The 51,591-nt window shown below is 30.2% G+C and overlaps 5 protein-coding genes across 6 annotated transcripts; 2 read left to right on the forward strand and 3 right to left on the reverse strand.

Moving 5' to 3' along the window:
* The first annotated feature begins 12,425 nt into the window (after positions 1–12,425).
* LOC105639298 (protein argonaute PNH1) lies at positions 12,426–22,694 on the forward strand. Of its 2 annotated transcripts, none has more exons than XM_012223308.4 (23): positions 12,426–12,663; positions 13,558–13,653; positions 16,807–17,118; positions 17,215–17,423; positions 17,552–17,698; positions 17,807–17,940; positions 18,045–18,154; positions 18,753–18,859; positions 18,966–19,104; positions 19,187–19,303; positions 19,596–19,703; positions 19,785–19,856; positions 19,961–20,083; positions 20,182–20,341; positions 20,504–20,625; positions 20,723–20,860; positions 20,928–21,070; positions 21,215–21,277; positions 21,410–21,609; positions 21,817–21,890; positions 22,027–22,121; positions 22,209–22,240; positions 22,355–22,694. In XM_012223308.4, the coding sequence occupies exons 3-23, from the start codon at positions 16,813–16,815 to the stop codon at positions 22,522–22,524; spliced, it is 2,769 nt and encodes a 922-aa protein (XP_012078698.1). In that variant the 5' UTR covers positions 12,426–12,663; positions 13,558–13,653; positions 16,807–16,812; the 3' UTR covers positions 22,525–22,694. The 2 variants fall into 2 exon arrangements, with proteins under 2 accessions (XP_012078698.1, XP_020537123.1); XM_020681464.3 differs by lacking the exon at positions 12,426–12,663 and adding an exon at positions 12,910–13,057.
* Positions 22,695–30,174: 7,480 nt separating this feature from the next.
* On the reverse strand, positions 30,175–32,141 carry LOC105639299 (protein SLENDER RICE1-LIKE 1). Its single transcript, XM_012223309.4, has one exon. It carries the CDS (start codon positions 31,888–31,890, stop codon positions 30,250–30,252), a length of 1,641 nt encoding a protein of 546 aa, XP_012078699.1. The 5' UTR covers positions 31,891–32,141; the 3' UTR covers positions 30,175–30,249.
* Positions 32,142–37,183: 5,042 nt separating this feature from the next.
* LOC105639300 (GRAS family transcription factor family protein) lies at positions 37,184–38,657 on the reverse strand. The gene has a single exon (XM_012223311.4). It carries the CDS (start codon positions 38,424–38,426, stop codon positions 37,239–37,241), a length of 1,188 nt encoding a protein of 395 aa, XP_012078701.1. The 5' UTR covers positions 38,427–38,657; the 3' UTR covers positions 37,184–37,238.
* Positions 38,658–41,386: 2,729 nt separating this feature from the next.
* Positions 41,387–43,052, reverse strand: GONST4 (golgi nucleotide sugar transporter 4). The gene has a single exon (XM_012223312.4). It carries the CDS (start codon positions 42,618–42,620, stop codon positions 41,598–41,600), a length of 1,023 nt encoding a protein of 340 aa, XP_012078702.1. The 5' UTR covers positions 42,621–43,052; the 3' UTR covers positions 41,387–41,597.
* Positions 43,053–45,366: 2,314 nt separating this feature from the next.
* On the forward strand, positions 45,367–47,763 carry LOC105639463 (Pentatricopeptide repeat (PPR-like) superfamily protein). Its single transcript, XM_012223544.4, has one exon. It carries the CDS (start codon positions 45,372–45,374, stop codon positions 47,418–47,420), a length of 2,049 nt encoding a protein of 682 aa, XP_012078934.1. The 5' UTR covers positions 45,367–45,371; the 3' UTR covers positions 47,421–47,763.
* Positions 47,764–51,591: the final 3,828 nt, after the last annotated feature.

The raw sequence follows: 51,591 nt of genomic DNA on the forward strand, positions 1-51,591 counted from the left end.
TTAAAAAATATTTTCATGAAAAATATTTTTTTTAAAAAGTATTTTCCTTAAAAAGTATTTTCCAAATGATTTATTTTTCGCTGTTTGGTTGTAATTTTGAAAATTAATTAAAAATATTAAAGTTTTATCTTATAAGACCATAAAAAATATTAATGATAATAGAAATTTTACAATTTAAAAATTTTATTGTTATATATGAAAAGAATGCAAAAAAAAAAAAAAGCCGCCGGTGGTGGTAGTCGGTAGTAAATGGTGATTGGTGGTAGTGACTATGACGATTAATAAATTAAAAAATATGGATTTATAAGGTTCGTCGATATCCGGAAAATATTTTACTCTCTCAAAAATGAAAACTTGTTTTTCTTAAAAAAATGACTTAATTTTCCTTTGATCAATAAAATATTTTTCGTTGATTTATTTTCCTGAACGCCACAAACAATGGAAAATTGTGGAAATATTTTTATGCAAATTATTTTATAAAAATAAAATAGAGTCCAAGTGAGAATATCAAGCAGACCAGCACATGATTGACATACATATCTTACTTTTTATTTTACACAAACCCTTAAAACATAAATATGAAATAATAAGTTTCTTACTTTTGCAATAACAAAGAATATTTAATAATCCTGAGTTAAAAAAAAAAGTGAAAATCTAAAATAATTCATTGTTTATTTCCTTTTTCTTTTTTTTCTAACTTTTGAAACAAATTTTGAGTTTATATTCGATGAAATATTAAGTTTTTTTACATTTAAAATTGATGGGTGTAAACGGAGAAAATACTCAAAGAATGTGTTTGTTATTAATTTGGAATTCATATGATCATTTCCATATTTCTATACACTTATTTATAGTACAATTCAACCACTATGATAAGAATTTAAGTTATAAATACTGAACAAGAGTCTTGGCTATTAATGAATTTTAATGACTTTATTTGACTAAATGTTACATCGAGCGTTACAAAGTTTAGAAACTGCTCCGCCTTTATCTGTTCGGATTTTGACCAGCTGTTCGGTTTTCAACACATTTGGTTCATTCGATTCAGATACTTTTATTATTAAAAATATTTAAAAATAAAAGTTAGAAAAAAAAGGAAAAATTCGTTTAAAAAATATATATTTTTATTATGTTTCTAAATTTTGACTTGTCAAAGTAAAAGGAGCAGGAAACTTCTGTCTCTTAAGATTTTACCTCCAACGAATCTCTCTTTTACCCATTGTCATTTCTACAGTAGTAGTGTATTGTCCTTTCTCTTTACAATGGGATAAGATAGGAGATGACATGGGCACACTCTCAACCATATTAATTATTATTAGTAAAAATTAGATGGCATTTAAAAATTTTTTCTTATCAGCTACTAATTAATTTATATTTATATATTGACTAAATAAAAATATTATAATTTTCTTTTCAAATTAATATTTTTATTTATATATCACACAAATAGAAATTAATGTATTTACCTAAAAAATTAAGAAATATAAATTTGATACATGATAATATGTATATAAATAATTACACTCTTAATAGTCATTTTACATTTTAATCTAATCATTGCTAAAATTTTACTAAACAATAAACATTAATCAATCAACTGTTATTAGTTACTAGCAACCTCTATTAATCATCACAAACAATTAAATTAAACACACCGTTAATCAATATTTAAACTGCTTTCATATTTTTCTGCCAAAAAAAAAAAATTGCTTTCATATTCTTTTTATTCCTTCTTCTAGTACAGTCTTTCCTTTGTCAAAATTTGATTTTAATGGCAGCAATAGATTAATTAATTTCCGTTCATGCTATAAATATCTAACGGTTAATTTTATTCTGAATTTCGGTAATTTTCCTCAATATTGAGGCTCGTTTATTTCAAGATAAAAAACTTGTCTAAAAAATATTTTTTAATGTGTGGAACGCTTAAAAAAATCAGTTAATAGAAAATATTTTTCTAATCAAAATAAAATCAAGTTATTTTTAAAAAAAATAACTTTTTATTTTCACCAGAAAAATATGTTTTCGGAGATTGAGAAATTATTTATAACTTTATAAATGTCCACTCACTAGTTTATTAATTATCCGCAACAAACACCACCAGCTAATGATCACATCGGCTGTCACTGTCAGCAGTTATTGTTGACTATCATAATTTATTTTTTTATGCATTTTTCTCATTTAATAATAAAATTTTAAAATATTAAATTTCTATACTTACAAATATTTTCATGGTCCTGTAGGTTCAACATTTTAATATTTTTACTTAATTTTTAATATTATGAATAAAACGATAAAATAAATTATTTAAAAAATATTTTTTTAAAAAAATATTTTAAAAAGATAAATTATTTTCTGAAAATAAATTGACCTGAATTTCATTAATTTACTCTACAACTAAATATTCAAGTAGATTTACATTAAATAAGTGCACAAAACTATTATTTTAAGTTTTAAATTAAGTTCATGGAAACTAATGAACAAAAAATGTTTATCTGACAACCTAAATAGGTTTAAAATACATTGCAATTAAGTTTATATATAAAAATTAATTACTACAAACAATACAAGATAAAATTAAAAGAATTACAGAATATGTAGTTATATATTCATCTACCAATTTACCAATCTATATACTATATGTATAAAAGCCATATGTTCCGCAGTGGTATTTGAAGTGTATTTAGTGTTTTGATTGGATCAAGATGCTATCTTAATTAATTATACCGTTCGCTAATACAATATGTATTATAGCACTTAGAGTTTGAGGTAGTGTTTTATGAAATGTTATCTTCATTTAAGTGTGTGCAAACGGGTGATTCAGTTTCGAACTGGATCGAACTGCAAAAACCGAAGACTGAAAATGGATTTTCTTTGAAATCGAAGCAAACTTGTCAGTTTGGTCAAATGATTCGGTTTTACTCAGAAAATAAATATTTTGAAATAACCGATCTAAAAATCAAAAATCGAAAATATGGAAATTTTTAACCGAAACCTAATCCAAAGACTGAATAATTGAACCAAAAATTGAAAATAATTTGGCTCAGTTCGGTTTTTGGTTTTTTCCAAAGTTTGCTCACTCATATTTTCATTAATGTTTAATATTTTATAATTTTTTTTATGATACGTATATCATCACTTGCCTTTATCTTGTTCACCGCTTTTATATATATATATTTTTGTCATTTTATATTAAACAACTAATCAAACATGTATTTGTACGAACATTTTTGTTCTACACCTCTCACAGCTATACATCTATTAAAACACTAAAATTGCCGAGGAGACCAGCTTAACATTTGCATTAGTTAACATGATGCTATTTTTACTAAGGTGGCATCATGTTATCTTTTTCTAATTTGATGATATTATATAATGATATTTTAATTTTTAAGCCTCAATTTCTGAATTGTTATGAAATAAGCGGATGTCCATATAAGCTAGAAGTCTGTATTATTAACTATTGCAACTCTATCTTCCTGATCTGTGTAGGAGTCTACTAGGTTCTATTTATGTAACTATATATATGTAATTTCTCATCAATAATATTGACACTCTCGTATTCTCCTAAATTTTATTCTCTATTCCTTCTCTTTCTTCTCTCTAATTTTATATTATTTTATAACATGTTATTAGCACGATTTGTTCTACCACTTTGATTTTTATTTTATGACTCTCTCGATGAAATCACAAATCGCTTAAAGAAAAATCTACGACAATTTGTGGTTTGCCACAACCAAAATCAAGGTTGGAGTATTTAAAGTTGTTTACATTCAAAAGGTAATTTAGTTTTATATCTCAGTAATTATTCCAATATTATTCATGATCTAAAACTAAATTATTAAGTACCAATTATTTGTTTGTATCTATTATGTTAATTAATTATATTAATTAGCAAATGGTTTAATTAAATTTGGTGGAAAAGATCGGATTATTGCAAAGCTTTAATTAAATATGATCTCACAGTTCCATAGTTTTTCTATTATCGAAAAGCTATTGTGATCTTTTAGTTTGTAAATTGTTTTATGTTTTGATTTTGGATATTGCGCAATCGTTTGCCGCAGCAGTTTTGAACTATAATTATATTATAATTAATTACTTTATTGAAAGTAACAAGTTGTTAACGTCATGAAACTTTGTTTTGCTGATTCAATCTTTGATTTGTTATTTTTTTTAATTAAATCTTCGTTTCTTGTTAACAGTAGAAAAGAAAAAAAAAAATGATTAATTTATTTAGTACATATATCCATAAAATGATTAAATCTTCGTTTCTTGTCAACTTGACAATTGATTATTTTACTTATTAATTATAACAATAATATTGTTATTTTTATATTTAGATAAGTTGTATGGGCTTTTGAATTTTTTTATTTAACTTGCCAATAAGATCTATTATTATTTAATTGTTTATTTTTAAATTCTTTTTTACGATCTTGTTGTCTAATATAACTATTTTATTTTATTATAATAATTTTTATGATTTCAATATTGAATTTGTAGCCTTTTCTATTTCGAGTAAGAATTATTAAATTTATTTGCAATGAATCTTAGAGACACAATCAATGGAGAAAAGTAAAAATCTAATCAAAATGGTTCCAAAGGTAATAATTTTATTCTATTGTATATTTGGTAACTAAATATGCATTTATTCTTTGAAATGATTTGAAAGAAATGTACAATTACTAAAAGTTCATCAAAAATGGATGCAAGTTGTCGTTGCAAAGCTCGTAAAACTGTAAATTATTTTGATTTTGCAATACAAAGATTATTGTTTTATTATTATTATTATTATTATTATTATTATTATTATTATTATATATTGACATATATTATTCATGTGCTACCAATTTTGAGAATTCATTGATTTATTTCTTAAATATAATTAAGAAATTGTTGTTATTATGTTTTAGAGCCTATCTTGGCTCTTGATTTAGAATTGCCAATAATATTTGTGCCTCTAATATGCTCTTGAAGTAGTAATATCGAGAGTAAAAGATTTTAAGATATACTTTAGGTTTATTTTCATGTCATTTTATCATTGAGCAAAATAAAGAGCTTTTAATAAATATTATAAAGCTCGTCCAACTGGATTTGTTCCATTCCTTGAAGTGAATGAAATAACAGATAATATTGGACGTGTGAATAATGAGATCCACCCAATTAGATCTTATACATTCTTTAAAGTGAATGCAATAACATATAATATTGAGCGTATACATATACAATGAAAAAGATATATTTATCGTTGGGAGTACTAAGAAGATTACATTTGAAGTAATGATCTTGTCAATTATGGTGGCTACATAGTTAAAAATAAATTTTATCATCAAAAGTGTTATAAATTACAAATATTGATTATGAACTTATTGTATACCAAAATATTGAAAGGCGAATTTGGCTTTGGTAGTAAAAAATATTTAAAAGCTCCGGAAGAGCAAGTATTACTAGGAATAGATTTTATGCATAATGCATCATTCCAAAGATATTCATCAAAATTGATATCATGTAGAGATGATGATTGAAATAAATATGATTGTAAAATAGAAGTTTACAAATCTAAGTACTTATATTATTTGGCATGATCGGTTGAACCATCCCAATCAATGATGCAAAAAAGGAAATTTTAATCTTTACGTGGATATTTATTGAAGAACTAAAAGTTTCTTCAAATTTATTGAATTATTCATGCTTAGTTTGTTCTCAAAACAAATTAATTATTGAGAAATCACCAACAGTTCAAATTGAACTGTTTATATTTTCTGGAATATATAAAAGAAAATTTTTGATCAATTTATTTGGATATATTATGAATGCATCCAAAAGATAGTTACATAATTATTAACTTGCAACCTGAAGTTCGCAAATATTATTGTTAGCTTGCAACTTGAAGTTTGTAAGATTATTTGCGCAAATAATTTGATTAAGCACATAATTTTCAGATTATATTATTAAGAAAATTTATCTTGAGAATGATGGTGAATTTATACATCAAGCCTTTAATGATTATGATATGCGTTAATTGAAATAATTATGTAGCAACACGTTGTTGCTTTTATTTATGCTCAAAATGATTTAGTATAATCATTTATTAATAATTGCAATTAATTGCAATGATTATTATGAGAATGAATCTCCCTTTAGAGGGACATGTTATGAAATTTAATAGCACTCACTCTTATCAAGCCAATAAGTTTTTATAAGTTCTTCCCTTTATAATTGATTTTTGAATCAAGAACCAAACATTACCCATTGAGGAATTTTTAAATATGCGATATAATTCTAATTACTCCACCGCAATGCAATAAGATGAGTCCTCAAAAGGAGATTGAAAATATATGTTGGATTTGATCTATGATTAAATATTTTGAACTTTTAAATAAGAAATTTATATATACCAAATTTGCTAATCGTTATAGATCTCGACATTAGGGGGAGAAAATAAATAACAATAAGAATAATTGATTGGAAAAGAATTATCATTATTATATCTTGATCTTCGTACAAAGCGGTGTAAATTAAAAGTTTAAAAGATAATTCATTTGTAAAATATTGCAGATTAGTTGCCAGATATATGATCGGTGTCGAGACCACCAAAAATAATTGTTGCTTTCCTATTCTAAGTAATTTATAGCTAGGGTGAGAAGGGTCGAACCCTAGAGACTCGTTTTAATTAAATCTTTCAATAACTAGAAAATAAAATAATAAAAATAAAAATGGGGGGGTTTCGTATTAGAGAATGAATAAAACAATTAAAATAATTAAGAATGCAATAAAAAAAAATAAGTTTAAATCAATAGGAGATGAATTCATTCAAAGGCAATTCTTAGTAAGAAATTTTCTTGATTGATCATTGATTCTAAGATAACTCAATAGTTCCAAGAAATAGACAAGTTATAATCTTTAAACAAGCGTCGCCGATCAATCTTTCCGTATTATTAGATTAAAAAAGACAAGCGCTATGAATAATTCCTAACTAGTAAACAATCCTAAATAAGCGATAGAATTTAATTGGCTAATATCAATTAGAACTAGAAAGACTATGCCCTAATTAACAAACTTTACAAGCGAGGTTCATTTAAACTAGATTGTAAATTTTTCATAATATAATCCAAAAGCCTGGTTACAATCATATTATATTATTTGCTATTTGAATCAACTTAACTAAACAATTATGGATTTAATCTTATTGATTAGCTATATGCTATCCTATTAAATTGAACAACTGACCACATTGAACAAACGATAAGATAAAAATGGAAATGAAGTTTCTCATATATGCAGAAAAATAGACAAATACTAATGAAATTAAAGAAGAAAATAAATAAATTACGATCTCACAATCGTTGAGGAATTTCTACTTCGAAATCAACCTTTGACTGAAAATAAAATATTTAGCAACTCATGGCCATGGAGAAAACACAAAGAAAAGTAAATCCTAAAATAACTATTGTTTCTAAAGATGAGAAAAAGATCCCCTCCTCAATAAACTTAAGATCCTATTTATAACAAAGGAAGGAAATCTTAAAGTAGGAAAATAACACCTAAATATCTTTAGAAAATCTAATAATTAAACGAAAATCCAATATTCAAATCTGAGTATCTTTCATAATCCCTAAATAGTAGACCAGCTGCTTTAAATTATTTCCTTCCAACTGACAAAGCATCTCAATCCCAATCAGCTCTAGATGCACCTCCCACTAAACTTGCCCAAGCTTAACTTGAAAGCTTCTAGGAGCATCCTAAAAATTCAGCTCCAGCTTGGTAAACTTCTTCAAAACTCCAAGAATTAGCCTCCAAAGCTCCTTTGCAAATGAATTTAACATAATCTACAAAAAATATGAAAACCAAATGAAAATTCTCATTTTAAACCAAAAAGTATTCGTAGATAATATTTAGACAAAGAATATTTTATGCTAAATTAATTATTTATCAATATATTTCTGATCCAAAAAGGAGATAGGTAAATCTCACATACTAGCTACAAATGTTCCTATTAGAATTAAAATCCTGAAAGACAAACAAAATGCCTGAAGCATGGTAGATCGGTTCCAAAGATGAAAAATAAAAGAAAAGAAGCAAATATTCAAGATGATCAAGTTCTAGAAAAGTAAAATCTAAAAGAGATCTTAGACATGACTAATAAGTTTTCTGAATAAATTCAGGTATCTGAAATCAATGAAAATTATGAGATCTTTATAAATTATGTTATGTCAGGACAAGATGAAACCAATATAAAAGAAATATCGATAATATTTTTATGATATAGTGCTAAAATTTTTTTGAAAGATTATGAGGATCTTGAGAATTGTCTATTGAGAATATAGATATAGAATTGATTGGCCAAAATAGAACGACGCATATGATATTTAATTTGCTTGAAAAGTAAATTTAAAAAATTTAATATGGGCATCAAGAGATGTCAAGCCAGTAAAATATAAATATGTATTTGTGCGAAATAGAAATGGGGTCGTGAGATATAAAGCAAACTTGTTGCGTACGTTTTTTTTCCTCACAAAGAACTGGCATTAATTATGAAGATAAATACCCTCATGTGGTGGATGCAATTATAATTTGATATTCGATTAGTCTGGCAATTTATGAAAATTTTAAATGCGTCTGAATAAGTTAATGACCGTCTATTTATATGCTAACCTGAAGTAGATATTCATATGAAGATCTCTGAAGGATTTTAATTGCTTGAAGCATGAAAAAATTAAATTCTCAAGAAATTTATTCAATTAAATTGTATAGAGCTCTATATAGATTATTGGATATTGATATTCATCAAATATTAAAAAAAAGTTTGAAACAAGCAAATCAAGACCCCGAGAAATATATTCAACATTACTATATGGATTAAAGAAATCTTAATACGTATGGTATAACTGCCTTAATAATTTTTATGGCTGAGAAATTATTATATTATTTTATGATTATATATCGTATTTTATCTATTTTTTTTTGTTGAAAGTCACCTGCTTTTATACTTTTGATATTTACTTTATATGCTATCATGAGTAAGGTGATCTCTTGATTAAGGAATATTTGTCAAAAGAATATTATAATAATGATGTTATATGTTCATAAAGAGATTTGGATATGAACTTGTCATTATTTGGTTTAGGAACATTATTGGAACTCCTGAAGAGCTTCCAAAGATTATAGATTCATCAAGAGAAGAGTTTGAGATGAAAGACATTGGGAATATAAAATTTTTCTCATCTGAAGTTCAAGCATTTTATAAATGAAATTTTGCCTATAAATCTACATATATGACTAAGTTATTAAAATAATTTCATGTGAATCCCAATGGCTTTGAGGTCACTTGATAAAAAAATTGATTATTTTTCAATTTTGAGAAAATTATAAAGAACTTATTGGTCCTGAAGTGCCATATCTTAGTGCAATAAAGACTCTAATGTATCTTGCTAGTCATATGACTAGATATAAACATTTTTATAAATTTCATTTGCAAGATTAGTTCTTTTTGAATATGAAGAAATTGAATGGAGTTAAAAAATGTATTTTGATATCTCCATGGGAAGATAGATATATGAGATTATATTACTATTAACATGTTAAGGTCTATCTTTATGAGGGTGAGTAAATACGTATTGTACTCTTTTTCCCTTTAACAACGTTTTTTCCTACTGGATTTTATTGTTAAAAGTTTTTAATGAGGCAGTATTTGAACACATATTTAAGAAAAGAATAATATACTCTTTTTCCTTCACTAAGATTTTTTTTTTCCCATAGGGTTTTTTCTTAGTAAGGTTTTTAACGAGATATATTCTTTAAAGAATGGAGATCAAAGGGAGTGTTATAAAATAAGTGGATGTCCTATATGGGCTAAAAGTCTGTATTCTTAATTATTGCAAACTCTATCTTTCTGATTTGTGTAAGACTTTATTATGTTCCACTTATGTAACTATATATATGTGGCTTCTCATCAATAATATTGACACTCTCGTATTCTACCATTTTTTGTTCTCCATTCATTCTATTCCTTCTCTCTAGTTTTATATTATTTTGTAATATGATTTATTAATTAATTAGTTTACACATCTAAAATAATAATATATACCACTAATATAAAAACTTTTAAATTTTTTTATTCAAAGTTTTTTATTTTAATAATTAATAATAATAATAATATTATTATTATTAATATATATTTAAAGTAATAAAATTCTTCAATTTCTTTTTTTATAATTAATGAAATAAATAATATCATTAATTTAATTTCAAAATATAAATGAAATATTAAATAAAAACTATCAACTAAAACGCCACCAAATGTTACTAATTTAAATAATCTCTTTAATTTTTTTCAATTATATAAAAATTAATAATTATTATTATTTTAATATAATAAAGTTTAAAAATCATTTTAATACTTTATAAATTTTACATTCATTAATTTTATCAAATTGTTCGCTCAGATCAACTATATTCATTTACATATTAATTAAAATTTGAGTCTAAAAACCTTAAGATATAGGGAACAAAAGATGAGACAAAAATTCATATAACGTTATTTGTTCTTAAAAAAAAAAAAAAAAAACACAATAATAAAATCACACATCTTGTGGACTGACTAGTTTAAGATAAAATTAAAAATTTCCAAACTTGCAATTTTATTAATTGTAGTTTAAGATTATTTAAAAAAAAAGATTATTTCAAAAAAAATTATATTTTAAGATAAAATTACTCCTAAACAATTATAGTTTTCCCAGTTTATGCTTACTTTTATTAATTATAGTTTAGTTGAATAGTTTTCCCAATTTATATATATTTTACCCCGAACAACTTTAAGTGGACTCTTTAATTCATATAGAGCCGACTCACGCGGATATACTCCTAAAAAATCATTAATTATGAAATTTCAGCCGAAAATGAAGGGAATTGTAAGCTAACAGCGTTAAATGTTTTTTCAAACTTTTCCAAATTAACATTTCACGTTTGAAATTTTGAATTTCTCTCGTTTTTTGAAATTCTAAGCAATTCCAAACAAATGCACACAAATATAATGAACATATGGAGTCCAAATAAGGTACAACTAATTCAAAATTAACATTGCTTTTTTTTTTTTTCTCATTTTGTATAACTTATTTAGAATATACTAATGAAATTTTCATTAGTACTTAATTAAATTATAAAGTTATATTAAGTAATTTGGAGTTAACAAAATTGGTGCACATATTTACAAGGTGTAATATCAACATAAAAGTCTTTAAAATTATAGTGTAACCATATAATTGTGTGTCTGTATTTTGAAAAATTACACAAATAGTCGCTCATGTTTATGCTCACATTCATAAAGTCGACCACGCTGTTAAAATACACATTGAAAATTAATTATCCAGTCAGATTTTGAAAATTTAAATGAATTAAATGTATTTTTTTTTTATTTGTCACTTTCCTCGTTCAGAGTGCAATTTGCACGCGGATTACATAGCTAATATTAGGTATTTTGGACCTTTTCATTTGACACTTTTTAAAGTTTTCATTTTGACTAAAGTTTTGCGTACGAAAGAAACACCATAATTAAAAAATTTCTTTATATAAAGACAAGAGAGGGGGTAATTATTAAGCCGTTGAAAAGAAAGTAAGCTTGATCATTATTATTAGACCCATCAACCAAAAGGCACTAAAAACTTAAATCAAAATGTGATTAAGATATCTCATTACTCATGATGCAAGTAATAGTTAACAAAAAAAAATGTTTATTGCTTTTATTTCATAGTACTTGTCACATTGATTAGAGTTTCATGTTTCTTAAAAAAGTTATAAATTTTGTCTTATTTACAATAAATTATTGAGTAAATTGACTATATTACCATTAATTTAGTATTAATTTTCTAAGAAAACCATTAAATCGAAGTACTATCTGTGTTCTATAATAATTGTTATATTTAGAATTTCATGCTTAAAAAAAAATATTAAATTTGTCTAAGTTATAATAAATTATTGAGTAAATTGTCTTTATTACCTTTAATTTAATATTAATTTTCTAAGAAAATCATTAAATTGAAGTAACAATTATTGGTAATATACAAAGGATAAATATGAAAAAAAAAAATTTATTACTCTTTGAAACCACAAATGTGATAAATATTTTAGAACAAACTATTTTTTCAAATATGATAAGTATTATTGAATGAATATAAAATGAATATATTAATAATTATTGATTATATATAAAGGCTAAATATATAAAAAAATATTTATCACTTGTTAAAACTATATATGCGTAACAAACTATTTTCTCGGATCACGACAAATATTGCAGAAGTGATATAGTAATATGAAAATATTTCCACATAAATAAATATTTTTGAAATTAATTCTTAGCCGTCAGCAAGAATTTGTACCTATAAAGACCTCGAAGGCAGTGCCCGCCTCCACTCCTTTTAAAAAGCTTGCTTTACAAACGCCTTTAACCTCACCACACGCTCTTAAAACAAGCATTTCCTCTCCTCTTCCTCTCGCTCTATCACCGGAATTTCAAGATCGGGCAACATTGCCGTCAAGAACGTGACGCACACTTTCTTTTCAGTTCTTTTTCTAAATAATTTGAATAATCTCCGTCTAATGTGCGTTATTAGATCTTCAAGAAAAGCAAAAACCAGCTTGGAAATGCACTGAAAGCTTTGCAGAGTGACAGTATGGAATCTCAGGCCTTTAATTTATTATTACTTATCTGCTTTGTTCAATACTAATATATATGTATATCCATTCTTTTCATGTATTGTACATATAATTGCAAAAGTTTACTCGTTTTATCAATTGCACGCTTTCATTTCATTTCATGCTTAAAGGAAAACATTGTTTAAAGTTCCTTTTCTTTTCTTAAAGGTACTGAAGAGTGTTTCTTGATTCTTGATGAGTATAACATTATTAATTAATATAACAAGGAAACTACTGATCTTTCCTGTTATATTCGTTTCAAATTCCACAAACATGTTCCTCTTTTCCATCAAGATTTTCAAAGCTCACTCTAATGGAAGCTGTCTTCCTTGCTTGAAGAGACTAACAAAGCTGTTTTTAGTTTCTTGAGGTCTGTTAATTTAGTAGCTACCTTTTTCTTGAAGTATTTTAAAGTGCTGCTCCTTCTTCTTCTTCTTCTTCTTTATTTTTCCCCCTTCTCGTATTATGTAGAAATTTCTAGTTCTCCAAACCTACAAATATGATCTTTAACTGTACTGTGACCTATTATACGGTAGCTTTAATGTATATACATATAGAGGGAGACAGACAGATCTTTGAAACCTTTTTCCATTAGATCTCCTCCTTAAATACGTTCCTCGTACTGTTCACCATGTAGTCTTGTCCAATTTTCTCTCTATAAACACACCTGCCAGTTTTAGTCTTATCCTAGGTGTGTAAATAGTTAAATATATATATATATATATATATATGCTGTCTGATATCTGAGTCGAGTAGCCGCATTTACAGTGAAGATTTGGGCTATATTCAGTAGCAGCAGTAGTTGTTACTTGTTATAGATATCAAAGGCTGAAATTTGTCTGATATAATATTATATTCGATTTGGTGCAGAGAGTTGAAGATTTGGGTACGTAGATGGATTAGCTCCAGTTGCAGACAACATTCAATACCTGCTGTTAAAAGGAAACATAAAATATAAACAGCCAGGTTCCTCCCTCACTAACTATACTCAACCATTCTGTTTCTACCTAAAAATTAATAATAGAATCATCTGGTTTCTGGGTTTTTTTCTTTCTAGTCTTGACATTACTATCCAGGCGTTTTATACATATTGTTGTGTGTTTTGAATTTTTTGGACTAGACTTTATATATATAGTCTAAGTGTTTGATTGCTTACAATTTATGAAGTTTCAAATGTTTAAAACTAGATTATTTGAATAAAATGTTTTCTACTAATATATATTTATACACACATAATGCATGCTATGTACTTATACGTTTAATGAAATAATAAGTGACTGGGTGGTGCGCTTGTAGTTTTAGAGTAAAATCATGTGTAATGTTTATGTTATTTACTTTATTTAATTGTTTAATTAACGGTTACTCTTAAGTACTTCAATTAAAGAGAACATTGAAAATTAAGTTCATGTCATAAATTTTTTTATTTATATGCATCTGTTGTGTCCATAGGATTAGGAATCGTAATCTAGATATAAAAATGTACTAGATAAATATGTAAATCTACCTTTGGATTTGTTTAAAAAACAATTATTAGATATATATATATATATATAGAAAAAGATAATTGTTTATACTTATGTCCTACCGGAAATCACTTACGTATTTTATAATTTTTCCTCTCAATTATAAAGAATAAGATATGTTTATTCCACTTGGTATATAGGTACATCCATGTATGAAAATAATAATTTACTTTAACCTAATTTCATAATATTTTATTTTTTTCGCTACGAACTAACACATATCCATACACTAAAATCAATAATTAATTGTCATCCAAGAAAAACTGTTATAATATGTGATAACATTTTATTTTTTTCAGACTGAATTAACACATATTCACCTTTTAACTAAAAAATTTTATTGGATTAGTTTGGTGTATGCGTCATTCCATATATTAGGTAAATCTTTCTCGTTAAAATAAATAGTATTTTGAACAGTATATTTTTCACTACCAACGATGGTTGGTCCATGGGGAAATGATCGGGATTTTTTAAGTAAGAAATTAAGTATTCGATCTTTATAAATGGAAAAAATTCGTAAAAAAGTGATTCTCTTTATGGGCCTAACGCGGCACAAACATGATTAGGGATGCTTTTGGTGTAAACTAAAAAAAAAGAAAGTATTTTTCAATAATTTTTAGAAAAAAAAAAAAACATCTTTCCAAATATACTCTAGTATTATTTCTTACACACTACAAACACCTTTAATTATGTTACATTGTATTCAATTATAGCTAGAAAACATAAGTTAACGATGATATACATAGAAATCCAGTTGACCTTTTTCTTAATCATAACTACTTAGCCATTACTGAACGAAAAGGGATAAGAAAATGTAGCCTCATGAACCCTAATGTATTTAAGAAAATGTAGCCTCACAAAACCTAAGAGAGCATAAGGAACAGATAGTTTGAAGCCTTTTAGTTTATCATGTTGATCTGAGTTAGAATCACCTAATTAAATATATATGTTAATTAATTTTAAGCTTGGAAAACAATAAAAAAAAATTTACCCATAACTATCATCAGGTAAACTGTAATTCACAAATGTACAACTAGCTAGTCACGGATGGGAAATGGAATGAGACAGTTCATATGATTATTCTTCATGTTATATAATAACCCTATGGATCAACAAGCAATAGTCATAAGATACACACAGAAACACAGCTCTGAGCAGAGAAAACAAGACTGAAACTGACATAATCTGCAGAGAAAGAAACCAAAGTTGCATTAAAACAATGTCTAGTTCAAAGAGAACAAAAAAGAAAGAAAGAAAGAAGAAGAAAAAGAAAAATTACAGTGGTAGTTAAATATTAAATGGTATAGGTAATTAAGCTAGGAATAAGCAAAGGGCATGAGTAATCAACATCCAGCACCTTTTAGGCTCTAAATGTTAATGGAAAATGGAGCTGTAAGTAACCCTAGAGAGCCATTAATTGTCTAGTAGTGGCTGTTTGTTTTGTCACCGTTGATACGTAAAAGAGAGGGCTTTGGGATGAGTTAAAGCTCCTCTTTGTTCGCTGAAAAGAGGGTTTTATATTTGCTAATTTATGTATATATATCTCCTACAAGCTGTATTGCAAAACTAAAAGGTTTCTTGTCAGCCTCCCTTTGGGACCACAAGCCCAATTCTTGGCTATTGGATCTTCTCCTAAGCCCACAATATACCAGTGGTCCTGCTTAGTGCTTCCCCATTTTCCCTTGTGTTATACCACTACAATTCCCTTATAACATAACAAGTTTTTATAGTACAACATAATATAATAAAATACTTTTTTTCCTTTCTACATGTGTCTCCAGTGATGGTGCCATAAATAAAAAGTAGTTGGGTTGAAAAATAATTGTAAAATTTGAGGCAAAATGGAAAAATTCACTATTTTATAGATAAAATTAGAAACTTTTAACATTTTAATGGGTAAATTTTTAAAAAAAATTTTAGGTTACACTTTGTCATTGTCTCTAATTAACACCAGATATGACATTCAAGTTATGAATTCCTGACCTCCTGTTGGTTACAACATAAAATTATTTTTGAAAAATATTCAAGCATATATTAGTAAATTATATTGCAATATTTAAGACTAAGCATGTTATGATTTGAAAAAATTTTGAGATGTCTAACTTTGTTTTTGAATTCAATCAAAAGGAAAGTGATAACCATGCATTAAACCAATCCATGATATGAGATGTATAATTTAATGGCCTGGAAAGCAAGAGGATGAAATTATTATATTGAGAAAGAAAAAGTAGAATTAGGGGTTAGGATGAGGGGGTTGGACTTTTAGTAAAAATGTCAGAACAGTAGAAATTATAAGTTTTGTTGTGCATGTATATGCACGTCTCCATTGTTGAGCACTTTTCAGAGAATATACAGAGCTTTGAAGTAAAACACTGTCAAGATCGTCCTCCCCTCTCTGTCTTATCCTTTTTGCTTTCTTTTTAGTTTTCCAGCCGTTACAATGCTTCGTGTCAACCCTTTCATCTCTCAACTTTACCTCAATATTCTCACACAAACGTGGAAAATGTTACACCGCTCTTGTCTTTTCACCATTTCATTATTATTATTTTTATTATTATTATTATTACTACTACTTTAAACAAGTTTCTTGAACCAGATCGATATGCCTAACATGCATATGAAGGATCTTGACCAGAATCATCTTGTTTCTGCTCAAGTACCCATTGGAGAAAATGGAAAAGAGAAAAGGAGAAATGGAAGGAGAAGAGGAGGGAAAGGACTTAACAGGAAAATATCATTACCAAATGCTCATCATCTTTATTCAAGTAATGGGTTGTCTTCTCGTTCTTCATGCAAAAGCCTCATTTTTCATAAAAGGCCTGGATATGGACAGCTGGGGACAAAGTGCATGGTTAAAGCTAACCATTTTCTTGCTGAGATACCTTATTCAGACTTGAGTCAATATAGTGTAAGTTAATTACACCTTTTTATTGAATTAAATTACCCTTTTAGCTTAAAGACTATTTTTTATTTTTTTGGTTATGGTTTTCTATATATGGTGCAGGTAGAAATAAGCCCAGAAGTTACATCTCGTAAATTGAGCAAAGCTATTATGACCCAGTTGGTTAAACTTTACAGAGAAACTGATTTAGGGATGAGATTACCAGTTTATGATGGTAGAAGAAACCTATACACAGCCAAATCACTGCCTTTTACTTGCAAAAATTTCACTATAACTTTGGTTCATGAAGATGAGGCAACAGGCAATATCAAGTAATTTATCAAGCTAATTAATTGTCGCATCTGTTGAGTTATAGTTATATATAATTTTTTCTTTTTGTTTCTGTTTCTGTTTTGTATATTGATATTGTTGTTCTTTTTCTTTGGGTTAACTGCTTTAGGAACAAAGAATTTAAAGTGACAATCAAGTTTGAAGCTTTCGCTAATATGCTGCCATTAAGAGAGCTTCTTTCTGGAAAACCGGTTGATACCCCTCAACAAGCAATTACTATTATTGACATTGTATTAAGGGAATTTGCAGTCCAGAGGTCAATTCTTTATTTATTTTCTTTGAGGTTTTTCATTTCATCTTTTGCAAATGGGTTGGAAATTATTTGTTATATACTTCTAATCCTTGCATATATGTGCTCATACAGGTATGTGTCAATTGGAAAGTCTTTTTATTCTCCTGATATCAAGAAACCACAGCAACTTGATGGTGGCTTAGAATCATGGAGGGGCTTCTACCAAAGTATAAGACCTACTCAAATGGGATTGTCACTAAATATTGGTACAGAGGAATTGATTTGCTTCTTTTAAAAAAAAAAAAAAAAATTGTACATATCAGTTTATGTATCTATAGAAATATTGACATTCTAAATTTTTCTTTTCTAGACATGTCGGCAACTGCTTTCATTGAACCCGTTCTTGTTATTGAATTTGCTGCTCAAATTTTGGGCAAAGATGTGTATACAAGGCCATTGTCAGATGCGGACCGCATTAAGGTATTAAACTGATTAGTGCAGATAGTGAATGGAAGTTGATTAGAGATTCAATTTTCAATTTAGTCACTTTATATATTTGTGGAAATAGTGTGTTTTGATTAAAATAGGAGTGACAAATTCATATCTTGCACAAAATTGGAGGCAAATGTATCTATACTGCTGTAACTGCTGTGCACTAATTACCTCCAATCGTACATTTTTACTTGCCAAGAACCATGAATTCTTCTTGATAATTTTTGAGAGTTTTCCCTGCCATTTGCTATTAATAACCTCAATTTAAGGATCAGAGAGAGAATATACATTTAGTGATAAGAAACTAAAACTCATCAGTGATTGAATCATTTAGGTAAAGATTGGCACAGCTTTCAACTTCTTGGCATCATTAAATTTCCTTGGCCATCTTTAATTGTGATGGTTTTTCAGTATAGCCTATGATTTCATTCGTGTATTTGTTAAATAATTCAAACTGAATCAACAACCAAGTCTGTCATTTTGCTACGCATATACTGAGAATTACAATTTCAAAATAATTTTCCATAGAAAACAAATGTTCAATTGATATTTAGCCTGTTATAATTATTTTTTGTTAATGTTGCAGGTCAAGAAAGCCCTTAGAGGTGTCAAAGTTGAAGTTACCCACAGAGGAAATGTGCGAAGGAAGTACAGAATTTCTGGATTGACCACACAGCCCACACGTGAGCTAATGTAGGAACAGTATTGAGTTTTCTTAATCCTAAGTGGTTTTTCTTTAACCTTGTCAAACATTTTGTGAATTAGAAGTTATCTTTTGCTTATCTTTCCATTTTAACAGCTTCCCTCTTGATGAGCATATGAACATGAAATCAGTTGTTGAGTACTTTCAAGAGGTGTATGGCTATACCATTCGATATCCCCACCTGCCATGCCTTCAAACTGGAAACCAGAGGAAGGTGAACTATTTGCCAATGGAGGTATGTTCTATTGATATTGGTTCATGCATTCTGTGTGATATATCATGTCAGGTTCTATAAGCTTACATGAATATATTTTTAGGCTTGCAAGATAGTCGAGGGACAAAGATATACAAAAGGGCTTAATGAAAAGCAGATTACTTCTTTGCTGAAAGTTTCATGCCAGCGACCCCACGAACAAGAATTGGACATTTTACAGGTTTACACAATCAATCCTCTAATTGTTTAGTGTTTCCTTGTTAATGGGAAACACAAAAGTGAATATATTATGTGTACACGAGATATAGTTGGTTGGAAATTGTACTAAATTATAGAGTAATGTTCTGTTCTTTGCGTAGCTAATCCTTCTGTATAAAGGGCTAATAGTGGTAATTTTTATGTTAATGTGTTGAAAGATAATGTATCTTGCTAAGTTTGAAAAGTGATAATTGAACAAACCGATAGGGCCAGTCTTGAGGCTATCAAACTAAAAGGTTCTGCACTGTCTGCAGACAATTCACCAAAATGGATATGAAGAAGATCCTTATGTGAAGGAGTTTGGCATTAGCATAGATAGCAACCTTGCATCAATCGAGGCTCGAGTTCTACCAGCTCCATGGGTACAATTTCAAATCATTATCGCATTTTATGTTCGTCTTCATGCTGTTAGGCCTCATTTATTTTGTGTCACTTGCTAATAGCTCAAGTACAATGATACTGGAAAAGTAAAAGAATATCTGCCTCAAGTTGGTCAGTGGAATATGATGAACAAGGTTAGTTTAATACATCACAAATGCATTAACCAAATAGGCATTTTACGAAGATGCTGTTAACCAATTAATGTCAAGAGGAGTATTAACTACTTATTTTAATGCAGAAAGTGATAAATGGAAGCAATGTAAGATACTGGGCTTGCATTAACTTCTCTCGAAGTGTCCAAGAAATCACGGCTCGTGGTTTTTGCCAGCAGTTGGTCCAAATGTGCCAAATCTCTGGCATGGTAAAGCTTCTTGATCTTTCTGTAATGACCAGACAATCAGATTGATTAGTGTTGTAATCATTATGTCCAATAACCTACCTGCATTGCTGTCATTGCAGGATTTTAACTGTGAACCTGTGATTCCAATATATTCAGCAAGGCCTGATCAGGTAAAGAAGGCCTTGAAGTATGTGTATCATGCTGCTGCGAAAAAACTTGAAGGGAAAGAATTGGAGTTACTTATTGCCATCCTTCCAGACAACAATGGCTCATTGTATGGTATGTGATTACATGTTGCTTCTAATTGTCAATTCCTACAGATAAATGTGACATATATTGGTTACATGTTAACAAATTCCTAATTGTTAAGTCCTTACTTCTAATCCAAATCAAAAGGAAATATATGAGAAGTATATAGTAAGGGGATGAACTGCATTTCAGGTGATTTGAAACGAATTTGCGAAACTGATCTTGGATTGATTTCACAATGCTGCCTTACCAAGCATGTTTTCAAGATTAACAGACAATACTTGGCAAATGTTTCACTCAAAATAAATGTTAAGGTCAGTCACAATGTATGTTATTCTATGGCTTTAGAAATCAAAAAATTCCAAGAGAAATTAATTTGTTCATTTCTTTCTTTTCATTAACTTCTTTTAGATGGGCGGAAGAAATACGGTGCTTTTAGATGCTTTAAGTTGGAGGATACCCTTGGTCAGCGACATCCCAACCATAATTTTCGGGGCTGATGTAACGCATCCAGAGTCCGGAGAAGACACTAGTCCATCAATAGCTGCTGTAAGCCAATCAAGTCAAAATTTCTATCTTAAATCCGTGTCTTAGTTTCGAAGCATTATTTTTGCAGGTTGTAGCCTCCCAAGACTGGCCAGAAGTTACAAAATATGCTGGATTAGTATGTGCTCAGCCTCATAGGCAAGAACTTATTCAAGATTTATTCAAAACCTGGCAAGACCCTCAACAGGGAACAGTTTCTGGAGGCATGATCAGGTAATATATACATATACATATACATATATATATTAAATAGCTCCTCCCTGCGATTTTTGCACGGCTTGCAGTGCTGCTTGTTTAGCCACATCAGCACTCTCATTTATAAAACTTACCGATGGTACTTAAGTTGTGTTACTGTAGGGAACTTCTACTTTCATTTAAGGAGGCAACTGGGCGAAAGCCATTAAGGATAATTTTTTACAGGTATTGGTATGAGAATTTATGCAATAATAACAGTTGACTATATTCAAGTAGCAACAATAATTGAAGAAACACTGAGTACAGAAGCTTACAGTGTAATTTCTTTTTAATGCCAAATTTTGATTATACTTTCAGGGATGGTGTCAGTGAAGGCCAGTTCTACCAGGTTCTCTTATATGAACTTGATGCAATTCGAAAGGCTTGTGCATCACTAGAACCTAGTTACCAACCTCCAGTAACATTTGTCATCGTCCAAAAGCGGCATCATACGAGACTTTTCCCAAGCAACTATAATAACAGAAGTAGCACTGACAAAAGTGGAAACATTTTACCTGGTATTTCTTTCAATTTCTTACTCTAGCCTTTATAGTGAAACAAAATAGCCACTAGCCAATGCACTGTAAGTGAATTTTATGCCTGAATCATAAAAATACTAATCAAAACAATAAACTCTTCTAGCTCTCTCAGACCATACTGTAGTAATTCAAGATCCTTCGAAAATTATTAAACTAAAGGTGTATAACTTTTGTTTCTCAATGTAGGTACTGTGGTGGATTCTAAAATATGTCATCCGACCGAATTTGACTTTTATTTATGTAGTCATGCAGGAATCCAGGTATCTGCATATGGGATGAAAATATTAAATATTTACAACGAAATTATATGTATATCCCTTAAAGAACTTGGGAACTGAAAGGATAGGTTTGAGTTAATATAAAACATTTATCCACATTGGTACTGAAAATTGACAGGGCACCAGTAGACCTGCTCATTATCATGTGCTCTGGGATGAGAACAACTTCACTGCAGATGAGATTCAATCTCTAACAAATAACCTCTGCTATACGTACGAAATTCGGTTCTATTACTTCTCTAACGATGGTTGAAAAATAAAATTTATAGTTTTCTAATTAGGTTCATCATTTTGTGACAGGTATGCTAGGTGCACTCGGTCGGTTTCTGTAGGTAATTTCTCTAATTATTGAATTATCAATTTATTAAGTTCTTGATTTCATCATAAGAACAGATTAACTAAGTTGCATACATATTAAGTGGTATAATCTTTGTTTAAACATGCAGTGCCTCCTGCATATTATGCACATCTAGCAGCTTATCGAGCTCGATTTTACATGGAACCTGATGCGCCAGAAAGTCCTAAAATGCATTGCACACGAACAGCCAACGGATCGCATGTCCGCCCACTGCCTGCATTGAAAGAGAAGGTGAAGAATGTGATGTTTTACTGCTAATTAAGTTCAGAAATGACTGAGTACAGAAGATTAATAAGGGGAAAGTTAAAGAGAAATAGGATTTGTACATGAAATTGTATTGTTAATTAGCTTGTATTTTAGAATGCACTGAAAATTTTGACCATCTACTGATCAGTAGTTATCAAAAGCAGACATAGTTTAGATTTTCATTAGCTTCTAAGTAATTTCTATCATTATCATAAATTAAAAATCAGTTAGAAAAATCATAATGTGAACATGAATTTCTTAGTGTCATGGCATAATCACTGAAGCTTGAAAAAGGCATGTATGAAATAGACATGCATCAAAATTATTCAACTAAAATTAATGACAAATGGCATGCGAATTAACTTTGATGATTAAGACTAATATTTGAAGTAAATAGCAAATTAGCGAAATAATTGAAAGGCAAATACATTAAGTAGGTCCCGTTTTCATACATGTATAATTTTTTGTAGAACTCCTTAATTTGTTTGATTTGATGGTAATATTGAGTCCCAGTCCAATTATTTGCAATTGAAGTCGCATTTAAGTTTATATATTATAGGTGTGTCCCGGTACTCTTTCAACGAGAGTGATATTTAAGTAAAATTCTTTCAATAGCGGATTAGCGGCAACTCCATTCCAGATTTCAAACCTTAAACTTAACACATAAAATTTGTCTGGAGACGCAATATATTTTCTGCTGATATGACGGCTCATTGGTAGGGGTTTGCAAAACCACTGACTGAATCAAATCGAATCGAAAATTAAACTTATCCATTTCGGTTCAGTCAGCATTCAAGGGAAGTTGCTTTTGTCGGTTTATTTGGTTTGAGCCGAATTTATAATTTGATACGAGTCGGTTTTATAAAAATTCATCGATTAGACTTAAAATCAAATCGATATGGCAAAAATCGACCAAAACAGGTTGAACCAACTATTTTGATTTGAGTCGATTTGGTTCAGATATCAATTTCGATTCGATTGAATTTATCATCCTACGACTTTAGTTTTTATCTTTTGGATTCGTTTTGAACCGAACCAACCGTTTTCTAACTCCTACTTATTGGTGATCAGGCCCATACATTAATATTCATTTTGGACTACTCAAATTAATTATTTTTCCAAATTGTATTCTTTTTTTTAAAAAAAATTAAAAAATAAAGAATAAAACAAGACTCATTGCCTTTTTTTTTTTTTTTTTTTTCCCATTATATGGATCGCATGAGATGTCGACGTCATGTTTGGTTATATGTCTGGTCTGTTAAAGAAAAATAATTGGAAAGGTGAGGGAATCGTATGGGTCATCTCTCATTAATCAAAATTTTATAGTCTTCAATAAGGTAGATTGGTCAACATGTCAAATTGAAATGCTTTACATATCAAGTCTGGCCCTCATACAGTCATATCCTTTTAGTCTTCTTTCTTGGCAATATCATGGAAAATTCTTTCTTGGAAATTTTTTTTTTACTGGGAAAATTTATTATTTTGTAAAATTCTTCTACCAATTTCTTATTTAAAAATGTTTCTATTATTGTAAGGATAGCAATAATTATCAGAATATATAAAATATTAACAACAGCGCATACACTCCTTACAATATTGACATTGAATTGTTATCTTGCTAATCTTTTTTGTTCTTATGATCTTTTAGATGTATTTTTAATATTGTGATAATTCGATTTGATCTCAAAGGATGGCCATTGTATTACTATTTGGATTTGAAAAGAAAAAAAAAACTAATAAAGTATTTGTAAAATAACAGAAAAGGAAATCAAAATAAATCATTTGATAACATTGAGCTCTTACACTGCTTTTGGTATAAATAAATTCAAAATATGAAATTAATTTATAAATAAATTATTTATTTACGTTTATTATGATTAATTTAAAATATGTAATTCAATTGAATTTCACATAATTATGTATGATATAAAATTATAATTGAAAATTTATTTGCTTTTATTTTCTAAAATATCATTGAAATAGTAATTTGATAAAAATAAATAATAAATACCAATCATATTTATATTATGCTACATAATTTTTTACATTTTTATTAAAATAAATATATAAAATAAAAATAAGATTAATAAAATTCTTGCACTTAATTTGGTGATCAATATATATCTCACTTGATTTTTTCTTCCCTTAATAGTAAAAAACATGCTAAAAAATATTTAAAAAAAGATGAAAAATATTAAAATAAAAAATAAGAAGAAAACTTTTTTTTGAAAAAATAAATTTTCTAAATGAATTTGATAAAATATGATAAAATAAATAAGTAAAATAATTAAAAAAAATCACTTTGTAGAATGAGAATGGTAATTTTATGCGTTGCTTAATTTTATAATTCATTTACAAATTTTATATATTTTTATAAAATTTGGTGCAATCGAAACATAAATAAGTTATGAATTGAGCTTCAAAAGCTCAAGTTTTTATCATAATTTCGCGAATTAAACCTGAATTTGTTAAAGCCTTCAATGTTTAAAAATATTATTCTTGGAAAAAATATAGGATTAGATTGTTAAACGGATAAAATACAAGGACAAATTTATGGATTTGAAAATAAGAATAAATAAGTGTGGAAAAATTAAACGGCCAGGATGGGTTGAGACAGCTAATGGACCACAAAATTAGGTAGTGGGACCCGAATGATAAAATGGTTGATTTTTATTGGATCCAACCTCAGAAAGAGATACCACTGTCGACACGGGCATAAACATGATTCTACTTGCGTACCCTGCTTAGGTGGTCCCTACTTCCTTCACAATCAAACCCTAAAAGCCTAAGCAAGATCAACTTACCATACAAACCATGTCAATTGTCAAGCTGTAAAACATTCATTCACCCGTCACTTTGCATATCACCTCGTGCACTTACTTATAAATTTTGATAATGATATTAATATTAATAATTTTTTTACTTTTTGATTTTTATCAATAAAATATTACTTTAATATATAATTGCTATGACTTTTAAAATAATAATTTTTATAAATTTTAATTTTTTAATGAGTGTCTAATTAATCAAATTTTGTGAGTTTAAATGTTTAATAGATGTATTTTTATAAGTTGAAGTGTTTGATAAGTCAAAATAAAAGTTGAGGGTGCTGCAAGGTTAAAATAATAAAATTCATGTCTAAATTTATATATATGTGTGTGTGCACACGCACTATTTTCTAATAAATAGAAGGGAAAATAATTAATTCGTCTCGGAAATTTGACTAAACTAACTAAGTCACCCAGCATTTTTGTAATATTAGTTAATGGTTCTCGAGGTTTACCACTGTCAAACCACGTGGTCTTTCTGCCCATTTTCTCCAGATTTTTTCGTTAAAATCTTTAAAAAAGACTAAAATACCCTGAAACTCAAGAAGGGTAAATAATTAATTTGTCCATGAGATTTAACCAAACTAATTAAGTCATCCCTGTAGTTTAACAATATTAATTAATGATCTCTGAGATTTACCTATGTCAAACCATTTGGTCATTTCGTTCATTTTCTCTATATTTTTTCCATTAAAACCTTAAAAAAAAAAAACTAAAATACCATGACATTTAAAAAGAAAAAAACTAAACTAATCTAGGTTAGAATTTCCATTTGTCGTGGAGGGAAAACAAAGAGTCAGGGATATATCGATTAATTGATATTCACAAAAAAAAAAAATGATCAACATAATGTGTCACTTTACTGTTTTGAGCCACCAACAAAAAGATAAAAAACAAAAATATACATCGAGTTAATTTCAATAAAAATAATAGGCATTTAATTTTAGGTATCAATATTCAAGAGAACAAGTTTTTTTATATATTCCATTACAACCTACAACTAATGAAATGAAGGTAGGACCATAGGAATAGTAAAGAATATTTTAGAAAAAAAAAAATCACCGTTTTTACAGAATTTCAGTTGTAAATTTGAGAAGACTTAATTGTCATTTCGTTATAAAGCAAATAACCTAAGTTAGTTTAGTCCTTTTTCTTCTTAATTGTAATGATATTTTAGTCTTTTTTTAAGGTTTTAATAGAAAAATCAAGAGAAAATAAATAGAATGACCAAATGGTTTGACGGAACTAAACTTCAGGATCATTAATTAATATTGTTAAAATGTAGGGATGACTTAGTTAGTTTGATCAAATCTCAGGGACGAATTAATTTTTACCCTTCTTAAGTTTCAGGGTATTTTAGTCTTTTTAAAAGATTTTAATAAAAAAATTTGGAGAAAATGGACGGAAGGACCAAATGGTTTGACGGAAGTAAATTTCGGAGACTATTAATTAATATTGCCAAACTGTTGAATGACTTAATTAGTTTGGTCAGACCTCATGAACGAATTAATTATTTTCCCTAAATAGAAAATATATCTAATCAAATAAAAATGATAACTATCTAATTTTTATAGAAATAAATTAGAAATTGTGTTCTAATTTCTCATACATAAAATAAATATTATTAGGTGAACGAGGTCAAATAAATTTCTATCAAATAAATCTAACTATTTATCATAAGTTAGCTATGTTATTATAATTTTTTTAGAGCTCTAGTTTTCAAAACCTAACATTTTCTCTTTAGGTTGTACAGATTGCTTGAATTGAAACGGATTAAACCAAATAGATTTTGATTATTAATCGAGCTGAATTGATTATATTAAAAAATAAAACAAAATCAATCAATTTAATTGAAAAAACCAAATTGAATGCTTACTCCTAAAATGTCACATAATTAAGTAATGTTATGTATCACACAGTATTAGTTCGGTACAACGGACGTCCCAATAAATAAAGAGGGATAAACCTCTTATGTGAATAATATATATTATACTATATTTAAATATGGGAATGGGAGAAATATTGAGATTTTCGATATCGTCCTTAATGAAATTTAGATTATCCTAAAATAATTTTACTCATGGTCAATTAGAAAATTACATTTTATTAGTTGATTAAACATTTTTAATTTTCTTAATTTTTTCATATTATATTCTAAATATATTTGACTTGAAAGAAAATAGTGTTTATAAAACTGAAAAAAAACTAGAACTATATATTTCTATTTTGGGTCACTTTTGAGGTTTCAAGAATTTGTGTGTATATGCGTACATGCATATATTCATTTTTGTAATGCATTGGGTAAGTAATACAGTCACTATAGCCAAAGTAATTATCATTGTCAATTCAGATCATTTGTTCATTTTTTTCCATTACCAATCAGTAAAAAAAATTTATTATTATTTTTCATTATAGTTGTATATAAATATTGATTTGGCTTGATTTTTATTTTGAGCACTTATTAAGGTTTTAAGAATCTACATTTATAAATTAAGAACTAAATGATCAGGTCTAGAGATAAGGTTGAATTTTATTTTGAGATTATTTTATTATAAATAAAATTGGATTAAGTATAGCATTACAACTAGCTCCTACGATAAATTTCAATACGAATTAAGCAAATGTATTTAAACAAATAATTTATGCTTTAATATTATTTAGAAAAAAAAATTAAAATAATCAAAATATATAACAAACATAACCAATGTATAAGTCACGTTATTAAAAAAAAAAAAAAAAAAAAAAAAAACTAATATCACTAAAATTTGGTGATAATTTTGGGGACCTTCCACTGTTCTACGTAGAAAAATCATCCAAAGACACATGATTGATTGACATCAATATTCATTTATTTTTGGCTATGACAACATGTCTTTAAATTAATGGACATGAGAACTGCAATTCCTTTCTGTTTTATTTTTTCTATTATTTTCACAACTAAAATGACTTTTTTTTTTTTTTTTCAATTTATTATTTCTTTCGTTAAATCTTTTAGTTTGAAACTTCTTTTTGACACGACTTTCCTAGCTACATCAATTGTCACGTCATCTAGAAAGGGACATCATAAGATGAAGGAAAATGAAAAAGTCTTAATTTGAATATTTGATTCTGCAATTTATAGAACTGTATTTATTAAATATTTTGATTTATAAAATTAAATTGATAATGTTTATTTATTAGATAATTAACTTTAAAATCATATTAATCAGTGGCGAAATCAGAAAAATAATTAGCAGGGATAGAAAAAAAATTTTAAAATCTAGAGGGGGCGATCTCAAAAAAATAACTATTTTATAAGTAAAAAATAATATTTTATATATTTTATGAGATAAATTTTTTTTAAAAATTAAAATTAGAGGGGCGGCCACCACCACCGGCCACCCCCTAATTCCGCCACTAATATTAACCATAAATCAAATTGATATTTTTAAAAAAAATTAAAAATTTTAAAACCATTGTCACTAATATTAATATGTTTTTGAGATTTGATGGTTATCAAAATTTTAAAACTTTAGAGACAGACACATTATGTTTTTAATAAAGTTTGAAATGCTATAAAAATTTTTATATATTTTGTCTCATTTTAATTAATTAACATAAAAAGGAATCTAATCTTTATATTCTTTTTATTAAGATGACAGGATTATAATAATTTTGCTAACCAAATAATTGTTATTATATAATAATGGTAAGTAATTTTTTTCTCAAAAGAAAAAAAAAAGTAATTTGAGACAAATATTAGTTTCTCATATTTTTTTTCTTAAAACACTTTGGTTTGGACGAAAATTAAACCATGAATTAAAAAAATCAAATCAAATTGGACCGAAATGGGCATGGTAGTTCTTATTTTCCATTGGTTTTGAACTGAAATCGTTTAATTAAACATTAGCGTTTAATTAATAATGACGTAATATTAATCTTAATTTAATTTTTGTTGAGATTATATAAATTGGAAACGTCGTTATTTCACAGAAAAACTGAGACAGGTCAGGGACAGCTAGAGTATTTGCAGTTGCAGGAAGAGTTGCTGTGAACGGGACAGATCTTTTGATGCATGTGACCACCTTTCCCTACTACTGCCTAATTATTACGGAGAAAGGGTCCCGACCCGTTGCCCTTTTTTGTATACACAAATTTGTAATTACACCTGTTCAAAAAAAAAAAAAAAATTGTAATTACAGTATTACACTCACACACACACACACACTCTTCTTTTCTTGTTAGGCGCACATTGAGTCTTCCATTTTTGTTCATGCAAGCTTTACATGATTTCACATTTTTTGTGTGCTTAATTTAGGAAAATTGATTATGAGCTTCATTAACTCACCAAAGTCACTTGTAGCACTCATTGAAAAGCAGAGGTTCAGTGCACGTATAGCTGTATTGCTCATTATAGCTATTCCTTATTTGGAAAGTGCTAGGTAACCCTTACTACCAACTTGCAATCCCTTTCTCTTTAAGAGTCTAATTTTCACAATTTTCGTAAGAATCGAATTTGTATTTTCATTTTTACGAAAATAATCGAATTTATATTTTCATTTTTACGAAAATTAAAATGTCCTATCATATCAATCATTATTTACAGGATTTATCATATTTTTTATTTATGCATACAATTAAATTAATAATTTGTATTTTATCGAGTAGGTCCATGTCCTAATTTTTATATCCAAACTTGCCCTGGACCCTGATAAAGCTAGGAAAACGAAAATGGCATAATCTCCAAAACCATTTTTCTAAATTTTTTCCTGCGTCAGATTAGAGGTCCACATCATACTCTAATTAAATATCATTTTAAGCAATTAAAATAAAAAAAGGGTTGCCGTCGCAGCAGTACAAGCAAGCAAGAAGATGTTTTGATTAATTAACCCCAAAAATTAACCTACATATATTGAAAAGAAAAAAAAATTTACAGCGCGACACCATTATTACTGATTATCCCAAGAGGGGAACCTGAGCCGCCGCCATCAGCCACAGCTTCCCAAGCCGAAGCTGCAATAAGAGGTCGGCTGTGCCAGCCGAGAGTCAAGCAACCTTCGTTTTCCTCCACACAGTACCCTTCCGATGAGAACAGAGTCAATAACATACTCGCTTGTTTGAACGCATTTGAACCCAAATGCAATGGCCTAAACCCAGCTGCTGTGAGCCGCGATCTCCATTTTGCCAATGGCTCATGCCGTTCTAGCCGAGCTGATCCCTCACAGCTTACCACGTTGCATATCTCTCTCTGTATGTACATTTCAGCTAGGATTTTCTCTGGCTGAAGCGCGCAAGCTTCGAGCGAATCGAACATTGTTGAGTAGTAATATAAGGCTTCTGTGAACCGGTCCAAAAACCCAGGTTGGTTATGATATGCTTCTTGCTCAACAACCGTCATGATTTTTGGATTCAAGTTCCGGATCCAATTCAGAACCATATCGATTGCTGAGTTTCTAGGCGGGTCGGATCCTAGCAATTTATGTAGTTGCATGATTGAATTGACCGCGACGGCTTCCTTGGGATTGACCTGCAACATCCATGGCTTCACATCCTCCAGCCGCGAAGCTGCTACCCCTCGGAAAGCGAATCGGACGTGTACCGACCTAGCTAACTCGGCGAGTCGCAACCCGATTTCTCGAAGCGAGTCTCGGCCGTCAGGTGATGGGGGACCAATGCCAGTTAACCTAAGCAAAGGGGGTCCACCGGGACGCAAAGCCAAAGCCTGTATCAGCGCCGGCCACTGCAGTCCATGCATCAAATTAAAATCTACTACGTGCACGCAATCATGACCGTCAAAAGCCTCCAGAATCGCTTGATTGGCAGTGAAATGAGCGAATTTCAAATACGGACAAGCCTCGTAAAAGTGATGGTACAAAAGCTCATTTTCGTAAGCGTAGCCAGAACCAACACCACCAACAGAACCGATCGGACCAAAAATACGGCGGCTCAAAGCATCAATGAAGCAACCGGCCACTTTACCGATTCCACAGCCGGTGTTAACACGCGTTAATAATCCCTGCATATCCTCGATCAAAGAGCCGGCAAATGCAAGCTCGCCACGTTGGATGTACTCTGCACACGTCATCAACATGTGGACGAGCCTTATCGCTGTATCTTCCTCCAGAGCAGTGACGACCCTCAACTGATTCTGTTGTTGAAGTTGTTGCTGCTGAGATATACACTGGTTTTGCTGGGCCGCCGCAGAGTGTTCAATCCCCCAAGAATTATCGAGAGCCGTTGAATTGGGAATGAGATCCGACAGATCGGAGGGGAGAGAAGGCAGAGGCTGAGATTGGTTAAGCTCGGAGAGGAGCGAATCGACCCACGAGGAGAGATCAGAGGGGTTATAATGGACGGCGTCTGAGGCAAGAAGGGAAAGATGTTGAGAAGGCGAGTTAAGCATGGCAGTTTCTAAGCGTTCAAGGCGTTGAGCCACATGCCGAAGCTCCGAAGATCGCACTTTGTACCCGGCTCCGGCGAGTAAGCCATCAATCTCGGCCGGCGTTTTGGTGATGGAGGAGGATGAGCTGGGAGCGTTGCCGGCTGACGAATCGGAATCGTACGGCAACATAATTAGCCGATTTTGGGATTTGTTTTAAAAGAAATTAATTTCTCTCACTCTTCACAGACTGTAGTTATGATTAGAGAGGGGAAATGGGTTTTTGTAGGAGGGTTTGGTTGGTCATGGAGGATTTTAGACTTTAGAGAGAGTGGGAGTGTGTGCGAATATGCAGTGGAGTCGACACTGAGAGAGTGAAAAAGTGATACTGATGGGCGAGGAAAGAGAGGTGAAGATGAGTTCTGTGAGAGAGAGGGGAGAGGATGACATGTAGTCATGTACTATGTACGAAAATTACGAATCATCAAATATAAATTACATTTTTTGTGCTCATGCCCACTTCTTTCTTTAATTTATTTTTATCCCATCTTTTCTTTTTGCCTTTCAATTTACTTCAAGTTTTATACTTATAAAGGATAATCAATAATTATCACATAAAATTTAAAAATAAAAACCTTCTATTTTTATTTTTTATTAACTCAAGAGTTACAAGTACAATTCCCTCATGCAGGGACGATTTATCCATCCACCCATCAACTCAACTAATAAAATATTTTACTGAATTGATATAATTTCTCATCATTTCTTGAAAAAAAAATATATAAATAATTTTTAAAAATATTGATTTTGATTGGTTTAGTTTATAACTTATAGACCAGACATATTAAAAGAATTAGAATTCGCATACATAATTTAATGATAACTACATACAAAATTAACTAGCTAGACCCTAATTAGTTCTAATTAAGTGAAAGTAGTTTCACTTATTCATCTTATTTCTTCCAATATTTCTAATGATTTGAGCCCATTTACACTCTAACATATTCCCTTTACCTAACATAATTAATTCAGAATTGTATGAGAAGGTGTACTTTTGTCATCATGACATAATAATTGTTTATCCATAAAGCTTTGTGATTGAATTTAAAAATAATTAATTTTTGGTTAAATAAATAAATTCACCTCGACTTTACAATTTTAACCTTATAGCACCATAAACTTTGCAGATCCTATCATGTACCTAAATTCATAATTTTGGTAATATTACACATCTTTCGACACTAATATCAATAATTTTAGAGTTTTTATCTTTTATTTGCAATATATCGACTCGACATATAATTAGTATGACTTTTGTAACAATAGTTTGCATAAATTTCAACTTTTCAACGAATATTTAATTGATATAACTTTGCAAGTTAGAAATATTAGATCTTATTTTATTATTTTTAGTAGGAGGATGCAAATGAAGAAAACTTTTAAAACTGTGGGTGTAAGTGAAAATGAAATGGCAACAGCAGGTGTATATAACAAGTAATATCAGTTGATAGCGAACATTGTATTAACTTATTATTATACTGAAAATGACATTTTAACAGCATTGAAAGCGCTAATGCTTGATTATCAGAAAATCAACAGGATAAGTTTTTTTTGTGAGTGTAACTATTCTTACAATTATGGAGCTTTTTTTAATTAATATCTTCAATCCCAGCAAAGGTAAGTTAATTATTAAATCAAAAATTTTAAAAATAAAAGGAAGTTTTTAGAGTTGATTACATAATTGCAGTGATAAAAATGACTCAAGCTAGTCATTAATTTTTGAGGCTAGATACGTTGAACCTGAAACTACTTACTTATCCAAATTATTTAGTATTTCTGTTTTATAATATTTATTATATTTATAATTTTACATTCTTTAAAAAATCATTAAATTTGTCTAAATTATAATAAATTACTGAGTAAATTGACTATATTACCCTTAAAAAAATCATTAAATTGAAGTAATAATCATTAGTCATGTACAAATGGCAAATACGGAAAAAAATATTTATTACTTTTTGCAATCTCAAATGTGACTAGTATTTTGGAACAAATTATTTTTCAATTGTGACAAGTATTATGAAAAGGAGGTGGTAATAAATAACTCTTAAAAGAGTATAATTCTAGAAGAGTAAGTTTTGATTTTTAACTATTAATTATTCTCTCCGTTCCTAAATATTTATCATATTTAAAAAAATAATGTGTTCTAAAATACTTGTTATATCTATGGTTTCAAAGATTAATAATGACCAACAATTATTATTTCAGTTTTTAAAAAATTTGATGCTTGGATATATTCAATTAATGTTCATATAGCCAATTTATTTAATAATTTATTGAAACTTATAAAAATTTAATGATTTTCTTAAGGGACGTGAAATTTCAAATGTGACAAGTATTTAAGAATGGATAGAGTACAAATTATAAAAGAGCTAAATTTAAATTTAATTTTTCGATTTGAAATTAGACTTAAAGTATTATTTTTAATGAATCAAGTTTGAATTCAATCAAGCTCAACTTTCATAATATAATGGGTTACACAGTATGTGACGATTGATAAAAACTTTTATGGTTAAGATGAATCGAACTCGAGACATATGAGAAAACTCACTACACCACACCACACATGATCGACACTAATTTAATTAGGCATCTGTCATAACCATCAGAATCTGAATTGACAAGGGAAAGGGCCCCTAAATGTAGTAATTAACTTTAGGTATTTAGCAAAAAAAAAAAAAAAAAGATTCAGCAAATTGTTAGGTAAGCAGCTGCTAAGAATATTCGTCAGTAACACACATGTCACGTATAAAATAACATATACTATTAATTAACAAGGCCAAACCCAAATTGTTCATAAATTACATAATTAGTCAGCATTAATTGAAGTTAGACAATAATTAATGAAAGATTAATAGTTATTTAATAGTAAGATGAAAACTACTAACGGCCATCAAGCACACATCAACATTAACCTTTAATTAATAAAATAAAAATGAGAAAAAAATCCTAATTAAAGAAAGAAGAAGAGGAACAACTATTGTATGTCATAGGCCTCGTGTGGAGGGGAATTTTGATTTCATTTAGCAGTTCAACGAGTCAATAAATAAATAAATAAATATATATATATATATAAAGTATATGGGTTGGGTCCACACATATAATTCTCTGTGGTCCTCAACAGGTACAACCATTCTTGTGAGACTGGACATTAATTTAAGTGCCTGCAAGATTGTGTAATGAAATTTCACTGTGCATTGGATCTCCTCTCTGACTTACATGCAAAATTGTGAAAAGTAAAATAAAATAAAAATTTTCTCTAATCAAGGAGCCTTTTTTTTTTTTTTTTGGAAAGTAATATAATAAATATTCATAATTGAAGTTTGTGGTAATTAAATGGGATTTTATTATTATATTAATGCAAGAATCTCACGTGCTCATGCAGGATTCTTTTTTAGTATACTGTTTACTTATAAATCCGATGTCTTAGGAAGCCAAGAAATCTTTATTGGAGACAGAGGATCAAATAGAGTCAATCAAAAGTTGTTGGATGTTAATATCACTTTGACTTTATAATATATCTACTAGTAGGATATTTTTACTTTTTTTTAAGTGATTTCTTTTAATTCGGACGTTACAATAATTATGTTTAATAGTCTTCTATAAGATGCTGATTCTACGACTTGATTATGCGATCATTATGGTTGGATTTAGTGCGCTGCAATCACTAGATTAAAATATCTTGGGTTGTGCATTTTTTTTTTAAGTATGAGATTTATCTCATTTCTAAATTATAGAGTCTAATCAAAATTGTTCGCTGAACTCGAATGTTCTTTTATCATCTGAGTTATTTCTTATATATAGAGAATATAACTTGTTTAGAAAGACATGGAAAGATTTTTCAAAAATTATTCTACATTTAAATGATTAAATTTATTGATTTAGTTTATGGATAGGCTCGTAAACGGGACTAGTCTTAATAAGTCATTATTTTTTAAAAAAAGCAATTTCAATAAGTGATGAGTTGGAGGGTTGACGTGGTCCACTAATATAAATATTGTTCAATTTTGGGAAGTTTGAAGAAGTGTTGAAAGCTCAAATCACACTCTCATACATAAGGAAAATTTTAATTTTTGCTTTGTCAAAAAATTACTAATTCAAAGACTTAAACCATAAAGCCTCTTTTCCTTTTTCTTGTAATTACTTCTAATTAAAGAAAAGAGTAAAGAGAATGTACATTGGAGTTAGAGTTAAAATGAATAGAGATTTCCTGTTATAAATGTAAAAAAAATAAATAAAAAAGTATTCTGGGATAGGAAAAATAGTTGAAGAAGAGGAAGTGGTCCATCTAAAGCAGCAGAGAACATGGCAAAAGGGGACCAAATAGGTCTGGTAACTGGTTTGAAACGCCCAAAAGGCACGAATTTAAGTGTAAGCAAGTGTAGTGTAACAGTCGACGACCCAAAGTTGTCAAACAGAGGGAATAGGATGTTGACACGTGCAACCAAGGGTGGTGGGAATTGGGACCAGCATTCTCCTATGAGAACATGTTGTGTTTGGGACAGACACCTCTATCTATTCACTGTCCATTCCGTTCTTTAAGCTGACACTTTCACGTTATGCCACCTCACCTGTCATTTATTTTACTTGGAATCCAATACCCGTTTCAAATCCACGTTTTGGGTCTCTTCCACAAATTACCTGTTTTAAAAGGCGGTTAATCGTTTTAATTGCTAATAATTATTTAAATAAGTGTAGGCTACTCCTAAATACTTGGTTTGTATTAGTGGATTTCATACCAGCAGAGTTGACTGTAACTGTTCTAACTGATAACTAGTTAGTTAGTTTGTGAAAGGATTGGTTGCCTACCTACTTAATAATTCTTGTCCCCCAAAGAATACAACTTTTCAATTTTGAGCGGCTGCATCTTAAGTACAGCTATTGAAGTTGATGTTAGAGTCCAATTTTACTTTCCTACACTTTGAAGTTTTAAGTTCGTACAATCAAATCATTTGATTTTTCTCTATAAAATTGCTTAAATGATGTATAAATACACCAATAATTGTGATCAACTATTTTAAATAGTTTTATTTGTTGTCGATCGCTATTCTTTCTGTATATTTTTTATTCTACTTATTCAAAAAATTTGAGTTTTTCTTCTTCCACTAGTGGGACTTGGAACTTCATTGTTCACGTGGTATTGATGCAATTGTTCTAGCAAGTTGGTGTTTTTATAATTTTATTTTACATTAAAAATTATTTTGAAGAATCAATATCATAATTTAAATATTATTAAGATATTTTGATCTAATAATTGAAGCACACTATATTTCATCTTAGTGATTGCAAAATCAAGTGATGGAGTCAGTATCTTGAATCTAATTTTCAATATAATTGCTTTTTGACAGGAAAGAAAATTAATATTTCTTCCAATTACCAAAATAGATACCCTTGTTAGTAAAAAAAAAAAAAAGTTTATGGCAAAGATAATGCCAGTATGAGTCACTTTTATTATATTTCACAAAAGTTAATATACACACTTATAAAGTAAGGCCAGATGAAAATGCAATTCCAGCCATATTGAGGCCCTTCATTTTGCAACCAGGGACAGGAATCCAATTCCAACTGCACCTGCCTGTATCATAACATACCCAAATTATGTCCCATAATCCCTCAAAATTAGACAACAAAACTGCCCTAATTACCCCTTCCCTTCTTTCTAAACACCCCATTATTACTCTATAAGGCTTCTTAATTTGCTCCATTAGTTTACATGGGACCTCTGAATTATACTCCCATTGCCTGCCATTTAAGCCCAAGCCCCATAACTCTATCCCGTTTAACATCCTCGCTCCTGTGTCCGCATCTCCAACACCGTTCGATTTTATGATCAACATGTGTCCATCACCGTATACGTACAACCGATCAATCACATTCCCCCAGCTAAATCCGACCGTTAATTGCTGCTGCTCTTCCTCTCTTTCTCTGTAAAATCTCGGCCGTACAACTATCGGTTGGGCGCCAGATTTCAAGCTCACGGCTACTACGAGGCTTTCATAAGGCCCGTTGACTACGTTGAGAAATATGTAATCACTCTCTCTTTGATTGCCGCGTGGAAAACTACCAGAATCTCCTCTTGCTTTCACAGACAGCCACGTGTTAGTTTCTGATGCGTACACGAACAAAACCGGCTCGTTATCGACCAACTCAGTGAACAAGAAACGGAAGTTATCCGACCCGGAAACTAATTTCATTCCGGATCTTCTCCAGGAAGACGTGCCGCGTGGACCCAATGGGCTTGGAGGTATCCTTTTAACCGTCTTGGTAACCAAATTAACGGCAATAACTTCCTTGTGAGTGTTGGAGGAAAACAGAAAAAAATTACCACTTGACGCCAAAAAATAAATATTCCCGCCGGAAGAAATTACGGGTTTTAATAAATTAGCGATTTGTAATTTGAACCAACGATCGGAGTTATCAGAAAAGCCATGAAGCACAGAGTCGCGATGCCACCGTTTCTTGTAGACGAAAAGCCAATTGGTTGACTTCGATCGAGAATTGTAATCCTGTACAAAAACTTGATCGGAGATTAAGTCGGAAAATGATTTGTTAAGAGATTTTAGAGCAAAGATTTCAGGTAAAGTCAAATAGAGGAGTATGTGTTGTATGAGTTCTAAAGGAAGGAGGCAAAATCCGACAGCGTTTGACAGATTTCGAGGATTTTCCATACTGGGTTAGAGGTATATCTGTAGAATTGTTGTTATATAGAGGCAAATTTTAATTAATTATTCACTGTCAAAAAAAATAAAAATAAAAAAATAATTATTCAATTAGTACAGTATTTGTTTGTGGTTTCATATATTATAATGATTGAATGAAATAAGCTTTGTTAAATTATACGATTAAAGGACAAATGATCCTACAAAGCGTGGGACTTATCATCATGGTGATGAAGGAAACGGACGGTGGGGGACGGTAGAGAAGGTTGACTTACCTTAAGTTGGATTATGTACTTATATTTATATTATTAGGCTTCCTAATGCATTTTAACATTCTTATATTTTGTTTTTCAGATATATCAAAAATATTTAAAGTGAAAAAAATTATTAGGATTTGAATTTCAACTTTATATATTATAAAATAAAGATTCAGTTCTCAAATTATAAGTTGAATATATGATTTAGGGTTCAAATTTTATTCAAAATGTAAATTGGATTCATAAAAATTTTTATATAATACAAAAGTTATAAGATGGTGGACTGTGGTCTGTGGCCTTTAATTACATGTTTACACTAGACAAAGCACATCAAGCAATATTGAGGTAGTTTAATTAGAGGGATGAGTCATGCTGTTGGCAAGATGTGAATGAGGCTTGATGTAGACTTTCCTTTTAATGGCAGCAGTGTTAAAACTTTTTTTAATAGCACGAATTAAGTGTGTTCTGATTAATTTTTTTTTATTTTTTATAGAAAATATAGAGAATGAGGTGTTTAAGTTTGAGTTCACTTCATTATAAAAATTATCACTAATTTAGAAAATATTATTAAATAAAAAGAGATTCACCTCTGCTGTGTAGTCTATAATATTATTATAATTTATTAGATATCCCATGAATTAAAAAAAAAAATTTCTAACAGACAAAGGCTTTAGTTTGCTTTCTGTTGTGGGCATTTTTGAGTCAGAAAGTGCAAATTAAGTGGAATTCAGATGTGGCTCAAAAGGAAAAACAAATCATTACCTAACTTTAGAGGGAACTAAAAGGTGAATCTTAAATTTGAATGCTGGATTATGTTCCTTGATGACAGAATGTAATAATTTCAACTCTTGTTTTATTAGCAGTTAGAATTAGCATCAGCAGTAAGTGGCCAATTATAATTATGAGCTTAGAGACTTAATCTAGAAAATAGGCATTTCATTTGGATTTGAGTCTTCTAATTTCAATTCTGCTAACAAAAAAAAAAAAAAAAAATCTACTTCATGTGATATACGGGTTCGAGCTAGAAGAATCGAGACGTTAGTTCTCTAATTTTAAAATTCTTTTTAAATTTACTTTATAAAGTAGTTTTTTTCAATGATTTATTTGAACTTTAGATAATTTTCTTTTAAAATATATATATATATTTATAAAAAAAAGGGTCAATTGACCCTTTTTATTAGCTAGATACGCTTCGGTATATGTAAAAGCCCCTCTTTAACCAATGACCTTTGTGCTTATGAAGAGTCGCGTACGATCCAACCATTGAACCGTATGAACCATCACACAGATTCACAGTCACAGGCTGGTAAACAAATTTACAGACGAAAGAGAGCATTACCTTTACCAAGACCCAGGCTTTTGATGGGTACTGGCCCAACAAATTGGTTTCTAATGGGCTACTTTATCGGCTGCCTATTCTATAAGGTTCTTAAAAATCCCACCACCACAACCACCACCCAGAACAGCACCATTATCTACAATTTTCTGAAATCCAACAAGCTTACAGCCCATACTTACAAGGTTACACAAACAAGAATTTGCATCAAGTCCGGCCTTTTTTTCCTACCCGGAAATGATGCTGCAAGGACTTGTAGGGTTCATTCAGAGATGGTAGAGTCCTCTCTTACCGAGCTCTAAGAGTTTGTAGGGTTCTCTCTTAGTAATGGTGAGGATGAGCACATAAATGAAAATGGTTTTGGGTCGGGTCCCATGGGTCCTCAATACAGCTCTTATGGATGAAGGAACTATTGTTTTGTTGGAATATTATGATTAGAAGGCTTTGCTATTCTTTCGCCAAATCCAAGTTGAGGTTTTCGTACATTCGCCCCCTAAAATAACACTGAACTACATCAATCTGTTCTATACAACAATGATGGGAAAAGAAGTTCTGAAACGAAATGGTTAAAAGATGGACAATGCACCTTTATAATTTTTGAAGACACTTATTTGACTAATTCAGTTTAATCTACCAAATTCATGGAAATCAAGTAAGAATGTTCAAGCAGTTTCCCAAAACACTGATTTTTCACAAAACAGATGGGAAATTTGAAAAATGCACATCGCTTCGCATTTGAAACACATCAAAAGATCTGAATTGACCTTCAAATTGTAGATCAAACTGTAAAAATTTTATACTAATTATCAGCAAGAAACAAACTTGGAAAGTCACTTAGATAGCAAGACCAGCATCATAACGTGGCGTTTGCTTGCATAGCAGAACACATTTATGTCAAAGACAAAAATCAAATTCTATCATACCCAATGCTTGGACACCATTACAGAAATGCAAAAAAGACAAGGACTATTACCTCCAGTTATATCTTCACCCAATATTGGTTGCATCTACAAAGATTTGGTGATTTACTCAAAATGAGTAAGACATAAACTCATAACTTAACAAGCTCCCCCAAATCATTTTAGCCATATAGAAAAGTCTAGACTCTGGAGTCCCAACTTCAAACATGAGAAAGTTACAGTGTACCCTCAAAAAGATAAAAAATAACTCCTGAATTTACAGTTTTTCATATCTCTACCGGGTCATGAAACTCGATTTGAATGAAGTTAAAAGACTAGCAAACCTATTCATTGGTCTTGAACTCACACTTGAATTCCATATTTGCTGTATCTGATAGCCAGCTTCCCACAATCTAAGTAATTAGGTAAAAGATAAAAGACAACTTCTTGAAAGCAATATACACGAACACCAAAAAATTCTTAAAAAGGGTAAAATCATCATCGAATGCTAAAGCAGATAAAATAAAGATACAGAAAATGTGAGGAGGACAATTTCTTTTAAAATCTAATGCATCTAGGATATTCCTTAATACCTAGGAATAGAGATAAATACCTACATACACCTCAATAAGCCACTTCAAATCATTATCAATGCTAAGAAAACATACAAAATAATAGTTGTCAGCCCTTAGTTCTCCTCATCACCATCAGTTTTCTTGACAAGTTGAGTATCTTCATCATCCTCATTTTCAATGTTTGTTTGCTTAGAAACAGGCTCAGTCCCAGGTCTAGTAACTGACTGCTGATAAAGTACACCTCCAGCTAGAGTGAATAGGAGGCAAAGCAAACCAAACGGGCTGGCATGCTTATCCCAAATGAGAACATTGATGACGACTGTAAGAAACTTATTAACCACACCAGTAACAGTGAAGGCTGTTGCAGATATAGCCTTTCTTGCTGCAAATCCAAAGAAACTAATAGCCAAGCCAAACACGCATGACAAAGACACTGCAAAAAATGCATCAAATTCGAACCAATTCCCACCCTTTGATCCCAAAGCAGCAAAAACCTCATTATACTCTCCTGTGAGAATCCAGAACACAGGAGCTATCATCAATGACAGCAAATTGTTGTAAAACACAAGACCCCATGTATTCAACCCAATACTTGATACAATGTGTTTAATATAAACCATTTCTGAAGTGATGGTCACTAAATAAGCAAATGCCCAAGAGTAAGCCGTCAAAGTAAAAGCGGAATCAGTAGCCACATACCCAACAGCACCACCCAATATAACAAATAATGACAGAAAGGTAAGTTTAGATGGGACTGGTTGTTTTCTAAACACAATATCAGCAATAGCAACCAAAAGGGGCGTTAAAGATCTGAACACTATAAAAGTATCCACATTGGCATGGCGCAGAACATTAGTGTTGGTAAAGATTGCCAAATAGAAAACAAGTGCAGCTGGCAAAAACTTCTTGGCAGTTTCAAATGTGAAGGCATCATAATGCAAAAAGCCTAATTTACCAAGAAGCCACACACCTAATGCTGATGTCAAATACTGCAGTGCAGTTAGAAGACCAGGAAAGTTGAATTTAGTGATGGCAAACTTATTAATCACAGCAAGCAAACTTGAACAGAGTGCATAACCCAACACAAGACTGCTTGTCGTTAATTGCTTTGTGGAATCGACTCTAATCGAAGACATTGCCGAATCCTTTTCTGTATTTTAGAGAATTGAGAAAACCTGATGGACAATTTAGTAGATCTTCAACAATCTAGAGTCAGAAATAAAAGGGTTTAGCAGAAACATATACATTTGAGTGAATATGAACTAGAAAGTGACTTCATCAAGAATCTGAGATATGGGTTTTAGTTATCAAGGTGATCTACGAAAAGAAAAGAGAAATCAATTGACGAACACAGATTCAATGGATTAAACCGCTGATTGAGGTTAGAAAGAAAGACTTGATTTTTATAATGAAAATTAAAAATTAAAAATTAAAAAAGGGAAATGAAATTAATCAAGACTTTAAAGGGAGAAAGAGATAGGAATCACCGACACTACAAGTGAACAGAAACAGATCTTCAAGGAAACGGGAGACTAACGGAGTTGCGAACTTGCGATTGGTTGAAGTGAAGACAAAATAAACATGGAGCCAATTTTTTCGTGCGGTACAAGGGGTTAGAAGAGGATTTTTGATTGGCAAAAACGACCTCGTTTGAAGATTGTGGGACGAGCGAAATATCCCTCAGGTTCCCTTAAATTTAATAGTTTTTTATTTTTTATTTTCTGTTTAGAAATAAGGCTAACCATTAATTTTTTATTTATTTCAATTCTATCATTATTTAGATATTCATTAAATTTTATTTCAATTAATTAAAGGAAATTTAATCAATTACCTTTTTTTTCTAAAATTGAGAAAATATAGTCATTTTCTTTTTTTTTTTTTATAAATAAGATTAAATTATTTTTTAAATTTTTATGCAAAATAAAAAACTGTCATGGAGTATGTGTTTGTCTGTGAGCATTCAATAGAGTTTAATCTTTTGGCAGGGATGTTGGCTTTAACTTTTCAAACAGTAGGCCTAGCTTTAGAGTAGTAAATGGACCAAGTTGCTCTAATTCTATTTTATTTAATTGATTCATTGGTCACAAATTCTTCTTTTGGAATTTTTAGTCTAGCTAATTGAATATTTCTTACATAAAATTAAAAATATTTCAATAAACAATAAATTTATATTTTTATTTAATCTTATCTATTTGTTAAAATTTTGATAATATTCATTTTTTTTAACAATCAACAAGTTTTGGAAATATTTGTTGTCATCTTAGTAGTTTTTTCCCCCTTTGTCATTTTTGTTAGGAAAATGTAAATAGCTTCTTTCTATAGCAGAAAATAACATCATTATTTTATTGTTATTTTAATTCTATCAATTTTTCCTTAATCTTAATATTTGCTTGGATTTAAAATTACACAATAAATAGAAAAGGCAAAAAGGGGTTAAGTAACTGTAAATTGTAGTAACTGAATCTATTATCAAGTCGTATATCCACTCACCATTGGACTATGTCTTGGTGTACTAGTTCTTACTTGTTATTTCAATATAATAACTGCTGATGTGATATTTAAGATGGACATAATAGGAAAATTATATGAATAAAATTATTTTTTAATAATAATAATTACTATTTTCTTAATCTGTGTGAAAATAGAAAATTGACTATCTTTTTAAAACAGAGGGAGTATATATCACTGATAAAAAATTTTACAGCCATTAGCTAAATAAATATATAATAAACTATTAAATAAATTAATCATTAATGATTAATATATACTAAAAAATAATAGTATTTTTTATTCATCCATATGGAAATAAATATAAATTTATATTGGTACCATGTCCAATATATTTTGGTCTAACAATTTAAAAATAATAAGTAACTAGTTTAGTTGAGTTTGTAGCTGAAGTTTCTTGACTCGTCAGAAGTGGATTTATTGCAAATTGCAATCAAAGCTTACGGAGGTGGTAAAGGCCTGCAGATCTGAGGAAGGTGCGACGGAGTAAAGATCACTGCAACTTTATTGACTTGCTGAAAAACAAAATTCCTGATTTATCTCATACATAATGTGGCATTTAAACAATTAGGAGTGGGACTCAGTTGACTATATTAATTAATATGTAAGTACAATTTTTTTTTTTTTTATTTTAAGCATTCCGTATCGAAAGCCCACTAATCTGATTAATCCAGATTCGCACTGGGCAGACTTATAAAAGAGATAAAATGCTCCATTTTGAGTCTTTAAATAGACTCCATATTCAGCGTTTAAATTCGAAACCTTTAGTTAAGAGAGAAGGGATCCTTGCCATCCCATTTCACCCCTTGGAGATGTCAATGTTCTAATGCCCACACCGGATATGGACCGAACTGTCTCACGACGTTCTGAATGTCGTGACCAGCGGTTAGGCTTGGTTGATTTTGTCAGAAAAGAAAGTTGGTTTCGGGGGTTCATTGATTAGTACACCTCCGGTGCTGGGTCACTCCATAGATTTTCCTTCCTTTTGCCGCATTTCACTAAAGAGTTGAAGAGGGTTTATTGATTAATACACCTATGGTAATTTGAATAGTTATTGTATCTAATATATACAAAGGTAAAATTGAAAAATAATTATTTATTACTTAAAATGACTCATATTTTATATAAAATAATTATCTTTAAAAGATTTATATTCTAAAACGGATAGAATTGACAACCGTTAATATCTACTAAAATAATTAAATTTATCGAATAAAGTATAATAAAAAAATGAGCAGAAGAGATTGTCTTGAAATTCATAAAATGGGCCCAATCATCCAAGCTGGGCAAGTCCAATTGGGCCTAAGCCCGAAGATTGAAGAGAGATATACTTGTCGGTCTAACGGTTGCTAAACCCTTTGCCAAACGCAGTACTAAACATGAAACACATCTTTCAGTCATTGCAGTTAATCTCCCGCCATTTCCTTTCTAAGCCAAGCAAATTCTCTTCCTTTACAAACCCCACAACCAGGCTCACCAAACAATCCTGCATCTTTTTTCTTAAAAACTGCAAATCAATAACCCATCTCAAACAAATCCATGCCCAGATTTTTCGTTTGGGTCTCCACCAAAACACCGACGCAAACAACAAGCTAATGGCTTTTTGCGCAGACCCATCTAATGGAAATTTGCAATATGCAGAGAGACTCTTCAATTACATACAGAATCCACCTTTACTTATCTACAATCTCTTGATCAAAGCGTTTGCAAAGAAATGTTACTACAGAAAATGTGTTTCGCTCTTCAGTAAATTGAGGGAAAATGGGTTATGGCCTGATAATTTCACTTACCCATTTGTTTTTAAGGCAATTGGGTTTTTAGGACAGATTTTAGGGGGTGAAAAGATACGTGGGTTTTTGGTGAAAACTGGGTTGGAGTTTGATACATATGTATGTAACTCGCTCATTGACATGTACGCTCAATTTGGTCTAATTGATGTTATGAAGAAGCTGTTTGATGAAATGCCTGATAGAGATGTAATTACCTGGAATGTGATGATCTCTGGATATGTTAAATGTAGAAAATTTGAGGATGCTATAGATGTTTTTTGTCGTATGCGAGAAGAAACTGATTTGAGGCCTGATGAAGCTACGGTTGTAAGCACTCTTTCAGCTTGCACGGCATTGAAAAATTTGGATCTCGGTAAGGAAATTCACCATTATGTGAGAGAAAAACTTGAATTTAGTTCAATTATCGGAAATGCGTTGCTGGATATGTACTGCAAGTGTGGTTGCTTGAGGATAGCACGAGCAATTTTTGAAGAGATGCCTTATAAAAATGTCATTTGTTGGACAACAATGGTGTATGGTTATGCAAACTGTGGTGAGCTAGATGAAGCTAGAGCGTTGTTTGAGAGGAGTCCAGTCAGGGATGTTGTTATTTGGACAGCTATGATTAATGGGTATGTTCAGTTCAACCGTTTTGATGAGGCAGTGGCACTGTTTAGGGAAATGCAAATCAGAAGAGTTAAACCTGACAAATTCATAATGGTTTCTCTTCTTACATGTTGTGCTCAAACAGGAGCATTAGAGCAAGGTAAATGGATTCATGAATTCATAGATGAGAACAGTATAACAGTAGATGCAGTTGTTGGAACTGCTCTAATAGAAATGTATGCAAAATGTGGGTGCATAGAAAAAGCTTTGGAGATTTTCTATGGGTTAAGAGAAAAAGATACAGCCTCATGGACTTCAATTATATGCGGGCTTGCCGTGAATGGAAAGACAAGAATGTCACTCGATTTGTTTTCAAAAATGAAACAAGCTGGGGTTAGACCTGATGATATTACCTTTATCGGAATTTTAAGTGCCTGCAGTCATGGAGGATTAGTTGAGGAAGGTCGTAACTTTTTTAATTCCATGACGACTATGTATCAGATTAAGCCAAAACTAGAACATTATGGTTGTTTGATTGACTTACTTGGTCGAGCTGGACTTCTTGATGAAGCAGAGGAGTTAATAAAGAAGGTGCCAGGTGAAGATAAGGCCATTGTAGTTCCACTTTACGTCTCTTTGCTTAGTGCTTGCAGAATCTATCGGAACGTTGAGATGGGTGAAAGAGTGGCTAAACAGCTAGTGAAAATTGAGTCAAGTGATTCCGGTGTCCACACACTTCTTGCTAATATATATGCCTCTGCAGACAGATGGGAAGATGTAACAAAAGTGAGAAGGAAAATGAAAGATCTTGGAGTTCAAAAATTGCCCGGTTGCAGCTCAATTGAGGTGGATGGTATCATCCATGAGTTTTTAGCTGGGGATCCATCTCATCCTCAAATGAGAGAAATATATTCCATGTTGGACGGAATGGCCAAACCCCTGAAGGGTTCAGAAAGGAATGAAATGGAAACAAAAGATATTGTTGCTATGACTTTGGATGAACAAAAATGCTTGTTCAATATTTTATCTACAGGAAATTTCTCAACATCATAAGTTGTAATCAATTCAGATGGTAAAATTCCAAGAAATTCTCTCAGGCTAGAGAATTAAGTTACTTCACACCCAAATTGTCAAGAAGGGACTATAGAGATATATTCACCTATACTTTGATGAAGAGGCCACTCAAATATGTTTGGCTGGAGTTTTTGATTGGGTGCTGAAACGAATGTTCACTGCAGAATTTCAAGGCCATACTGTTACTGGTTGAATTTGAGGTGCAGCCTCTTTAGTTTTGTGGCCTAAAAATGCCTGCTTATATTTATTTTAAAATTTTGCAATCAGAGTTTGTCTGGAACACCATTAATTCCAAATATTTTTTCCCATTTTTTTCCGAAAATTATCAGTCATCATCCGTTGCCCTCTGCCTCCAGAGTCAGAGTATCTCTCTCACTAATTTTGTCCCAGTTAATATCAGTTCTCTATCTTAATTTTCCCTTGCTTTCTTAACTCAGTTTCTCTTACTGAGAAACCTTTTAATCTTTGCAACTTCTCAAATCACTGAAAACCGGGAAAGCGAAGGATGTGAAAACTGCGAGTGAAGGTGTGATCTCAAACAGAACTCTGCAATCGCGTATCAAACAATATGCTTTTTTATGTATACATTGGATGCTTCAGTTTCTATTCTTGCAACCAGCTGTAGAAATTGTTATGAGCTGATGCTGATTATTTCAGTGTCTTCAACATCCGTATCACTTCATATCATATCTGCTGATCTTCAGGGATTCTTTTGTTAAAAAACCTTTCTTTTTAATCTCCTCTGCTTTAATAAAGAAAATAAAAGAGTCAAATTGAATTCTATTTCAGAATTTATAATCTTTCATTGTGTAAAATTGCTTTTCCGTGTTCTTTTTTCTCTGTTATCCAGCGTTCAAGTTGGGATAACAAACTGTTGATACGTAAATGCTTTATATATGATAGCTTTTTGCTAAACCTAAGGTACTTGGGATTAATTCTAGTAACCAAAGTGAAAGTGAAGATTGAAGAAATAGTGAATTTTAGAACTTCCAAATAAAAGACTTACAGCTGTAATTTAGATGTGCAGTAAATCAACTATAATGACAATCTTGTCCTATCTTAATACAAATATACATGCATGTATCATATATGTCTTTTAAAAGAAGGATGATGCAACCGACAATAATTGTTTGCTCTTGCAGTATTTAATTCAATATCACCATATCATATCTCTGTTGAAAGGAAAAGTAATTGAATTACATTTCTTGGGTCCCACCAGAAGACTTCTTGTCAGTTTTGGACAATACTTTTTGGACCTTTTTTTATTTTATTTAATATATGTCAGAGAAACGACGCTGTCGCACTCTACTGAGTGAAATCTTCAACCAAACAAATGACTCCTCACTAGGAATTAAGTGGACGACACATAAGTTTATCACGAAAATTCCACGGCATTTCAAATTTTTGCCTATAAATTTAATTAGTGTCTCCAAAATTACCAATTTTGGGGATATTTACATACTTCTCATACAAACAATAATAGTTTTAAAGATTTTTTTGACATCAAAGCAAAAATTAAAAGTGTTACAGTATATTTTCATGAAAATATAAAAATAAATTTATGCTTTTTTCCGAAATAATATGATTTATAACAACAACTATTCATTGTAAATGGAATAAATTATAATTATCATTCCATTTTAGACATAACTAAATTAGATACCATAAAACATTATCAATAAACCACAAAGGGTGTCTTAAAAACCATAGGGTAAATAAATTAACTGTTCCCAACTAAAAACACTTGTGGCAAAATTTAACTAAATTCAAGTAATTGTGTTTAAGCAGCTGGAGCACAGTCGCCGTCATCGTCGTCGTCATCATCATCGCCCTCCATGGATGCTGCCGGAGCATAGTCATAATCCCCATCATCATCGTCACCCCCATCCCCATCAATGCTTGGTACTACTGATGCATAATCAAATCCATCATCATAAATTATAAGGTTCTGGTTATTGCACCAGGAGGAGGCAATGGCTTTGAGAAGGACAGACGACATTGTTTGTTCAATTAAGAGCGAAAGGGAAGGATAATAGAGAAATTAAAAAGAAAAGAACGGTAGTTTGTTTGAGAGGGGAAGAGACATGTGGTGTTTACTTATAGAGGTTTGACACAAGTCAAACACGTTGTGGAGTGTGGACTGAGGGTTTAAGGGTGTGCATGACCTCATGCCAATTACGTGTGCTCCTCTGTAAGTGGTCCACCTTTCCTACTTTGCTTGGGTTCTTAATGACACATCAGCAGACACTTCAGACCAGTCTTACGTATTTGGTATCAACCAAGCGTTTGATTTTTGGGCAGGATAGTAAATGGGAGTTTTTTGTGCAAATTGAGATTGGTAGGCAATCATGGCATATATGGAGGATTATACATATATATATATATATATTCTTGTCTTTTGTGGAAGAGTGGAAGATTTGAACACATTTCAAAAAAATAAGAGAAAAAATAGTTGCTTTTGTTGTTTTTCTACGTAATTAACAACTTTTTTTTTCCAAACACATTGACGGGTAAGATGTAATATTAAATATTTTCTTTTATGTCTCGAGTTCAAACTTGAGTATAGAGCACTTTTAAAATTTAGTTGAAAATTGAGATAGAATGGTTTATATATCAAATGATTTAAAAAAAGAATTCAAAGAATATTACAAAAAGAAAATTAAAGAGAAAGATAAGCCGCATTAAAAAAAAATGAGAATCCATATAGATTTATTTGAAATTATACTTGAAGATAATAATTATAAATTATTAAAGTATATAATATTAATAAAATAAGAGTTGAAAATTATAATTTTGCTATAGGTAAGAATTTTTTATTAATAGAATTGACAATTATTATTTTTAATTTTTACTTTTTAAAAATAAAGATAATAAATTTTCATTATGATATTATACTAAATATTAACTGTATGGAATTTAATTGAATTTTGCATTTAAAATTATATTTTTTTCAATAAATAATTTATTTTATGATTAATTAAGTTATCAAGAAAAAACTCAACATAGTGAAAGCACATATGTTAATTAAGTGAAAAAAAATCCGGAATGAAATACGTATTACATGGACAAAAATTCTAGAGTTTCCAACTTAATTAACACTACTCAAATTCTATAATCTCAACTGATTATTTCAGACAGATCCAAACTCACCACACCACGGTAGCATACAGACTCCAAACCTTAGTTTTTTCTGAAGGAAAACATCAAAACATTACATTAACCGTAATAAGGTAATAAATATTGCGGAACTTGGTTCCAAACTTAGAAACGAGCAAAAGAATATGAAATTCTAGCTAAAGTACGAGCTCTAATATTGATTTGTCTCCTAATCTATCCATAATAGTCACATTTGAACTAAAGGTTAACAAATCTTTACGATCATTAATAATTAAACCTAATTTAGAAAAGTCCAAACTAGAAGAGTTCAAAGCATAAAGAATAGATTGACAGTTTGTGAAAATGCAGCCTGGAGAAATGAAATTGTTTTGAAGCCATGCTAGACATGCTCGAAGACCCGAGGCTTCAACAATGGAAGGGATCTGTGTAAGTATCACAAAGGCCATGAATAGCTTGAGAGTAATTACCTTCCTTATGTTCAAAAACTATCCCAAAACCGGCCATTCTTATCCAATCAAAAGATGCTGCTATGTATTATCCCACACAGCACATAACCACCCTTCTTTCACGCACCTTCCTCCATGCAAAACACCATTAACAACATTTTAAGTTATATTTTTAGCAATAGAAAAACTCATTTCTAAATGAATTTTAACTAGCATTCACTCTAAATGAATTTCACATTTTCAATTCATTTGAATTATTGGTTTAGAGAGATTTCAAAAAGTTCAATTTTACAGAGTGAATGAATGATAAGTCCTAAAATATTCTGTAGTTTGCCTATAAAAAAGTAAGTTTGCGGTTATTTGCGCATAGAAACATTAACATTTATTTTTATTGGTTTGTTTGATTGATCGATTCAAACATCTCTTTTCCTCTGGTTAGGCTACATCTGATATACGAAATGGAATGGAACAAGGAATGAAAATAGGAAACGAAATGGAACGGAACAAGGAATGAAATAGGAAATAGAATGTAATGAAAATAGGAATAGAAATATATATTCCTACTGCTTTGTTTGGTGCAAAACATA

The sequence above is a fragment of the Jatropha curcas genome, chromosome 8, assembly GCF_041381405.1.
Source record: "Jatropha curcas cultivar XTBG-Jc1 chromosome 8, XTBG_Jcur_1.0, whole genome shotgun sequence".
In the NCBI taxonomy this organism is placed as follows: domain Eukaryota; kingdom Viridiplantae; phylum Streptophyta; class Magnoliopsida; order Malpighiales; family Euphorbiaceae; genus Jatropha; species Jatropha curcas.

Excerpts from the sequence above, each read along its gene's own strand:
- LOC105639298 (XM_012223308.4), top strand. The coding sequence starts at position 16,813 with ATGCCTAACATGCATATGAAGGATCTTGACCAGAATCATCTTGTTTCT. Across the intron at positions 19,857-19,960 it reads AGTGGAATATGATGAACAAG|AAAGTGATAAATGGAAGCAA; the intron begins GTTAGTTTAATA and ends ATTTTAATGCAG. Across the intron at positions 21,610-21,816 it reads AAGTGGAAACATTTTACCTG|GTACTGTGGTGGATTCTAAA; the intron begins GTATTTCTTTCA and ends TTCTCAATGTAG.
- LOC105639300 (XM_012223311.4), bottom strand. The coding sequence starts at position 38,426 with ATGGAAAATCCTCGAAATCTGTCAAACGCTGTCGGATTTTGCCTCCTT.
- GONST4 (XM_012223312.4), bottom strand. The coding sequence starts at position 42,620 with ATGTCTTCGATTAGAGTCGATTCCACAAAGCAATTAACGACAAGCAGT.
- LOC105639299 (XM_012223309.4), bottom strand. The coding sequence starts at position 31,890 with ATGTTGCCGTACGATTCCGATTCGTCAGCCGGCAACGCTCCCAGCTCA.
- LOC105639463 (XM_012223544.4), top strand. The coding sequence starts at position 45,372 with ATGAAACACATCTTTCAGTCATTGCAGTTAATCTCCCGCCATTTCCTT.